This window comes from Salmo salar, chromosome 17 (genome assembly GCF_965601325.2).
Source record: "Salmo salar chromosome 17, fSalSal1, whole genome shotgun sequence".
NCBI classification, from domain to species: Eukaryota; Metazoa; Chordata; class Actinopteri; order Salmoniformes; family Salmonidae; genus Salmo; species Salmo salar.
Genome location: NC_138307.1, coordinates 76,410,689 through 76,482,777, shown reverse-complemented (window position 1 = coordinate 76,482,777; position 72,089 = coordinate 76,410,689). Strand labels below are relative to the sequence as shown.

At 44.3% G+C, this 72,089-nt stretch overlaps 5 protein-coding genes across 8 annotated transcripts; 2 read left to right on the top strand and 3 right to left on the bottom strand.

Moving 5' to 3' along the window:
• Positions 1 to 890: 890 nt before the first annotated feature.
• Positions 891 to 3,833, bottom strand: LOC106593663 (CD82 antigen). The gene is made up of 8 exons (XM_082964146.1): positions 3,619 to 3,833; positions 3,371 to 3,449; positions 3,023 to 3,135; positions 2,699 to 2,773; positions 2,175 to 2,279; positions 1,887 to 2,063; positions 1,643 to 1,726; positions 891 to 1,423 (listed from the first exon to the last, which is right to left on the bottom strand). The coding sequence occupies exons 1-8, from the start codon at positions 3,682 to 3,684 to the stop codon at positions 1,181 to 1,183; spliced, it is 942 nt and encodes a 313-aa protein (XP_082820272.1). The 5' UTR covers positions 3,685 to 3,833; the 3' UTR covers positions 891 to 1,180.
• Positions 3,834 to 4,396: 563 nt separating this feature from the next.
• LOC106596258 (THAP domain-containing protein 5) lies at positions 4,397 to 6,583 on the top strand. 3 transcript variants are annotated; one of them, XM_014187566.3, is made up of 3 exons: positions 4,397 to 4,492; positions 4,965 to 5,151; positions 5,705 to 6,583. In XM_014187566.3, the coding sequence occupies exons 2-3, from the start codon at positions 5,011 to 5,013 to the stop codon at positions 6,530 to 6,532; spliced, it is 969 nt and encodes a 322-aa protein (XP_014043041.3). In that variant the 5' UTR covers positions 4,397 to 4,492; positions 4,965 to 5,010; the 3' UTR covers positions 6,533 to 6,583. The 3 variants fall into 3 exon arrangements, with proteins under 3 accessions (XP_014043041.3, XP_014043039.3, XP_014043040.3); XM_014187564.3 differs by having other exon boundaries at positions 4,425 to 4,582; XM_014187565.3 differs by having other exon boundaries at positions 4,451 to 4,587.
• Positions 6,584 to 16,727: 10,144 nt separating this feature from the next.
• On the bottom strand, positions 16,728 to 19,555 carry LOC106597533 (arg8-vasotocin receptor-like). The gene is made up of 2 exons (XM_014188709.3): positions 17,999 to 19,555; positions 16,728 to 17,650 (listed from the first exon to the last, which is right to left on the bottom strand). The coding sequence occupies exons 1-2, from the start codon at positions 18,852 to 18,854 to the stop codon at positions 17,571 to 17,573; spliced, it is 936 nt and encodes a 311-aa protein (XP_014044184.1). The 5' UTR covers positions 18,855 to 19,555; the 3' UTR covers positions 16,728 to 17,570.
• A 7,325-nt stretch (positions 19,556 to 26,880) lies between these two features.
• On the top strand, positions 26,881 to 65,978 carry LOC106596742 (calcium-independent phospholipase A2-gamma). Of its 2 annotated transcripts, none has more exons than XM_082964145.1 (9): positions 26,881 to 27,386; positions 28,667 to 29,942; positions 30,148 to 30,297; positions 30,493 to 30,739; positions 31,598 to 31,769; positions 34,570 to 34,627; positions 35,146 to 35,340; positions 59,316 to 59,511; positions 64,387 to 65,978. In XM_082964145.1, exons 2-9 carry the CDS (start codon positions 28,875 to 28,877, stop codon positions 64,659 to 64,661), a joined length of 2,361 nt encoding a protein of 786 aa, XP_082820271.1. In that variant the 5' UTR covers positions 26,881 to 27,386; positions 28,667 to 28,874; the 3' UTR covers positions 64,662 to 65,978. The 2 variants fall into 2 exon arrangements, with proteins under 2 accessions (XP_082820271.1, XP_082820270.1); XM_082964144.1 differs by having other exon boundaries at positions 27,322 to 27,417.
• On the bottom strand, positions 27,113 to 28,382 carry akap14 (A-kinase anchoring protein 14). The gene has a single exon (XM_014188011.3). It carries the CDS (start codon positions 28,331 to 28,333, stop codon positions 27,815 to 27,817), a length of 519 nt encoding a protein of 172 aa, XP_014043486.1. The 5' UTR covers positions 28,334 to 28,382; the 3' UTR covers positions 27,113 to 27,814.
• Positions 65,979 to 72,089: the final 6,111 nt, after the last annotated feature.

The following is a 72,089-nucleotide window of genomic DNA, read 5'->3' as shown; positions in this document are numbered from 1 at the left end:
CCTGTCCTCCTCTACCTGTACCCTCCCTGATCCTTACATCTGACCCTGGTCTATACCTGTCTTCCTCTACCTGAACCCTCCCTGATCCTTACATCTGACCCTGGTCTATACCTGTCCTCCTCTACCTGAACCCTCCCTGATCCTTACATCTGACCCTGGTCTATACCTGTCTTCCTCTACCTGAACCCTCCCTGATCCTTACATCTGACCCTGGTCTATACCTGTCCTCCTCTACCTGTACCCTCCCTAGTCCGAACCTAACATCTGACCTGTCTTCCCTCATGCCTTAATACATATGGTTTTCCATCAAATATGAAAGACACATAATGGAACTTAATCAAAGCATTTCATAGGCCTATACCCATAACATCACTTACGCCACATTTCACAAACAGAATGCTACTCTTTATGTATAAAACTCACCTGTGTCACTTAAGATAACCAGAAGAGGGAGCCATTGTGAAGAATCAAGAAATCCCATTTTGAAGATTTTAATGCGTAATTTACAGACAGTCAATCACTTATCACCAATGTCAGGCATCACTCAGTGATAGCACTATCAAACTCAATGAAATATTTCAAGGCAGCAATGTTAACGCTGTCCGTCTGCAGACATAACAACAGTCTTGTGAAATGTAAAGAGGTTCATAAGTTGTTTGTATTAGTCAATGGTGGAGTCGGCTTGCAGTTTCAAAATTGTGGTACCTTTCTTTATGTCTACATTTCCAAGTAACTGTTCAGGCTGACCAGTACCGTACACAACTATTCACACAAGGTGAGGTCCGGCTGATCAGTTAGGGCTGATCGGGTCATTAAGCCATAAACAGTAAAAAACTATGGAAACTAATGAACTAAGATTGTTCTCATTGTCAGCAGAAAACCCTCTTTAGTAGAAGGCCTGTGTGGCTGAAAGCACTGAACTGAGCATTTAGAGTTTGAGCAATTCCAGTGGCGGCTGATGGCAGGAGCTACAGGAGGACGGGCTCATTGTAATGGCTGGAATGGAATTCATGGAATGGTATCAAACATATGGAAACCACGTTTGACTCCGTTCCAATCATTCCTTTCCAGTCATTACAATGAGCCCATCCTCCTATTGCTCCTCCCACCAAACTCCACTGAGCAATTCAATGTTAGCGCCCAAAGTGTCTTCAGTCATACAGCAACACTCTGGTCCTGGTTAGCGGTGGTAGGAATGGTTTGGTCCGAAGTCAGCCTGGTGTTGGTCTTCAGGGTAGGCAAGGTTTGTATGTGCGTAGGCCTGGTTTGGTTCAGGATAGGCATGGTTTTGGTCAGGGTCATCAAGGAAGTCAGGGTTTGGTTCACAATGTTCCTCAGAGCGAATCAGTTGACTACCATTTCTCAGCTTGGCTTTCTGACCAACAGTCTGGTATAGATACACAGCCACTATAAACTGGAGGACCTGTTTAACATCAACAACAACAACAACAAACTGGAAAACCTGTCGATTAAGACAAATGTGAACAGCTGAGTAGTGCGTATGTGCATGTGTCTTTGTGTGTGTGTGTGTGTGTGTGTGTGTGTGTGTGTGTGTCTTTGTGTGTGTGTGTGTGTTTGTCTTTGTGTGTGTGTCTCTGTGTGTCTGTGTGTGTTTGTGTGTGTTCATGTGTCTGTGTGTTACCTGAACGATTAGCAGGCCCACTTCCATGCCCACTATTGTCAAAGTGTTCTCCTTCAGCCAGTTGGTGATTATGTCTACACAACTCTGTAAAAAAACACACACACTGGAAAATGTCAATACAGATGGGAGGAGTGTGTGTGCATGGAGAGAGAGAGAGAGAGAGAGAGAGAGAAAGAGAGAGAGAAAGAGAGAGAGAGAGAGAGGTAGAGAGAGAGAGGTAGAGAGGTAGAGAGAGAGACTGTACCTGTGGATGGATCTGTGTTTCATTTCCATTTCCAAACAGCAGTGTGCTGAATCCTGAGATGGCAGGACAGTCCGTGGTGTTGAAACAGGAACAGGGATACACCTCTATCAGACTGTTGTTCTTAATGAACATGTTTCTCTGCCAGTCATTAGGACTCTGCATACCACAGCAGTGCCCCTACACACACACACGTATTCACACACACGCACGCACACAATTGGTCAGTTTGGTCTCGCCTCATCTTCACTTTTGATGTGGACCATATTTCACAATTGCTGTCATACATACATAGCGCTGTACATTATCCAGAAGCTTCCAATGTCGTCGATTGTCAGGGTTTGTTCCATATTCAGTGATGATCTTATCCACTTCTATTTTCATCTTAGATGTGATCTGTAAGAACAAAACACATGTCTGTCTGTCTGTCTGTCTGTCTGTCTGTCTGTCTGTCTGTCTGTCTGTCTGTCTGTCTGTCTGTCTGTCTGTCTGTCTGTCTGTCTGTCTGTCTGTCTGTCTGTCTGTCTGTCTGTCTGGCTGGCTGGCTGGCTGGCTGGCTGGCTGGCTGGCTGGCTGGCTGGCTGGCTGGCTGGGTTCAATTGAATGTAAACTGGTTTAAATTAACCTCCTAACTAATGTGCACTTATGCATAATAATTTACCTTTGTATTTAGATTTAAATGGTAAATGTTTTGTTTGTCTTTTCTAAGGATTTTTGTTTTAATTTCTGGCTGGCTGGCTGGCTGGCTGTTAAAGACAACATGTTAAAGACAGTCCATTTTCTCTGAGATGCTTAATACTTGGTCCTGGACATACCTTTCCATGATTTAACAAAATGATGAAGGTGACAAACAGCTGACCAAGGACGATGCAGATCAGGAAGCCCATATACTGAGAGGAAAGGTAAGACAGAGAGTTGACTAAAATCAGTTAGACCACCACAAACACAGCACTAGGAGCTTAAGATGAGTCGTGTGTGTGTGTGTGTTAGTGATGCGCGGGTCAGCTGTTTGTTCCAACAAGCTCTCACAGTCTCACAGCAGAATCATATGTTTGTCCATAAACGTCAAATTTCAAAGGTTATACTATATGTGATAAAGTGGGTGGGTGTCTTATTATGACCGTAACATGACCACTCACCAGTAGTAGGAAGCACCTGTTCTCCAGTTGGGCTCCCATACACCCCAGGATAGTGACACCAACCACCACTAGACCAATGATGAACAGTCCCCCAGCTACAGTCTTCACCTCAACTACACACACACACACACACACACACACACACACACACACACACACACACACACACACACACACACACACACATACACATACAAGCACACGCACTCACACAAACACACACACACAACAAAAACACAGGTGTGTTTTCGGAGGAACAATCACACCCTTGTCTCTCTCATAACATTTGAGTTAATATAGAAACTCTGAAATGTGACAAATGGCAATTCTCTGTCCAGTATAACTCACCAGAGCTGAGAACAGAAATGAAATTGTCTTTGTCAAACAAGATCCATACCGCACATCCAAAGATACAGAGCCCCAGAATCTGTGTAGAGGATTCAGAAAGCTGCATGTCACTTCATATGTAGTACATTAAACCCTAATGTAGGGAGGCAAAGCCACATCTCTGGATCGTTTTTAGAAGATTCAGATGATGAATGCTAGTTGGTTTAGATTAGGGTTAGGTTGAATTCTCCATCTTTTTTTGTTCTTACCAGGAAAACAGAGTTGAAAACTGCTGCAAAGAATTTCAGAATTTGAAACTTGTCGTCCACCTTCATGATGTCTTCCTGATATTGTATCTGTGGTTACTTCTCACTGACACGGCGACGGGCAACAGCAATGCCAGACAAACTTTTTTCTCTCACCTCCCTATCTGCCTGACTACTGTTAAGGTAATGCTTTATTTGGTAGGTGCCATTTCCTGGTTCCGTCACCTTGGGAACAGAGTCCAGCTCCTTGTTGTTCTTAATAATTAACTACACCCACGCATGAAGGTATCACCCACACACACACACACACACACACACACACACACACACACACACACACACACACACACACACACACACACACACACACACACACACACACACACATCTACCTACCACCTACCTTCCTGATACTTGAAGTGCTGTAGTCCTGGATCCTATGTCCTAGTAGCCTATGAGACAATGTTTTGTATTGTTATGGCATGGGTTTGAATCCTGGGTCTGCCATGGTAGGGATAACCTACATTTTTTGACACACAAAGTCAGCATGCTGTTTAGGCATTTGTTACAGAACAATAAACTGATGTTTGAGAGCAGTTGAGGCTGCTGAGGGGAGGATGGCTCACTCCATTCTAGACATTATTATGAGCCGTCCTCCCCTCAGCAGCCTCCACTGTTTGAGAGATAATTAACATCTAAATGCAGAATGGCTCTGGTTGGTGGGAAAGATACAGTTCCACCGCCAAGCGCTAGAGGGCAGTGTAATTTGGACACTGAGCCACAACTTACGTGCCGCAGCAACTCTCTTCTCTGCCGCAGCCATACAGTAGAGGAAGACAGAAAGACTTCCGCATACAGACGTTTAATGTGTTTTCAGGTGAAATATGCCCCGTTACTGTGCTGTAAAACTTTGCAAAAATCGTGGAGGAACACCCTCTAAAGAAAACAAGAGAATAAGCTTTTACCCGTACGGTATCTATTATTTTCCCATCACGTTTCTATATGTGCAGATACAGTCCTACTCCTAGCTAGCTTAACTAGCATGCTCATATTGGTTGCTGGCTAGCGTTGTGTATCCAGCAGTGCCCTCAGAACAAATAGTTAACTGTCATAGAAAAACACAAAGCCTCCTTTCTTTACATTGTGTATAACAATTGAATGAATGACTGGTGCTGCATTTGTTGTTATTGTGTTTCTTGGGCTTCAGCCTAGGCTGAAACACTAGTAAGGTTACAGAAGCAATGCTTTGTATGTAATGTTGAGAATTTGGATGGGGCTGACAAATCGAATTAGGGCATGTCAACAATGTAGCTGTCTTAACAACACGTTCGTATTGTCTCCTCCCACAGGTTCCCCTTGCAAGATGAGGTCAGGCTGCAGATATGGGTAGACAACATGAAGCGAGAGGAGTGGACCCCCAGCAGACACCAGTACCTGTGTAGTGAACATTTCACTGAGGACTGCTTTGACCTGCGATGGGGGATCCGGTACCTGAAACACACAGCCTTCCCCACCATCTTCCCTCACACACACCATGTAAGTAGACAGACACCCTTCTATGACACACAACACAATTAGCAGAAGTCTTAATGCACATTTCAATAATAGTGACTGATATTAGAGTTTCACATTAGTTTGATCATGCATTTTACACTGATCGTCATTGCAGTGTACAAAGCATTGTGTTAGGATATTTTCAGGAATTTATTTTAATTTAAAATTCAACAATGGAAAAAAAGTTTAGAAATAAATAGCTTCTACTCCTCAGTTTATTGAGAAGTCATTGAAAATAGATGCTGTTTTTTCACATTTTGAATTGTTATTTAAGTTTACCTGAATTGACTGCCTTGATTTTGAATTGAACCATCCCTGGAATTTGTTAAAGTGCAACATCAAATTGTATTGGTCGTGCAGCATATTTTGCAGCGAAACACTTTAATTTCTAGATCCAACTATGCAGTACACCTAATAATACAAAATAATACACACAAATCCCCCAAATAAAAATAAAGAAATTACAGCACTATACATGGCTATATTATGATAGCATGATTTCTGTTTGTGTTTTACCATCACTCTTTCCCCTCAGGATGAAGATAAAGCAGTTTCCACCAGTAAGAACACCACCAAGCCCAAAACCAGGATATGCGACTCCAACATTGAACTCATCCGCTCCCCCTCCCCTCCTGGCAAGAATACACCTCTGATTCTGAAAAGGACTGTCAGAGTGGAACCAGTCGTGGTGAGTGTCACTCCTGTCCCTAACCCTGAGGATGCCAGTGAATCTACGGTCACTACACTGTTATATGAAAGACCGCTTGTTTCAGACACAGAGGCCTCTACTCCTAGTGAAATGGTCCTGGGAGAGCTGATGCTCTCAGAGACCCAGGCTGCAGTGTGTGAGGTGAACAGAGAACTATCTGGAGACAGTGGTGGGATACTGACAGCCTCATGCTTGAACCTGTCTGGTGAGACACAGACACTGCAGCAGCTGGATACACTGGACTCCACTGTGACCGTACTCTGCTGTGAATCCGTCGTCCCTGTCGGCCATTTCTCTGAATGTGAAGCCACGGTGGACGCCCTCCATGTGGCCCTCGGTCAGACGTTTAGGATCTTCCCTCTGGAGCTGCGGAGGGAGGAGTGGGTGGGAGACCGGGAGGAGGGCCCCGGGGAGGGGGAACACATCTCTGTGTACGAGCACTCCTACTCCAAACAGGACACGGACAAGGAACAGCTGTGGAGGAAGATAGCCAGCCTCCACACCAAGATCATGGAGCTGGATAGGAGAGAGGAAAGCACCATGGCTAAAATACGATCGCTTGAGAGCGAGATGGCACATCTGAAGAAGAGCAACATTGTTTTGAAAGAAAAGCAGAAATTACTAGAGGACTATATTACTTCTGCGTTGCTCTGATGTCTTAACCGTAGTGCTTTGTTTCCATTAACAACCGTCTTTCTAATGAGATGGATTTTGTGTAGTTATTACAGGGTTATTACAGTCTCAATCACTTGTACTTATTTATTATCTGTTTACATGTTTCACAAGAGTTATATTACTTACTTGTAGTGAGGCCCTTCTCAAAGAGCGTTCTAGGCAGGGGCTCCCTGTCCTTCCATTTGTCTCCGCTAGGTGGCACTGTGTCTTTAGGATAGGCCCTGGCGCTCTGCACTACTGTTGCCTGTTTAGACATCACTGACTGACATAGATTGTCAGTATAAGTGGTGTAATTTGGAGCGTTTTAAGGTAAGTGATATTCCCTATTCTTGTGCTACAGATGGCTGCTTGTTTTATTCAATGATATAGTATATCATATCAAATCTACTGTGCGGTCATACAGATCCTTACTTTGCTTGTTATTAATGTATAAAAAGGCATGTGTTTTTCACTAATGTTTTATATCTGAGTAATTGAGACGATTACACCGTTTTAGGTGTATCTTCTTGGTTCTAATTAAATGGTTGAATAGGAAAAGGTGCAATGCTTGATCACTATTCAAAATATATTTTATTCAAGCAACTATTAAAAGCTTGATGTTTCGGACTTCATCAATGGCCTTCAATAAACAGGTTCTGATGAATAAACGGGTTCTGGTGAATAAACAGGTTCTGATGAATAAACAGGTTCTGATAAATAAACAGGTTCTGATGAATAAACCGGTTCTCATGAATAAACCGGTTCTGATGAATAAACCGGTTCTGATGAATAAACAGGTTCTGATGAATAAACCGGTTCTGATGAATAAACAGGTTCTGGTGAATGAACCGGTTCTGATAAATAACCAGGTTCTGATGAATAAACCGGTTCTGATGAATAAACAGGTTCTGATGAATAAACAGGTTCTGGTGAATGAACCGGTTCTGATGAATAAACAGGTTCTGATGTATAAACCGGTTCTGATGAATAAACCGGTTCTGATGAATAAACAGGTTCTGATAAATAAACAGGTTCTGGTGAATAAACAGGTTCTGGTGAATAAACAGGTTCTGATAAATAACCAGGTTCTGATGAATAAACCGGTTCTGGTGAAGGCCGAAACGTCAAGCTTTTAATACTTAAATAATATAATATATTTGAATGTTAAACAAGCTTTGCACCTTTTTGATGATGTAACTGTTTGGCTGCTCCTTGACTCCCATTGGTTGGGCGTCCTCTACTTCTTTCCACAATGTAATTAAATGGTCAACTGATTTCTCATCAATGAAATGCAATACTAAAGAAGGGTCTGAGGACCACTACAGTCTCTCTCTCTCTCAGAGGGACTAAAGAAGGGTCTAAGGACCACTACAGTCTCTCTCTCTCTCTCTCTCTCTCTCTCTGAGGAACTAAAGAAGGGTCTGAGGACCACTACAGTCTCTCTCTCTCTCAGAGGGACTAAAGAAGGGTCTGAGGACCACTACAGTCTCTCTCTCTCTCTCTCAGAGGAACTAAAGAAGGGTCTTAGGACCACTACAGTCTCTCTCTCTCTCTCTCTCTCTCTCTCTCTCTCTCTCAGAGGAACTAAAGAAGGGTCTGAGGACCACTACAGTCTCTCTCTCTCTCTCTCTCTCTCTCTCTCTCTCTCTCTCTGAGGAACTAAAGAAGGGTCTGAGGACCACTACAGTCTCTCTCTCTCTCAGAGGGACTAAAGAAGGGTCTGAGGACCACTACAGTCTCTCTCTCTCTCTCAGAGGGACTAAAGAAGGGTCTTAGGACCACTACAGTCTCTCTCTCTCTCTCTCTCTCTCTCTCTCTCTCTCTCTGAGGAACTAAAGAAGGGTCTGAGGACCACTACAGTCTCTCTCTCTCTCAGAGGGACTAAAGAAGGGTCTAAGGACCACTACAGTCTCTCTCTCTCTCTCTCTCTCTCTCTCTCTCTCTCTGAGGAACTAAAGAAGGGTCTGAGGACCACTACAGTCTCTCTCTCTCTCTCTCTCTCTCTCTCTCTCTCTCTCAGAGGGACTAAAGAAGGGTCTAAGGACCACTACAGTCTCTCTCTCTCTCTCTCAGAGGGACTAAAGAAGGGTCTTAGGACCACTACAGTCTCTCTCTCTCTCTCTCAGAGGGACTAAAGAAGGGTCTAAGGACCACTACAGTCTCTCTCTCTCTCAGAGGGACTAAAGAAGGGTCTTAGGACCACTACAGTCTCTCTCTCTCTCAGAGGAACTAAAGAAGGGTCTTAGGACCACTACAGTCTCTCTCTCTCTCTCTCAGAGGGACTAAAGAAGGGTCTGAGGACCACTACAGTCTCTCTCTCTCTCAGAGGGACTAAAGAAGGGTCTGAGGACCACTACAGTCTCTCTCTCTCTCTCTCAGAGGGACTAAAGAAGGGTCTGAGGACCACTACAGTCTCTCTCTCTCTCAGAGGAACTAAAGAAGGGTCTTAGGACCACTACAGTCTCTCTCTCACTCTCAGAGGGACTAAAGAAGGGTCTGAGGACCACTACAGTCTCTCTCTCTCTCAGAGGAACTAAAGAAGGGTCTTAGGACCACTACAGTCTCTCTCTCTCTCTCTCAGAGGGACTAAAGAAGGGTCTGAGGACCACTACAGTCTCTCTCTCTCTCTCTCAGAGGGACTAAAGAAGGGTCTGAGGACCACTACAGTCTCTCTCTCTCTCTCTCAGAGGGACTAAAGAAGGGTCTAAGGACCACTACAGTCTCTCTCTCTCTCAGAGGGACTAAAGAAGGGTCTTAGGACCACTACAGTCTCTCTCTCTCACTCTCAGAGGGAGTAAAGAAGGGTCTGAGGACCACTACAGTATCTCTCTCTCTCTCTCTCTCTCTCTCTCTCTCTCTCTCTCTCTCAGAGGGACTAAAGAAGGGTCTGAGGACCACTACAGTCTCTCTCTCTCTCTCAGAGGGACTAAAGAAGGGTCTTAGGACCACTACAGTCTCTTCTCTCTCTCTCAGAGGAACTAATAAAGAAGGGTCTTAGGACCACTACAGTCTCTCTCTCTCTCTCTCTCTCTCTCTCTCTCTCTCTCTCTGAGGAACTAAAGAAGGGTCTGAGGACCACTACAGTCTCTCTCTCTCTCAGAGGGACTAAAGAAGGGTCTTAGGACCACTACAGTCTCTCTCTCTCTCTCTCTCTCTCTCTCTCTCTCTCTCTCTCTGAGGAACTAAAGAAGGGTCTGAGGACCACTACAGTCTCTCTCTCTCTCAGAGGGACTAAAGAAGGGTCTAAGGACCACTACAGTCTCTCTCTCTCTCTCTCTCAGAGGAACTAAAGAAGGGTCTTAGGACCACTACAGTCTCTCTCTCTCTCTCTCTCTCTCTCTCTCTCTCTCTCTCTCTCTGAGGAACTAAAGAAGGGTCTGAGGACCACTACAGTCTCTCTCTCTCTCAGAGGGACTAAAGAAGGGTCTGAGGACCACTACAGTCTCTCTCTCTCTCTCTCTCAGAGGGACTAAAGAAGGGTCTTAGGACCACTACAGTCTCTCTCTCTCTCTCTCTCTCTCTCTCTCTCTCTCTGAGGAACTAAAGAAGGGTCTGAGGACCACTACAGTCTCTCTCTCTCTCAGAGGGACTAAAGAAGGGTCTGAGGACCACTACAGTCTCTCTCTCTCTCTCAGAGGGACTAAAGAAGGGTCTAAGGACCACTACAGTCTCTCTCTCTCTCTCTCTCAGAGGGACTAAAGAAGGGTCTGAGGACCACTACAGTCTCCTCTCTCTCTCAGAGGGACTAAAGAAGGGTCTGAGGACCACTACAGTCTCTCTCTCTCTCTCAGAGGGACTAAAGAAGGGTCTGAGGACCACTACAGTCTCTCTCTCTCTCTCAGAGGGACTAAAGAAGGTTCTAAGGACCACTACAGTCTCTCTCTCTCTCTCTCTCTCTCTCTCTCTCTCTCTCTCTCTGAGGAACTAAAGAAGGGTCTGAGGACCACTACAGTCTCTCTCTCTCTCTCTCTCTCTCTCTCTCTCTCTCTCTCTCTCTCAGAGGGACTAAAGAAGGGTCTAAGGACCACTACAGTCTCTCTCTCTCTCAGAGGGACTAAAGAAGGGTCTTAGGACCACTACAGTCTCTCTCTCTCTCTCTCAGAGGGACTAAAGAAGGGTCTAAGGACCACTACAGTCTCTCTCTCTCTCAGAGGGACTAAAGAAGGGTCTTAGGACCACTACAGTCTCTCTCTCTCTCAGAGGAACTAAAGAAGGGTCTTAGGACCACTACAGTCTCTCTCTCTCTCTCTCAGAGGGACTAAAGAAGGGTCTGAGGACCACTACAGTCTCTCTCTCTCTCTCTCAGAGGGACTAAAGAAGGGTCTGAGGACCACTACAGTCTCTCTCTCTCACTCTCAGAGGGACTAAAGAAGGGTCTTAGGACCACTACAGTCTCTCTCTCTCTCAGAGGAACTAAAGAAGGGTCTTAGGACCACTACAGTCTCTCTCTCTCACTCTCAGAGGGACTAAAGAAGGGTCTGAGGACCACTACAGTCTCTCTCTCTCTCAGAGGAACTAAAGAAGGGTCTTAGGACCACTACAGTCTCTCTCTCTCTCTCTCAGAGGGACTAAAGAAGGGTCTGAGGACCACTACAGTCTCTCTCTCTCTCTCTCAGAGGGACTAAAGAAGGGTCTAAGGACCACTACAGTCTCTCTCTCTCTCAGAGGGACTAAAGAAGGGTCTTAGGACCACTACAGTCTCTCTCTCTCACTCTCAGAGGGACTAAAGAAGGGTCTGAGGACCACTACAGTATCTCTCTCTCTCTCTCTCTCTCTCTCTCTCTCTCTCTCTCTCTCTCAGAGGGACTAAAGAAGGGTCTGAGGACCACTACAGTCTCTCTCTCTCTCTCTCAGAGGAACTAAAGAAGGGTCTTAGGACCACTACAGTCTCTCTCTCACTCTCTCTCTCTCTCTCTCTCTCAGAGGAACTATAGAAGGGTCTTAGGACCACTACAGTATCTCTCTCTCTCTCTCTCTCTCTCTCTCTCTCTCTCTCTCTCTGAGGAACTAAAGAAGGGTCTTAGGACCACTACAGTCTCTCTCTCTCTCTCTCTCTCTCTCTCTCTCTCTCTCTCTCTCAGAGGAACTATAGAGGGGTCTTAGGACCACTACAGTATCTCTCTCTTTCTCTCTTTCGCTCTTGCTCGCTCACAAGCACACTTAGAACCACTACAGTGTCAACAGGGAGGAGTGGCCATAACCACTCCCAAGACATACTAATATAGCTTAGCCTACAATTGCCATAGAGACACAAAAACCCCACAGTAACCACTCTGATCCATAAAAGCCAACGAGGAGTCCAAATTGAGTGTTTGTTTGCAGTACAAGATGAGCCAAGTAAACAAACCTGTGGTTACTGACAGGTGTTCCCACCATTGTTCATTAGAAATCATCTATAAATGGGGCTGATTGGCTGGGAGAGAAGTCTCTTAATTGATTTTGTATTGAATGATCAGTAGGTGTCCATCAATGCTAATTAAGGCTTGTTCATCAAGTAAATGAACAACATGTTCTTCAGTGAATTATATAAAGGCAGGGGAATGACAGGCGGGGTAATCTAACTGTAACTTGTAGAATAAACCCAACAGTACAGCACATACAGTTCCATGTAGGACTCATGTCTTTGGAACAGTTGGTCTTTAAAAATCTGCAGTTCAAACTATAACAAAGCGGCACCCCACCACTGTTTTGGTAAAAAGCTAAGGGATAACTATATTTTTAACCATGTTTTGAGGCTATACACTGTTTACAATTGCATTGTTTACAAATATTGGCGTAAAACAAGCTTTTCGATTGGGTTCTGATAGGGTATGACAGTTAAACTAAACTCATGGGGCATTTATAAGTAATATTCTTCAAGAATCTATGGGTAGATATAATTAATTTCAAAGTCCAAAAATGGATGTAGGAAACGCAGACTGCCCCCTTAAAGACAAAGTACAGTAATTATGTGAATGCAGGTAATGGTTATGAAACCTGTTGGACAAGCCATACTACATATACTATATTGGCATGAGGGGGTGTGGTATATGGCCAATATACCACGGCTAAGGGCTGTTCTGAAGCGCAACGCACAACAGAGTGTCTGGATACAGCCCTTAGCCGTGGTATATTGGCCATATACCACACACTTGCTTAAGTATGATAATAGCTTTCAAAGTGAACATGAAAGGAATTTCCCTTCCTCACAGGCAATTTGCAATCAAGTCCTTTGTTCTTTTGTCTGAATGTTTGCAAGATGGATAAACATTTGTGAAGAGAATAGATCGTCTTGAGTTTTTGTCATTTCATGGTCTGTTATTCAGGCAGTCTGAAATTCACATTAAGTGACAATGAAGCAAACCACAGCCAGGAGCAATCATAACAACATTGTTATAAAGGAGTTATTGTCTGATTTGTTAATGGTTGATTAATGGTTTGACTCACCATTTATATACATATTTATCAATGTATTTATATACAGTAGCAGTCAAAAGACTACCTCATGAAGCTGGTTGAGAGAATGCCAAGGGTGTGCAAAGCTGTCATCAAGGCAAAGGTCCTAATCCAGGCACTTGTCATCTCCTGTCTGGATTACTGCAACTCGTTGTTGGCTGGGCTCCCTGCTTGTGCCATTAAACCCCTACAACTCATCCAGAACGCCACAGCCCGTCTGGTGTTCAACCTTCCCAAGTTCTCTCACGTCACCCCGCTCCTCCGCTCTCTCCACTGGCTTCCAGTCGAAGCTCGCATCCGCTACAAGACCATGGTGCTTGCCTATGGAGCTGTGAGGGGAACGGCACCTCCGCACCTTCAGGCTCTGATCAGGCCCTACACCCAAACAAGGGCACTGCGTTCATCCACCTCTGGCCTGCTCGCCTCCCTACCTCTGAGGAAGCACAGTTCCCGCTCAGCCCAGTCAAAACTGTTCGCTGCTCTGGCACCCCAATGGTGGAACAAGCTCCCTCACGACGCCAGGACAGCGGAGTCAATCACCACCTTCCGGAGACACCTGAAACCCCACCTCTTTAAGGAATACCTGGGATAGGATAAAGTAATCCTTCTAACCCCCCCCCTTAAAAGATTTAGATGCACTATTGTAAAGTGGTTGTTCCACTGGATATTATAGGTGAATGCACCAATTTGTAAGTCGCTCTGGATAAGAGCGTCTGCTAAATGTCTTAAATGTAAATGTAAAGGGTGGCTACTTTGAAGAATCTCAAGTATAAATTATATTTTGATTTGTTTAACACTTTTTTGGTTACTACATGATTCCATATGTGTTATTTCATAGTTTTGATGTCTTCACTATTATTCTCCAATGTAGAAAATAGTAAAAATAAAGAAAAACCCTTGAATGAATAGGTATGTCCAGACTTTAGACTGGTACTGTATGTTACTGTGTTTAGTTAGCCAAGACTCAACTTGAAGTTCAGTCTGCCTTCAAGTCAAAACTGTCCTATTCCAATATGCTTTCACCGCAGTGACGGATGAGGGATATGGCTTGAAACACGTATGTCAATCCGTGAATAGAAGGTGTTGCTTGTACTCCTAATTATCCCATTATCCAAGCCACAAAACCGAGAAGATTTAAATACTGCTCGTTTTTCATTAAACTGCTTTTTTTCGTCAGCATGCTAGGCTAGGTAATGCTAAAGCAACACATTGGATTCACAACATTTATTATATTACAGTTTATTAATAATTAAGTAAATGGTTTATAAGGATCTAAATTAATCATCAACTGAGGTATTAGTAAGTAACTGTTCTCACATTTATAAATGTACCCATAAACCATGAATAAATATACCATTCATGACATACTGTATATAAATACATTTATAAATATGTAAATACATGCTGAGTCAAACCATTAATCAACCATTAACAAATACATTATCAATAATCTTATGTTGACAATAACTTATGTTGACAAATAAGTACATTAGTTGTATATTATTAATAATTTACAAATTGTTAACATACTATGATCAAACAATTTATGAAGGATCTCATAAATCATTAATAAATCATTTAAAATAACATTTATAAATGTGTAAATGACTATTTAGAGATTGCTTAATGACATTTACAAATGTTGGAATAATGATGAATAAGTGATAAGTAAACTCTTTCCAAACTGTTTATATATTGTTTATTAAGGGTCCTTAATATAAAGTGTTACCACATTGTCAATAACATGCATGCAGGGTTAGGTAGCTTACTTTCTGAATGTAATCCGTTAGAGTTACTAGTTGTCTGTCCAAAATTGTAATCAGTAATGCAACTTTGGATTGACCAAACTCAGTAATGTAATCTGAATACATTCCCTTTACGAGGCATTAGAAGAAGACAAAATGGATCCATCAAATGTGTGTTATCATAGTGGTCTCTGATTGGTGGTCATCATTTGGTGTGTCATCATAGTGGTCTCTGATTGGTGGTCATCATTTGGTGTGTCATCATAGTGGTCTCTGATTGGTGGTCATCATTTGGTGTGTCATCATAGTGGTCTCTGATTGGTGGTCATTATTTGGTGTGTCATCATAGTGGTCTCTGATTGGTGGTCATCATTTGGTGTGTCATCATAGTGGTCTCTGACTTGTGCTCAGACTTGCTCAGGTCGAACAAACTTTAACGTATTTTTACAATTGAATGTCATTGAGAAAACAGAAAAGTGTCATAATGTATTTTATCACGCAAACATCCTTTCTGAATTTAAAAGTAATGGAAGACGTAACCATCTAGTATTTCAACAGCATCTGTAATCTGATTACAATATCTTTGCTGGTAACGTAACTGATGGTTATCAGATTACATGTAATCAGTTACTCCCCAACCCTGCCTGCATGTGTCATAATTACTTGGCTGGAAGGAAATCAGCTCTGAGAGTCTGCTATTGGAAAAGTATTTTCAAAAGAAACCCATAGGACTATTGTTGAATGTAACAATGGTCTTAATTTCTTTGAAATGTTTACCACGCGGTACCATTTTGTTTGAAGCTAGACGGGAGAGAGCCCAAGCATATGTAAGTCATTGGAGTTATTACTTTGATAGTGTGCTTTCCCAGAAAACACTGAATTATTTCACTTCCATATGGAACTTTTTATTTTACCTTTATTTAACCAGGAAAAGACAATTGAGACACAGAGTCTCTTTTGCAAGGGAGGCCTGGCCGAGAAGGCAGCAGCAATCAGCACAACAGAACAGTAATGTTAAACATGAAAAACAATCAGCACAACAGAACAGTAATGTTAAACATGGAAAACAATCAGCACAACAGAACAGTAATGTTAAACATGGAAAACAATCAGCACAACAGTACAGTAATGTTAAACATGGAAAACAATCAGCACAACAGTACAGTAATGTTAAACATGGAAAACAATCAGCACAACAGTACAGTAATGTTAAACATGGAAAACAATCAACACAACAGTACAGTAATGTTAAACATGAAAAACAATCAGCACAACAGTACAGTAATGTTAAACATGGAAAACAATCAGCACAACAGAACAGTAATGTTAAACATGGAAAACAATCAGCACAACAGTACAGTAATGTTAAACATGGAAAACAATCAGCACAACAGTACAGTAATGTTAAACATGAAAAACAATCAGCACAACAGTACAGTAATGTTAAACATGGAAAACAATCAGCACAACAGAACAGTAATGTTAAACATGGAAAACAATCAGCACAACAGTACAGTAATGTTAAACATGGAAAACAATCAGCACAACAGAACAGTAATGTTAAACATGGAAAACAATCAGCACAACAGAACAGTAATGTTAAACATGAAAAACAATCAGCACAACAGAACAGTAATGTTAAACATGGAAAACAATCAGCACAACAGAACAGTAATGTTAAACATGAAAAACAATCAGCACAACAGAACAGTAATGTTAAACATGGAAAACAATCAGCACAACAGAACAGTAATGTTAAACATGGAAAACAATCAGCACAACAGAACAGTAATGTTAAACATGAAAAACAATCAGCACAACAGTACAGTAATGTTAAACATGGAAAACAATCAGCACAACAGAACAGTAATGTTAAACATGAAAAACAATCAGCACAACAGTACAGTAATGTTAAACATGGAAAACAATCAGCACAACAGTACAGTAATGTTAAACATGAAAAACAATCAACACAACAGAACAGTAATGTTAAACATGAAAAACAATCAGCACAACAGAACAGTAATGTTAAACATGGAAAACAATCAGCACAACAGTACAGTAATGTTAAACATGAAAAACAATCAACACAACAGAACAGTAATGTTAAACATGGAAAACAATCAGCACAACCACATGACCCCAGCTACAGGAAACATTTACACTCCTCCTGAACAGAGTTTTGCACCAGGGTTTTAAAACAATGTGAGTATTAGTAGATAGATACATTCAGACTTGTTCAGGGAATTATTCAAATCATGTACAGACGTGTTTTATTGTTGCATTACACAAAACAGAGAAAATACAGATATATCTATGTAAAGATATGTCAAAGCTCAAACACATCAATAAATATATGGACCAGATAGTCATAATAAATATACATTATACTCACAAAGCAACCATTCGTTGTTCACTGATGCCCATATCCTTCCTCACAATAGTTTTTCTGGTAGATAATCAGTGATTGGTTTGGGCAGGAGCTCACCTGAACTGACTACCGCCACCTCAAATGTTCTACTGCTCGAGTTCCTGCACCTCTTATAGAATATTAGCTTGAAAGAATATACATTCAATTTGCTTACTGCTGAGAGCTAAAATGGTCGGCTTGACATACCAATCTTGATGTTGAATCAACGAGGATATTTACATGTGTCTAAACCATGGGTCTTCAATGACATCAAAGAAATGCTATATACAGTACAAGGTGAAGCAGTGGAGTTGGGGGAGTTTCCATATTGCCCATATGGTCCATCAATAGCTCTGGTCCATGGTGTTATGTGTGGCTTGCTGATGCTGAGCCTTCTGTGAAGCTGAAAGTAGCACCCTGGACCAGAGCTAGTCCAACATAGTGTCTCCTAGCTGTAGTAAAGATAGATCCAGGGGTTGGTACAGCTGTTCAGACTGGCAAGCAGCATGATGATGACAAACAGTGGACCTGAGAGAGAGAGAGAGAGAGAGAGAGACAGAGGATATGGCATGCTAAAAATAGCACTACAGGTTTCCACAGAAAGAATGGGAAAGGTCATGCAAATCAATGGAACTGGAGTCCAATCATTGTTATTAAACTAGATACCTGTGGCTTCTAGATACCTGTGGTGGCACAAGGGTATAAATGATTTATGTCATAACTGACAGTAAACCACATTGATTTCTAATCCCAAAGTGTATTGGTCGCGTACACAGTTTAGCAGATGTTATAGCAGGTGCAGCGAAATGCTTATGTTACTAGCTCTTAACAATGTAGTAAAATGACAAGCAGATCCACAAATAAAATCTAATTTACCATTTGTGGGCGCTGTACTGGGACTCCATGCAGACCACAACTGGACCACAAAGAAGGGGCTCCAGCATATCGAGTAGACCATAATGATGACGAATGTCATTTTGACCGTCTTCAACATCGCGCTCGAGACCCCTTTGGTGCCCGTGCGCCCTTCGCTCGTGGAAGCCTGGAGCGCCTTTCTCTTCATGTTAAAGTATATCCCCGTGCATATTTTAATCTGGCAGTACAGCAAGATGATAACCGGGAGAACAAACACTGATAAAGTAATCCAGCTGATGTATATCTTAGAACCCCAAGGTTCAATAAATGTCGCCCAACAATCATACAGGTTGTCCTCTAGTTCTTGGAGAGAGAAGATGAAGAGTTGCGGAGTGCTGAAAGCCAGAGAGATCAGCCACGCTGCGCCTATGGCGACGTACCTCTTAAAGGAACCCTTCAAGAACGACACCATGGGTTTGCAGACCGCATGGTACCGATCAATGGTCATGGCCACTATCATGTATGTGGAGGCGAACATCCCAACCACCTGAAGATATTTCACCGACCTACAGACGAAATCTGAGCCGCGGAACCGGTGCGTAATCTCCATGCAGAGCTGCGGTAGGACTTGGAAGAAAGCGACCACTAGGTCCGCGAAGCACAGGTGCAGAAGGAACAGGTGGGTCCTTGTATTCATCTTGCGCTTCCTCCGAAGTGCACGTAGAAGACACAAATTCCCACATGTGGCTAAGACAAAAATCAATCCCAAAACTCCAGCTTTTAGAAGCGCAAAGTCGTGTTCACCTGTTTCATCAGTTCCTCCCGCGTCCTCCCGCTCTGAACTGCCATTGCCACTATAATTGAGTTGTAAACTCATTGTCCCTTACAAGATTTTTTTGGTTACTATTTGTTTTTTCATTGTTAATTATGTTCAGTAAATTAGGTCCAATACTTTCCTATTGGCAATTCGGCCACTATCTCTCGCCTATGATGCGCAGTAGCTCTGCGCAGCAGCAACAAGTGCTTTAGCTGGTAGTAGCGTCGTATTTGCCTGACGACTCAACCTGAATTTAATTTGCTGCTCCATTGATCGCAACATACCTTCAAGAAACGTCAGTTTGGCCGCCCGGCGCTATGTGGTTGGGTAGCCCTGCAAGCATCGTCTGACTGAGACATTTTGTACGGGCCATCAGCGTCTGAGAAAAGATGGGCTGCAACGACAGGTGCACCAGAGCTGTAGGCCTGTTTAAATATGGCTCTGGATGCACCAATGAAATCAGAATGTGCTGTATAGGTAGGTGCGCAGTGCGCATTCCCAGAGTGTAATGAACATCTAGGCTACATGTTCAATATGAACACCTCCCCTGGCTTCACACGTAAGTGCACATTCATTTCCTTCAATGTCCCTCATTTCCATTTCTTCTCAATATTAATTGGAGACATAGACCTGTACTTTGTCACCATCAGCCACATGGGCCTAATGGAAAGCCTTTCTTCCACAAAATACAAAAGGAACAGACTACATCCACCCCTAAACAAGACTCTTTCAAATGTAATCCATGTTGAATATGATTGATAAAAGTCAGGCATAAGGACTTGTATCCTTTACAATTTAATGTAAAAGAACATTGGTAGTGCATTTCTCCCTCAGCATCCATGTATCAATACGGCCCATGTTTACTTAAAAGCATCAAGTCAACAACTGTTTTGACTGGTCACGGCATATTCTTGGAGAAAGGGATTTTCTAGAGATTCAGACTGTGGTAAATGTCATATTGTGAAATGATGTGTTTATACCGTTACTCTGGCCTCTGTGAGAGCACTTCTCTGAGTCCTGTTTCACCTAGTGCCTTTGTGACAATCGTGAAGAAAAGGTCATTTGTACAGTACTTATCAGCAGGAAGGCACATATCTGAAAGGATGTATTGAATATTGAAGCTGAGATTTGTGTCTAGCAGTTTGCAGAGCCTTCTGAGTGTTACTGTGTGCTGAGTGCTGTTATTCATTATCCACAACCTTTCCACACCATGACTGTCTCCCAAATGGCACCCCATTCCCAACATAGTGCACTACTTTAGACCCTATGGGCCCTGGTCAAAAGTAGTGCACTATATAGGGAATAGGGTGCCATTTGGGATGCACACCACATCATGCTAGAATAAAAGGCTGTTTTGCTTCAGTGTGAGGACACACTGACACTGTTTATGGCGCTGTTAAGTACCACATAATAGTATTTTCCAACTATACAACTGCATATCTATTATGCAGTTCATGCCACCCGTTCATGCCACCCGTCCATGCCACCCACCCATGCCACCCGTCCATGCCACCCGTCTATGCCACCTGTCCATGCCACCCACCCATGCCACCCGTCCATGCCACCCGTCTATGCCACCCACCCATGCCACCCGTCTATGCCACCCGTCCATGCCACCCACCCATGCCACCCGTCCATGCCACCCGTCTATGCCACCCGTCCATGCCACCCGTCTATGCCACCCACCCATGCCACCCGTCTATGCCCCCCGTCATGCCACCCATCTATGCCAACCGTCCATGCCACCCGTCCATCAATCAATCAAATTTATTTATTTATAAAGCCCTTTTTACATCAGCCGATGTCACATAGTGCTGTACAGAAACCCAGCCTAAAACCCCAAACAGCAAGCAATGCAGATGTAGAAGCACGGTGGCTAGGAAAAACTCCCTAGAAAGGCTGGAACCTAGGAAGAAACCTAGAGAGGAACCAGGCTCTGAGGGGAGGCTAGCCCTCTTCTGGCTGTGCCGGGTGGAGATTATAACAGAACATGGCCAAGATGTTCAAACGTTCATAGGGTCAAATAATAATAATTACAGTGGTTGTCGAGGGTTCAACAGGTCAGCACCTCAGGAGTAAATGTCAGTTGGCTTTTCATAGCCGATCATTCATGCCACCAGTAATGCCACCCATCATGCCACCTATCCATGCCACCCATCATGCTCAGTGACAGAGAGCAATATGATCAGGGCAACATACATACAGACGTAATGTGCATACATTAGTGATGCTCTAAAGCTTGCTGTCGTAAAGCAAGTCAGAAATAGACCCTTTTAGATTATTCATCCAGTGTTTATTACGTTTCCATTGCTGCATCTTCTGTCTTCAGATATCAACTTTTACACAGCATGTACTCTATGCCTAAAATATATATATATAGTTTTTGTTTCCCAATGGCTCTTAGCTACACTGCTATATACTTTAAATGAATCTGGAGTGGTGCAGTAAAGCTGTATCTAGCTACGGTATACAGTAGATCTGAGCTACATTAGCCACTTTGAAATGATTCTGGAGTGACGCTGTAACACCACTTAGCAATAACTGCAATTTTGTCTTCTATGATCCCTTGGGATTCCCAATATCCCCACTCGGTGTGATTCATCTTTAGGTTGTGAAGCATCGTGCACTGTGTACGATAGACTTTAAAATGAATCTGGAGTCATACAGTAAATGAGTGTAATTGACTTCTATATGACCTCATGGGATTCTCTATATCCTCAGTCTCTGTGTGAATCATCTATCGGTTCCAAACATCTGACCATCTCACTCTGAGTCTTGTTTACTCCTATCATCAACCTTACCTATACGGTTCCAAACATCTGACCATCTCACTCTGAGTCTTGTTTACCCCTATCATCAACCTTACCTATACGGTTCCAAACATCTGACCATCTCACTCTGTGTCTTGTTTACCCCTATCATCATCCTTACCTATACGGTTCCAGGGAGCACGGTGCAAGACCCGGTTGCTATGGGGACTTGTCATGGTTAAGAGCGAAGGGCAACTTGAATTGGATTGCGCCACTAATATATGGAATTATCTGCTGCCCTTCATAGAAAGGAACATAATTTCAACAACGTTTACTATTGAGTCAGTTCAGAGCACTGTGACAGGAATCTGGATACAGTGTATAATCAGAGAATGCTTTTCTTCTATGGATGATAGAACAATATTGACATATGACATAATAATGACATATGACATAATAATGGGTTTGCTTCTGCTGTATGTTTTTGATTATCTCTATTGAAACTGTTATTACTGTTTGAATGGAACAAAGGGGAAGGGGTTTTGCTATAAAACATCCATACATACACAAACACAAAAATGTAATTGTGTTTAATTTTGGCAGCTAGGATCAACAGGAGTATCCAGCAGCACTGTGCCTCTGTGGGTTGTTACTGTGCTTCTCCAGCAGCACTGTGCCTCTGTGGGTTGTTACTGTGCTTCTCCAGCAGCACTGTGCCTCTGTGGGTTGTTACTGTGCTTCTCCAGCAGCACTGTGCCTCTGTGGGTTGTTACTGTGCTTCTCCAGCAGCACTGTGCCTCTGTGGGTTGTTACTGTGCTCCTCCAGCAGCACTGTGCCTCTGTGGGTTGTTACTGTGCTCCTCCAGCAGCACTGTGCCTCTGTGGGTTGTTACTGTGCTTCTCCAGCAGCACTGTGCCTCTGTGGGTTGTTACTGTGCTCCTCCAGCAGCACTGTGCCTCTGTGGGTTGTTACTGTGCTCTTCCAACAGCACTGTGCCTCTGTGGGTTGTTACTATGCTTCTCCAGCAGCACTGTGCCTCTGTGGGTTGTTACTGTGCTTCTCCAGCAGCACTGTGCCTCTGTGGGTTGTTACTGTGCTCCTCCAGCAGCACTGTGCCTCTGTGGGTTGTTACTGTGCTCCTCCAGCAGCACTGTGCCTCTGTGGGTTGTTACTGTGCTCCTCCAGCAGCACTGTGCCTCTGTGGGTTGTTACTGTGCTTCTCCAGCAGCACTGTGCCTCTGTGGGTTGTTACTGTGCTTCTCCAGCAGCACTGTGCCTCTGTGGGTTGTTACTGTGCTCCTCCAGCAGCACTGTGCCTCTGTGGGTTGTTACTGTGCTCTTCCAACAGCACTGTGCCTCTGTGGGTTGTTACTGTGCTCCTCCAGCAGCACTGTGCCTCTGTGGGTTGTTACTGTGCGTCTCCAGCAGCATTGTGCCTCAGTGGGTTGTTACTGTGCTCCTCCAGCAGCACTGTACCTCTGTGGGTTGTTACTGTGCTCTTCCAGCAGCACTGTGCCTCTGTGGGTTGTTGCTGTGCTTCTCCAGCAGCACTGTGCCTCTGTGGGTTGTTACTGTGCTCCTCCAGCAGCACTGTGCCTCTGTGGGTTGTTACTGTGCTCGCATGTTATTACACGCTGTACCAGAGAGTCATTTATTCAACTGGTCTATGCCCACTACTGGTGAAGCAGGCGTACTGTTTGTGTCATGTAATAGGGTGGAAATCCAATAAACACGTTGAGAACTCTATGGCCCTTTAGAGCGGGCACAGGGAACCGGCACAGGCACAGGAACAGACACAGGAACAGGAACAGACACAGGAACAGACACATGAACAGACACATGAACAGGAACAGACACAGGAACAGGAACAGACACAGGAACAGACACAGGAACAGGAACAGACACAGGAACAGGAACAGACACAGGAACAGACACAGGAACAGACACAGGAACAGACACAGGAACAGGAACAGACACAGGAACAGACACAGGAACAGGAACAGGAACAGGCACAGGAACAGACACAGGAACAGGAACAGACACGGGAGCAGACACAGGAACAGACACAGGAACAGGCACAGCAACAGGCACAGACACAGGAACAGGCACAGGAACAGACACATGAACAGGAACAGACACAGGAACAGACACAGGAACAGACACGGGAACAGGCACAGGAACAGGCACAGGAACAGACACAGACACAGGAACAGACACAGGAACAGGCACAGACACAGGAACAGACACATGAACAGACACAGGAACCGGCACAGGCACAGGAACAGACACAGGAACAGACACATGAACAGAAACAGACACAGGAACAGACACGGGAACAGACACAGACACAGGAACAGACACAGGAACAGGCACAGACACAGGAACAGACACATGAACAGACACAGGAACAGACACAGGAACAGACACAGGAACAGGAACAGACACAGGAACAGACACAGGAACAGGCACAGACACAGGAACAGAAACAGACACAGGAACAGACACGGGAACAGACACAGGAACAGACACAGGAACAGACACAGGAACAGGCACAGACACAGGAACAGAAACAGACACAGGAACAGACACGGGAACAGACACAGGAACAGGAACAGACACGGGAACAGACACGGGAACAGACACAGACACAGGAACAGACACGGGAACAGACACAGACACAGGAACAGACACAGGAACAGGAACAGACACAGGAACAGGCACAGACACAGGAACAGGCACAGACACAGGAACAGACACAGGAACAGAAACAGACACAGGAACAGACACAGGAACAGGCACAGACACAGGAACAGGCACAGACACAGGAACAGACACAGACACAGACACAGGAACAGACACAGGAACAGACACATGAACAGGCACAGACACGGGAACAGGAACAGACACAGGAACAGACACAGGAACAGACACAGGAACAGGCACAGACACAGGAACAGGCACAGGAACAGACACAGGAACAGGAACAGACACAGGAACAGACACAGGAACAGACACATGAACAGGCACAGACACGGGAACAGGAACAGACACAGGAACAGGAACAGACACAGGAACAGACACAGGAACAGACACAGACACAGGAACAGACACGGGAACAGACACAGACACAGGAACAGACACAGGAACAGGCACAGACACAGGAACAGACACAGGAACAGGCACAGACACAGGAACAGGCACAGACACAGGAACAGACACAGGAACAGAAACAGACACAGGAACAGACACAGGAACAGACACAGGAACAGGCACAGACACAGGAACAGGCACAGACACAGGAACAGACACAGGCACAGACACAGGAACAGACACAGGAACAGACACATGAACAGACACGGGAACAGGAACAGACACAGGAACAGGCACAGACACAGGAACAGGCACAGGAACAGACACAGGAACAGGAACAGACACAGGAACAGGCACAGGAACAGGCACAGACACAGACACAGGAACAGGCACATGCACAGACACAGGAACAGGAACAGGCACAGGAACAGGCACAGACACAGGAACAGGCACAGACACAGGAACAGGCACAGGCACAGACACAGGAACAGGAACAGACACAGGAACAGACACGGGAACAGACACAGACACGGGAACAGACACAGGAACAGGCACAGGAACAGGCACAGACACAGGAACAGACACAGGCACAGACACAGGAACAGACACAGACACAGGCACAGACACAGGAACAGACACAGGAACAGACACATGAACAGGCACAGACACGGGAACAGGAACAGACACAGGAACAGACACAGGAACAGACACAGGAACAGGCACAGACACAGGAACAGGCACAGGAACAGACACAGGAACAGACACAGGAACAGACACAGGAACAGACACAGGAACAGGCACAGACACGGGAACAGGAACAGACACAGGAACAGACACAGGCACAGACACAGGAACAGGCACAGACACAGGAACAGGCACAGGAACAGACACAGGAACAGGAACAGACACAGGAACAGACACGGGAACAGACACAGACACAGGAACAGACACGGGAACAGACACAGGAACAGACACGGGAACAGACACAGGAACAGGCACAGGAACAGGCACAGACACAGGAACAGGCACAGACACAGGCACAGACACAGACACAGGAACAGGCACAGACACTGGAACAGACACAGGAACAGACACAGGAACAGACACAGGAACAGGAACAGACACAGGAACAGGCACAGGAACAGGCACAGACACAGACACAGGAACAGGCACATGCACAGACACAGGAACAGGCACAGACACAGGAACAGGCACAGGAACAGGCACAGACACAGGCACAGACACAGGAACAGGCACAGGAACAGACACAGGAACAGGAACAGACACAGGAACAGACACGGGAACAGACACAGACACAGGAACAGACACGGGAACAGACACAGGAACAGGCACAGGAACAGACACAGGAACAGGCACAGACACAGACACAGGAACAGACACAGGAACAGGAACAGACACTGGAACAGACACAGGAACAGACACAGACACAGGAACAGACACAGGAACAGGCACAGGCACAGGAACAGACACAGGAACAGGAACAGACACAGGAACAGACACAGGAACAGGAACAGACACAGGAACAGACACAGACACAGGAACAGACACAGGAACAGGCACAGGCACAGACACAGGAACAGGCACAGACACAGGAACAGGCACAGACACAGGAACAGGAACAGGCACAGGAACAGGCACAGACACAGGAACAGACACAGGAACAGGCACAGACACAGGAACAGGCACAGACACAGGAACAGGCACAGACACAGGAACAGGAACAGGCACGGACACAGGAACAGGCACAGACACAGGAACAGGCACAGACACAGGAACAGGCACAGACACAGGAACAGGAACAGGCACAGACACAGGAACAGGCACAGACACAGGAACAGGAACAGGCACAGGAACAGACACAGGAACAGGTTCCATTTGGGACACATCCAGACAGTGGTTTTACATTGAGGTTTGAGAGAATTCGTGGGCACCCCATTGTGAGATTTGAATGGACCTTGTCCAATTACCTTTGTTGAAATCATAGAAAACAATGTTCCTCCCAACCATGTTGTATCAAGATAAGAGACAGGCAAAAACCACTGAGCTCATTTGACATTTGCACACCTTCATGACATTTCACACTGCATGTTGTTGAATGAGACTGCACGGAAGAATCCATAGTAGAGATAGATAAATCCTCAATGGGATGATCAATGAATGATCTCTAAATCATCCATATTTAATTTGCATCACATGTTGATATTGTATTTTATCAATTGAACAATCCTCCTCTTGTGATTGGGTTAACAACAAAAATAATAATGTTATTGCTAAGCCATTAGCTACTTTCGGTGGTGGGCTGTATGTGGCAATGCCGCTCTCCATGATGCTGGAATGTTGTAGATTACAATCGGATGCACACTCCATCTAGATTTTATCAAATCATTAGTTCATACTCAAATTGGTGAAATAAACATTTGTGCCAAACATAAATAATACAAATGAGTCATGCGGAATGATTTTTCGCCTATTTAAATTCAATGAAATACTGTAGCTGTTCCAGAATGAAATCTAATGATTCACACAGGGAGGATGATCTCACATAAAATGCTGCCCTCTAGTGTTAGAGAGCAGTCAATGCATGCCCTCTCGTGGTTGGTGGTTAGCGGTTGACGTGCCTATGAAACAGCCAATCGAGAAGCAGAGCACCGTAACGTGATCTATTGTATATTTACACATTTCCTGTTTTCCTAAGCGAGCAGATCTGTCAATGAAACGCTGATTATTCTGGTAATTTCCTTGGATGACATGTTACATTTGTGTAGGTTTTATCATAATTTACAAAACACCTTTTGAAATGGGCTGTCGTAAACTCAATGATGATTAGCGAGCTGATGCTGCATTGCTAGTTAGCTAACCCAGCGTAGCAGGCGTAAAATACATTAACGTTAGGTACTAGCTGCTGGGTTGTATCGCTAGTTAGCAAGCTAAGCTAGCTAGCAAAAAACGACCGAGTTGTTGTAAAACAAATATCTATGCTGATATGTTTTTTTCCAACTCTTCACAGTGAAGGCAGTGGTCCCTTTATTGATACAAGTCCATGTAAAGACTCGTGTGTTCCCCTTTGGCCTGGATATGTGCTCGCTAGGTAACGTTAGGTGTCTCGAGATGAATATTCGCCACAGAAACGTTAGCAATGTAAACATTGGAATGGACAGCTAAAAGTCTACAGTATTCTGGAGCAACGTTTTGCTCTCGATTACGTCTTTCAACCACTTCTCCCTGAACCTCGTTTGCCCTGGCCTGTGTGTCAGCCTGTTCGACTCCACTAGAAAGTACACCTCCACGGGCAAAGTCTGAGGTTTGATCTTGGAAATCACAATGACAAAGTAGACACAGGCAGTCGCCTTGGGGATCGGGGTGCGTCGGGTGGGGATGCTCCATTGTGCCCGGTAGTGGTACTGTTTGTGAAACTCGTGATCCGTCTCCTGGAGGAATACTAGGCTAAAAAGCCAGCTGGTGTGCACCTCCCATGTGTGGATGTACTCCTCGATTCGCAGTTTCCCCAGTTCAATTGTAAAGTCCTTGCAAGTGATCCATTCGATGTTTCTAAACTCGTATTCGGTGGAGTCTTCCACCTCTTGCTGGTGGCCGAGGGCACCGCGTGCGTTCTCCAGTACATTTTTCACGATTTCAGATGCTCTCAAGCTTAGGTTTGATGAAGGCCGCTCATCCATCTTGTTTCTCTTCGTATATCAAAACTTACTTTGAGAAAGTATTTGGAAACCCGTAGATATCATACGTTTACTACACTGGAAAACGAATGTTGTTGTTTTGAAGGGTTTCCATGGCTACCATGGAACAGAAGGAACATCCGGGTAATTGATAGGGTTTGAATGGCCAACCAGTGCTATCTATTTTTTTTGTGTGGGCCAATACCTTTGTTCATTCTAATGAGGGGCTGTTTCGCTCCATTGTGGTTTTACTTTAGACTAAATGGTATGTTTATTTAGCTAGATTTTGCACAAAGTCCTCTGACATCCATTAGCTTTCTTTCTCGGATATTCTAGGAGGCAGCTTCATTCCTAGATGACCTGTGCTGGACCAGAGCCAAGAGGACTGACCCAGTCTCCAGAGCTTGTCCTAACTGAACACAGACCACACAAGTGAAGGAGATGACCCATCAAGGCCTATTCCTGTATCAGCACTGGCACAAGCAAAGGCTGTAGTCCAGTCATACCATTTGAACTATCTCCTGTCTCTGGTGTGAGCTGACGCATGTCGCGGATCAGGAGCACGCTCAACACTGTTACTAAAGCAGTAAGCGGCAGCGACCTCCTCTCCAAGATATCCCGCCTTAAGCCCAGTGCCGCAGCCGCCCATGCAGAGAAGGTACCGGCCGAAGCGGAGCCTCCGACTCCAACCCCGGCAGCTAGTGACGCTTCAGCTGCTGCAATAGCCATGAAGCCACAAGAGCAGGACCAGACAGTAGGACAGAACAATGGAGAGGAGGGGAAGGAGAAGGAGAAGGAGAATCAGGCTTTAGAGAAACCCTTCATGGCCAACGTCAAGCCCAAACATAGCCTCGCTGCGTCAGTGGCTATATCCACCGCTAGCTCCTCGTCAGCCATGGCCAAGCAGACGTTACAGCTGTTTCAACCAGAGGCCCTGTCCACCAACATGGACGAGACATACAGCACCCTGTCTCAACATGTCAACGACTACTTCGGGAGTAGTAGTAGTCTATCAACAGGAGATGACAAGAAGCCTCACCATCTAAATGACCATGCTCAAGCATCCACGTCCTCCAAGCCTGCTCTCAATCAACGCTACCGGAGTACTAAGAGGGGGGACCACATCCCCGGTTCAGTACCTGTGGCAGCTGAGACCAAGGCTATCCAGGGCGAGGCTGCTACCCCACCACCGACTCCTCCCCTGGAGGAGGTTAGCCCAACCTCGGGGGTTCCCACCCGAGAGAGCCCTGCCACAGACAGTACTTCCTCTGACCCAGTCACCCATACCTCCACTCCTACCCCCACCCTAACACCCTCTAAAAAAGGGGGGTTTGGGCGGTATCTGTCCGACCCTCGCCCCAATGTTCAGGCATTCTTTGGCAGCTACATAGCACCCTTGGTACCTAGTAAGTTCAGAGCTGACCCCAAGAGCGTCACAGCAGCAGTTAAAGAGAAGACCTCTGAGAAGACCATGGAGGAGGCTGTGAGGATGCCTGGAGAGAAGAAGACCACTGAGGTGGCTATGAGGAAGCCTGGAGAGAAGATAGAGACTGAGGAGGAGAAGAACGCTGAAGAGGGGGCCAAGAAACTACTGCTGAGCCAGAGAGAGAAGGTACTGAAACTGATTCATATACATTAATGATTCTCTGCCATGTGAATGAATTAAAATGAACTTTTAATACCCTGTCAGTTTGAAGTTCATGTTCAATGATCTGGGACAGAGGGAAAACATTACACACAATGCTTACCTTATATCTAATTTTGATATTCATTTTTAAAAAAGGATCCTGGATATGTTCTGTGCCCTCCCATCCCAGATCATAGCCCGGGTGAGTATGGACAACAGGACCAGAGCCTTGGTGCAGGGCATCCAGAAAGCCACAGACATGAATATCCACACCAGCCGTGTGGAGGAGCTTAGCCTACATCTACTGGAGTACCCTGAGACACGCGGCGTGGCCGTCAAGGTGTGGGGCTGTTTTTGGAGACAATGTCAACTTCAATCCTTGTAGATATACTGTGGGTATATTTACATTCATATAGCAGAAGCTCTCATAGACCAACTTCCAATCAGTGCAATCAACTAAGGTAGGTACATGTAGAAGTGTGTGAATTTGCTGAAGTGAACCTCCACCTGTCTCCCTTACCCCCCCCCCCCCCAGGAGAGGGTGATCCCGTGCCTGTTGCGTCTGAGGCAGACCAGAGACCCCAGGCTCCAGGCTGCAGTGAGAGAGGCCCTGGCCCTGGTGGGATACACAGACCCTGTGAAGGGCCAGGGTATACGGATCCTGGCCATCGATGGAGGGGGGACCAGGGGACTGGTAGCCCTGCAGACCCTACACAAACTGCAGACCCTGACGGGCAAACCCATCTACCAGTTGTTTGACTACATCTGTGGGGTCAGCACAGGTAGGCTGTTTCACCATGCTGTGTTTTCTACAACACTACTAGAGCTGCTTTCCCAGACAGATCAGGCCTAGTCCTGGCAACATAACCCATTGAGCATTCTTTTTAGGCCAAGACTAGGTTTCATGTATGTCTGAGAAACCAGTCACCTATGTTTAATGAAAGGCACTATACAGTCCAGTCTTAAAATCAAAAAGTCAGGGCCTCCCAAGTGGCGCAGCACTTGAGGCGTCATTACAGACCGGCCATGACTGGGAGACCCATGAGGCGACGCACAATTGGCCCAGCGTCGTCCGGTTTAGGGGAGGGTTTGGGCCGGCCGGGATGTCCTTGTCCCATCGCGCTCTAGCGACTCCTGTGGCGGGCTGGGATCATGCACGCTGACACGGTCGCCAGCTGTACGGTGTTTCCTCTGACACGTTGGTGAGGTTGGCTTCCGGGTTAAGCGAGCTGTGCGTCAAGAAGCAGTATGGCTTGGCGGGGGCGTGTTTCGGAGGACGCATGGCTCTCAACCTTCGTCTCTCCCAAGTCCGTACTGGAGTTGTCGCGATGGGACAAGACTGTAACTACCAATTGGATATCACGACATTGGGGAGAATAATTTAAAAAAGTAAATCTGAAAGTCCTGTTTGGCACGTGGCATCCTAACACGATGAACCCCTACCTAACACGATGAACCCCTACCTAACACGATGAACCCCTACCTAACACGATGAACCCCTACCTAACACGATGAACCCCTACCTAACACGATGAACCCCTACCTAACACGATGAACCCCTACCTAACACGATGAACCCCTACCTAACACGATGAACCCCTACCTAACACGAGACCCCTCCCCGAACCCCTACCTCGCAGGTGCGATCCTGGCCTTCATGTTGGGGGTGTTCCAGATTCCTCTGGATGATTGTGAGGAACTCTACAGGAAGCTGGGTTCTGATGTGTTCAAACAGAACGTCATCGTGGGAACCGTCAAGATGGGCTGGAGCCACGCCTTCTACGACAGCCAGATCTGGGAGAACATCCTCAAGTGAGTACAGTACCCTGCTGCTCCGTCTAGGATACTGTCATGTCAGTACCCTGCTGCTCCGTCTAGGATACTGTCATGTCAGTACCCTGCTGCTCCGTCTAGTATACTGTCATGTCAGTACCCTGCTGTTCCGTCTAGTATACTGTCATGTCAGTACCCTGCTGCTCCGTCTAGTATACTGTCATGTCAGTACCCTGCTGCTCCGTCTAGTATACTGTCATGTCAGTACCCTGCTGCTCCGTCTAGTATACTGTCATGTCAGTACCCTGCTGCTCCGTCTAGTATACTGTCATGTCAGTACCCTGCTGCTCCGTCTAGTATACTGTCATGTCAGTACCCTGCTGCTCCGTCTAGGATACTGTCATGTCAGTACCCTGCTGTTCCGTCTAGTATACTGTCATGTCAGTACCCTGCTGCTCCGTCTAGTATACTGTCATGTCAGTACCCTGCTGCTCCGTCTAGTATACTGTCATGTCAGTACCCTGCTGCTCCGTCTAGTATACTGTCATGTCAGTACCCTGCTGCTCCGTCTAGTATACTGTCATGTCAGTACCCTGCTGCTCCGTCTAGTATACTGTCATGTCAGTACCCTGCTGCTCCGTCTAGTATACTGTCATGTCAGTACCCTGCTGCTCCGTCTAGTATACTGTCATGTCAGTACCCTGCTGCTCCGTCTAGGATACTGTCATGTCAGTACCCTGCTGCTCCGTCTAGGATACTGTCATGTCAGTACCCTGCTGCTCCGTCTAGTATACTGTCATGTCAGTACCCTGCTGCTCCGTCTAGTATACTGTCATGTCAGTACCCTGCTGCTCCGTCTAGTATACTGTCATGTCAGTACCCTGCTGCTCCGTCTAGTATACTGTCATGTCAGTACCCTGCTGCTCCGTCTAGGATACTGTCATGTCAGTACCCTGCTGCTCCGTCTAGTATACTGTCATGTCAGTACCCTGCTGCTCCGTCTAGGATACTGTCATGTCAGTACCCTGCTGCTCCGTCTAGGATACTGTCATGTCAGTACCCTGCTGCTCCGTCTAGGATACTGTCATGTCAGTACCCTGCTGCTCCGTCTAGGATACTGTCATGTCAGTACCCTGCTGCTCCGTCTAGTATACTGTCATGTCAGTACCCTGCTGCTCCGTCTAGGATACTGTCATGTCAGTACCCTGCTGCTCCGTCTAGTATACTGTCATGTCAGTACCCTGCTGCTCCGTCTAGGATACTGTCATGTCAGTACCCTGCTGCTCCGTCTAGTATACTGTCATGTCAGTACCCTGCTGCTCCGTCTAGGATACTGTCATGTCAGTACCCTGCTGCTCCGTCTAGGATACTGTCATGTCAGTACCCTGCTGCTCCGTCTAGGATACTGTCATGTCAGTACCCTGCTGCTCCGTCTAGTATACTGTCATGTCAGTACCCTGCTGCTCCGTCTAGTATACTGTCATGTCAGTACCCTGCTGCTCCGTCTAGTATACTGTCATGTCAGTACCCTGCTGCTCCGTCTAGTATACTGTCATGTCAGTACCCTGCTGCTCCGTCTAGTATACTGTCATGTCAGTACCCTGCTGCTCCGTCTAGTATACTGTCATGTCAGTACCCTGCTGCTCCGTCTAGTATACTGTCATGTCAGTACCCTGCTGCTCCGTCTAGGATACTGTCATGTCAGTACCCTGCTGCTCCGTCTAGTATACTGTCATGTCAGTACCCTGCTGCTCCGTCTAGGATACTGTCATGTCAGTACCCTGCTGCTCCGTCTAGGATACTGTCATGTCAGTACCCTGCTGCTCCGTCTAGGATACTGTCATGTCAGTACCCTGCTGCTCCGTCTAGGATACTGTCATGTCAGTACCCTGCTGCTCCGTCTAGTATACTGTCATGTCAGTACCCTGCTGCTCCGTCTAGGATACTGTCATGTCAGTACCCTGCTGCTCCGTCTAGTATACTGTCATGTCAGTACCCTGCTGCTCCGTCTAGTATACTGTCATGTCAGTACCCTGCTGCTCCGTCTAGGATACTGTCATGTCAGTACCCTGCTGCTCCGTCTAGGATACTGTCATGTCAGTACCCTGCTGCTCCGTCTAGTATACTGTCATGTCAGTACCCTGCTGCTCCGTCTAGGATACTGTCATGTCAGTACCCTGCTGCTCCGTCTAGGATACTGTCATGTCAGTACCCTGCTGCTCCGTCTAGGATACTGTCATGTCAGTACCCTGCTGCTCCGTCTAGGATACTGTCATGTCAGTACCCTGCTGCTCCGTCTAGGATACTGTCATGTCAGTACCCTGCTGCTCCGTCTAGGATACTGTCATGTCAGTACCCTGCTGCTCCGTCTAGGATACTGTCATGTCAGTACCCTGCTGCTCCGTCTAGTATACTGTCATGTCAGTACCCTGCTGCTCCGTCTAGTATACTGTCATGTCAGTACCCTGCTGCTCCGTCTAGGATACTGTCATGTCAGTACCCTGCTGCTCCGTCTAGGATACTGTCATGTCAGTACCCTGCTGCTCCGTCTAGGATACTGTCATGTCAGTACCCTGCTGCTCCGTCTAGGATACTGTCATGTCAGTACCCTGCTGCTCCGTCTAGGATACTGTCATGTCAGTACCCTGCTGCTCCGTCTAGGATACTGTCATGTCAGTACCCTGCTGCTCCGTCTAGGATACTGTCATGTCAGTACCCTGCTGCTCCGTCTAGGATACTGTCATGTCAGTACCCTGCTGCTCCGTCTAGGATACTGTCATGTCAGTATATAATTTTGTCGGATTTGATAATGAAGTGGTGACTGTTTTGTGTGTAACAGGGAGAGAATGGGAGAAGGCCTCATGGTCGAGACAGCCCGGGATCCAAAATGCCCAAAGGTAAGATTTGATCTATACATCACTTTAAACAACCATATGCTTCCACAGGGAACAAAGACTTAATAAACTCCCTATAGACGGGTTGGCTGACAACGTCACCAAAATGATAGGTACGCATCGATACGGCCGGAAGGCCTGCGTTGTTACGATCCTGGATGGTCAGATAGCAACAAGGACCAGAAGCTGCATGTAGGGAATCCTAGGTTACTCATTTAGTCTCATTGTGTCTTGTTCTTGATAACATGTCTTGTTTTCAGGGGTTTTGACTCATGTCATGTCAATGCTAATATGGATCAAATTCGCTAGCTAGCTAACCAACAACTGTAACGACGCATTTAAGAGACAACAAGTGCTCATTGTGCAAATGTATTTCTGTTTTCAATAAAGATGGGAGGCTAAATATCGTTTATGTTGTTAACAATCTAAGCCAACCTGTCGGTTTTGTTGCTAAACAACCAACCCATCCATTCTCTCATGAACACGTCTTCATTTAGTTCATGCCTCTGTTCCTCCTCCAGGTGTCAGCAGTGAGCACCATAGTGAACAGGGGTCTACCTCTGAAGGCCTATGTGTTCAGGAACTACAGCCTGCTACCAGGGGTCAGGTCCCACTACATAGGAGACTGTAAACACAAGATGTGGCAGGCCATCAGAGCCTCCTCTGCCGCCCCAGGGTACTTCCAGGAGTATACACTGGGAAAAGACCTGCACCAGGTAACCAATTCATCTGTCTCTGGATGTGTAGCTTTAGTACTCTCTCTACCTCAACCCCTCTCAATTCATCTGTCTCTGGATGTGTAGCTTTAGTACTCTCTCTACCTCAACCCCTCTCAATTCATCTGTCTCTGGATGTGTAGCTTTAGTACTCTATTTTTCTCTAGCTCAACCCCTCTCAATTCATCTGTCTCTGGATGTGTAGCTTTAGTACTCTCTCTACCTCAACCCCTCTCAATTCATCTGTCTCTGGATGTGTAGCTTTAGTACTCTCTCTACCTCAACCCCTCTCAATTCATCTGTCTCTGGATGTGTAGCTTTAGTACTCTCTCTACCTCAACCCCTCTCAATTCATCTGTCTCTGGATGTGTAGCTTTAGTACTCTCTCTACCTCAACCCCTCTCAATTCATCTGTCTCTGGATGTGTAGCTTTAGTACTCTCTCTTTCTCTACCTCAACCCCTCTCAATTCATCTGTCTCTGGATGTGTAGCTTTAGTACTCTCTCTACCTCAACCCCTCTCAATTCATCTGTCTCTGGATGTGTAGCTTTAGTACTCTCTCTACCTCAACCCCTCTCAATTCATCTGTCTCTGGATGTGTAGCTTTAGTACTCTCTCTACCTCAACCCCTCTCAAATCATCTGTCTCTGGATGTGTAGCTTTAGTACTCTCTCTACCTCAACCCCTCTCAATTCATCTGTCTCTGGATGTGTAGCTTTAGTACTCTCTCTACCTCAACCCCTCTCAATTCATCTGTCTCTGGATGTGTAGCTTTAGTACTCTCTCTACCTCAACCCCTCTCAATTCATCTGTCTCTGGATGTGTAGCTTTAGTACTCTCTCTACCTCAACCCCTCTCAATTCATCTGTCTCTGGATGTGTAGCTTTAGTACTCTCTCTACCTCAACCCCTCTCAATTCATCTGTCTCTGGATGTGTAGCTTTAGTACTCTCTCTACCTCAACCCCTCTCAATTCATCTGTCTCTGGATGTGTAGCTTTAGTACTCTCTCTACCTCAACCCCTCTCAATTCATCTGTCTCTGGATGTGTAGCTTTAGTACTCTCTCTACCTCAACCCCTCTCAATTCATCTGTCTCTGGATGTGTAGCTTTAGTACTCTCTCTACCTCAACCCCTCTCAATTCATCTGTCTCTGGATGTGTAGCTTTAGTACTCTCTCTACCTCAACCCCTCTCAATTCATCTGTCTCTGGATGTGTAGCTTTAGTACTCTCTCTACCTCAACCCCTCTCAATTCATCTGTCTCTGGATGTGTAGCTTTAGTACTCTCTCTACCTCAACCCCTCTCAATTCATCTGTCTCTGGATGTGTAGCTTTAGTACTCTCTCTACCTCAACCCCTCTCAATTCATCTGTCTCTGGATGTGTAGCTTTAGTACTCTCTCTACCTCAACCCCTCTCAATTCATCTGTCTCTGGATGTGTAGCTTTAGTACTCTCTCTACCTCAACCCCTCTCAATTCATCTGTCTCTGGATGTGTAGCTTTAGTACTCTCTCTACCTCAACCCCTCTCAATTCATCTGTCTCTGGATGTGTAGCTTTAGTACTCTCTCTACCTCAACCCCTCTCAATTCATCTGTCTCTGGATGTGTAGCTTTAGTACTCTCTCTACCTCAACCCCTCTCAATTCATCTGTCTCTGGATGTGTAGCTTTAGTACTCTCTCTACCTCAACCCCTCTCAATTCCATTTCAATTCAAATTTAAGGGGCTTCGTGGTCATGGGAAACTTATGTATACATTGCCAAAGCAAGTGAAATAGATAATAAACCAAAGTGAAATGAACAATAAAAAATAAACAGTAAACATTACACTCACAAAAGTTCCAAAAGAATAAAGACATTTGTCTATATACAGTGTTGTAACGATGTGGAAATAGTTAAAGTACAAAAGGGAAAATAAATAAATATGGGTTGTATTTACAATGGTGTTTGTTCTTCACTGGTTGACCTTTTGGCAACAGGTCACAAATCTTGCTGCTGTGATGTCACACTGTGGTGTTTCACCCAATAGATATGGGAGTTTATCAAAATTGGATTTGTTTTCAAATTCTTTGTGGATCTGTGTAATCTGAGAGAAATATGTGTCTCTAATATGGTCATACATTTGGCAGGAGGTTAGGAAGTGCATCTCAGTTTCCACCTCATTTTGTGGGCAGTGTGCACACTTCTCTTGAGAGCCACATCTGCCTACGGCGACCTTTCTCAATAGCAAGGCTATGCTCACTGAGTCTGTACATAGTCAAAGCTTTCCTTAAGTTTGGGTCAGTCACAGTGGTCAGGTATTCTGCCACTGTGTACTCTCTGTTTAGGGCCAAATATCATTCTAGTTTGCTCTGTTTTTTTGTTAATTCTTTCCAGTGTATCAAGTAATTATCTTCTTGTTCTCTCATGATTTGGTTGGGTCTAATCCTGTTACTGTCCTGGGGCTCTGTGGGGTCTGATTGTGAACAGAACTCTCACTTCAAACACACACATGAAAGACTGAGCCCCCCGTGATGGAGAAGGGTTCCTGTAGGTGCTGCTGTCTGTAGGGGAATGGGAGGAGACAGAGAATATCTGATGGAGAGCCAACCCTCTGTCAGGTTGTACCTCAACAGCCTGTTTGTTTGTCAGACTTTTCCAGCTAAACAAAATGGTATTTGACCTGTGTAATTTGGATGCCACTCCGTTGACCTGCTTTAGATTTGTTTGGTTGTAGACTGTACACCTGCGTCATAGATCGAAGGCTATTTCCTGGATGTTAGTTGGTTTCAGGAAGTAGGAAATCAGAGCTAACTGCAAAGCAAGCTCTCTTCTCAGAGCCTTAGAATATTCACTGGTTGCCATGGAGATTTCTATCTACCCGACCAAGTGGGTTTGGGCCTCCCTCCATCCCTCCATCTGGGCAGAGCCCTCACACAGCCGTTCTTTAACCTTTACCCAGTGTGAAAGGAGAGGTAGCTGCCTGCCTGCCTGCCCTACAGTCCCTTTGATCAGCCATTCACAATGGAGCACTGCCCTGCCACACACACTCCCATCATTTATTGATATTTAAACACGTACCGCACACACACGCCACAGGGTTAGTCGGTGTGAGATCTGTGTGTGTGTGGAGAGAGATGGATGATTTGGTGACATGCTTTATTTACTGTGTGCCACTGTGTTTTGGCCCTGTTTCCCTCGTTTCAAAAGCTTCACAACAGACCAAAGAGGAGAGTGTAGACTAGAGATGTATTCAAAGTCCGCAGCTCTTGACTCGCCTCTTCAGAGAGCTGCGTTGTTTTGGGAGTTTTCTCTGCTGTTCAATGGACATATTTAGTTGTTTTAATGTGCCAGTAATCATTTGAATCCTTAGTTTGTCATGAGACTTGGAGGTTATCTTGGATGAAGCTCCTTTTGATCATTGAACTTCCTGCTTCAACATTCTGATAAGGCTAAGTCCATTTCATGACACAGGGCTTTCATTATCATAATGTCCCTTCAGCTCTCTCTCTTCTCTGACAATGCTACATACCCAGTGGACAGGCCTAACTAATATGCTATTACATAGTCAATAGACTCTTATCACTAATCCCTTTGTGTGTGTGTGTGTGTGTGTGTGTGTGTGTGTGTGTGTGTGTGTGTGTGTGTGTGTGTGTGTGTGTGTGTGTGTGTGTGTGTGTGTGTGTGTGTGTGTGTGTGTGTGTGTGTGTGTGTGTGTGTGTGTGTGTGTGTGTGTGTGTGTGTGGGGATTAAAATGTAAGTAGCAGCTGTAGCTCTTGGCTGAGAAAGCGGTTGACAGCTGAACTCCCTCTGCTCTCAGTCAGTCCGGATGGAGATGCCCGTCCATAATAAATCAGTGTTTTAAAGGGGAATGAAAACACTAGGCTTTAGAACACCAGCTAACTGCTCTGAAATGTACTCAGTCCATGACCTCTGCATGCATTAATAAGATACATTTGCTGGTGTCAAACCATATATGAAAACATGATACATATTTTGAAAGCTGAGAAACAGCCCTTTCAAATGATATGAGAAATTGGCACCACAGCCATCAAATGGTAATCAGTCAAGAAAACACACGTTTCTTTCCCAAACAACTGCCACACAACTTCCTAATGAAGATGGAGAAAAACTTAAGGCATATTGAGTGTTCCGTGTTCTGTAAGGATTGATCATCTGAAATCACAATAGTAATACCTTTTACTGTGAATGAGTTAGACGTTTTAGGGACCAGTGGTATTTTCTAGAATTCTATGGAATGTTCTGTGACATTTTCCTATCTGGATAGTATATTAAGCACATACAGTACCAGTCAAAAGTTTGGACCTACTCATTCAAGGGTTTTTCTTTATTTGGACTATTTTCTACATTGTAGAATAATAGTGAAGACATCAGAACTATAAAATAACACATATGGAATCATGTAGTAACCAAAAAGATTCTTCAAAGTAGCCCTGCTTTGCCTTGATGACTGCTTTGCACACTGAGTCTAAGCTTTCAAAAGGGTCATTATCTAGCTGGCTTGGTTAGCTATCATCATCATTTATTTATTTAACTAGGAAAGTCAGTTAAGAACACATTTTTATTTACAATGATGGCCTACCTCGGCCAAACCCTAACCTGGATGACACTGGGCCAATTATGCGCCGCCCTATGGGACTCCCAATCACGGCCGGTTGTGATACAGCCTGGAATCGAACCAGGGTCTGTAGTGATGCCTCCAGCACTGAGATGCAGTGCCTTAGACCGCTGTGCCACTCAGGAGCCCATAACGGTTAGGCTTCAGGTTTAGGCTAGATTCATTATTGAGATCAACAGGCTAAGCTACTATTTTCAGGAATCATATCGCAGATAAACAGACACCTCCTAATGAGATATCTAGCTATGTAGCTAGCTAATAATTATAGCTAAGGGGATCCTAGCTAGCTTATCTACATTTTACTTGTAAAATATTTCTGTTTATCATAGTTAGTCTTTCATTTTAAGAACAACTACACTGTAGAAAAGTAGCCTACACATTAGTCAAAGCGCTGTCTGGTGATCCAATGATGACAGCGAAGATATTTCATCCAGTGGAGAAGTGCAATTGAAGCACGAAATTAGTCCTTTTACATTCATGATTTGGCGTGAACCCTGACTGAAGCCGAGCAGAATTTACAACAACAATAATTTGAGTCCTGCGCTAATGCGACCACACACTCACACAGGGCCAGTTTTAGCCTTTTGTGGACCTAAGCAAGATTTTAGGGGCCTCCCTCTTGACAGCAGAGAGAAAAACATTTATGTTTTAAAGTAAGTTTTCTGTAATTCTACACATGTTGCCATGGGGTGTAGAGAACATGTTGCTGTTTTAAAGTATGTTTACTGCAGTTCTATACCTGTTGCCAAGGGGAAGAGTTTTTTGTTGTTGCAATTCTACCCATTTTGCAATGGGTTAGAGAGATTGTTTCAGTTTTAAAGCAAATGTCCTGCAATTTTACTTTCTACACATTTTTCCACAACTCATGCCATGTTGATGATATCTGAGTGACTAACAAAATCAATGGGTGCCCCCTGGCGATCAGGGCCCCTGGGTACGTGCCATGCCTGTCCAGTCGGTAATTCGACCATGATTACTACAAGTTTAGATAGCTGGCTAGACTAACTTTAAAATAAAAAAAATTGTTAGTTGACATGGCAAACTGTGACTGACATAAGAAAAGATAAATTGCTGATGCACAACCACATTTATCATCTTGTGTATTCTACTATTCATATCTCAACAGTAAATTGAGACACCGACTGAGTTCCTGTTTTGGGGGTCTGGGGCCCCCTAGTGGCCTGGGACCCTAAACGTCTGCTTATGTTGCCTATGCCCGGAGCCGGCCCTGCACACACACATTGCGGATGGGTGCCACGGTAATGGTCGTAATGTCCAACTCCGTCCCTCCACTCTGTCAGTAATAACATGGACCAGTGCCCTGGGTTGGCATCAGTCCATTGACCCAAGCCAAAGCTCTTAGATTGGCCAAGCAGAATCATCCTAGGAACCTCACAATCAGAGAGTGGTTTATTTATTTGACCTTTATTTAGCCTTGAATAAAGACTTGGGAGTGTCTGTATGGAACCGCTAGACCAACTTTGATTTAACCAAGCAACAACTAAAAAAGGTACATTTCCTGAAGACATTGTGTGTGCTTGCTTCAGCTGTAGTTTTATGGTAGTGGAAGTAGTAGAAGGCTGATGTGTATTTCCAGTGACCACCTGGAGAGAGCAGGCAGGGAGGAGTTGATACTTCTCTGTGCTGTTCTCTACATTCCCCTTGGAGCTGAGTAATGTTCTATTGGCCGTTTGACCCGACATTGTCATTCAGGACTCCAGATTCTCACTCTCCCTCTATTCTTCAACACCACAGATGCCATTTCTCAAAGATCATCTGCCAGACAGAGTTTGACTGAGGCAGTGGAGTTGACCTGTTTCTCACTGTGTCTACCATCCTTACACAGTAAATAAAATCTAAGTTTATTGGTTGCGTACACATAATACCTAGCAATACACACAAACATCCAGAAAAAAATGTAATAATAGTTAGGATGAGCCATCGCTAGAATACAGTATAAAGTGGGTGAAACAGTATGTAAACATTTATTAATGTGACCAGTGTTCAATGACTCTATGTACCAAGGGCAGCAGTCTCTAAGGTGCAGGGTAGAGTACTGGGTGGAGGATGGCTAGTGGTGACTATTTAACAGTCTGATGGCCTGGAGATAGGAGTTTCTAAGTCTCTTGGTTCCAGCTTTGATGCACCTGTACTGTCTCCACCTTCTAGATGTTAGCAGGGTGAACAGGCTGTGGATCGGGTGGCTGAGGTCCTTGATGATCTTCTTGTCCTTCCTGTGACACCGGGTGCTGTAGATGTCCTGGAGGGCAGGAAGTGTGGCCCCGGTTAATGCGTTGCGCTTACCGCACCGCCTGCTACGGTTGTATAGTACTGGTTCTATAGTAGATCCATGGTGAACTAATACACAGTGATCTGGTATATTTAAACATGTAGCTAGTCTGGCTCGGTTGTATAGTACTGCTTCTATAGTAGATCCATGGTGAACTAATACACAGTGATCTGGTATATTTAAACATGTAGCTAGTCTGGCAAGGTTGTATAGTACTGGTTCTATAGTAGATCCATGGTGAACTAATACACAGTGATCTGGTATATATAAACATGTAGCTAGTCTGGCTCGGTTGTATAGTACTGGTTCTATAGTAGATCCATGGTGAACTAATACACAGTGATCTGGTATATTTAAACATGTAGCTAGTCTGGCTCGGTTGTATAGTACTGGTTCTATAGTAGATCCATGGTGAACTAATACACAGTGATCTGGTATATATAAACATGTAGCTAGTCTGGCTCGGTTGTATAGTACTGGTTCTATAGTAGATCCATGGTGAACTAATACACAGTGATCTGGTATATTTAAACATGTAGCTAGTCTGGCTCGGTTGTATAGTACTGGTTCTATAGTAGATCCATGGTGAACTAATACACAGTGATCTGGTATATTTAAACATGTAGCTAGTCTGGCTCGGTTGTATAGTACTGGTTCTATAGTAGATCCATGGTGAACTAATACACAGTGATCTGGTATATATAAACATGTAGCTAGTCTGGCTCGGTTGTATAGTACTGGTTCTATAGTAGATCCATGGTGAACTAATACACAGTGATCTGGTATATTTAAACATGTAGCTAGTCTGGCTGGGTTGTATAGTACTGGTTCTATAGTAGATCCATGGTGAACTAATACACAGTGATCTGGTATATTTAAACATGTAGCTAGTCTGGCTGGGTTGTATAGTACTGGTTCTATAGTAGATCCATGGTGAACTAATACACAGTGATCTGGTATATTTAAACATGTAGCTAGTCTGGCTCGGTTGTATAGTACTGGTTCTATAGTAGATCCATGGTGAACTAATACACAGTGATCTGGTATATTTAAACATGTAGCTAGTCTGGCTCGGTTGTATAGTACTGGTTCTATAGTAGATCCATGGTGAACTAATACACAGTGATCTGGTATATTTAAACATGTAGCTAGTCTGGCTCGGTTGTATAGTACTGGTTCTATAGTAGATCCATGGTGAACTAATACACAGTGATCTGGTATATTTAAACATGTAGCTAGTCTGGCTCGGTTGTATAGTACTGGTTCTATAGTAGATCCATGGTGAACTAATACACAGTGATCTGGTATATTTAAACATGTAGCTAGTCTGGCTCAGCCATGTGCAGTTTAGTTCACTGGTGTTTGTTTTACTGGCATTAGCATGAATGTTGTTCCGTCATAAATACACTGTGACAGAGAGGATACGTCCCAAATGCCACCCTATTCCCTATATAGTGCACAACCTTTGACCACAGCCCTATAGTAGTGCACTACATAGGGAATAGGGTGCTATTTCTGGGACACCCAGAGTCTAGAGGGGAGATGAGCAGAGCGTGGCTCCCAGTTCGACCTCCCCAGTGTTCATGAGGCAATGGGACAGAAAATGGGATCTCTTCTGCCTCAGCTGAATGCAACATATCCTCTCTCCCATTCCCTGTCATCTGCCCATCTGGACACAGATAAACAATGAGACGAGAGCCAGTACATCCATTTTGTGCTAGTGTTGTGTTAGGATATCATGCATGAAGAGAAGCTGAGAAGCCTCAGTCAGGGACTCTCAGGTTGGATTTAAATGAGCAGGTGTGTTTGTTATAGCTAGCTAAATGACCTGCTGTTATGGGGATTTAAATGAGCAGGTTTGTTTGTTATAGCTAGCTAAATGACCTACTGCTGTTATGGGGATTTAAATGAGCAGGTTTGTTTGTTATAGCTAGCTAAATGACCTGCTGTTATGGGGATTTAAATGAGCAGGTTTGTTTGTTATAGCTAGCTAAATGACCTGCTACTGTTATGGGGATTTAAATGAGCAGGTTTGTTTGTTATAGCTAGCTAAATGACCTGCTGCTGTTATGGGGATTTAAATGAGCAGGTTTGTTTGTTATAGCTAGCTAAATGACCTGCTGCTGTTATGGGGATTTAAATGAGCAGGTTTGTTTGTTATAGCTAGCTAAATGACCTGCTGTTATGGGGATTTTGTCACGTTGCGCCAATTCGAATCTGGTATTAGGATATAAACAAACCATGCAACTTAGTTTTGCAATGATTTATTTAATTCATAAATAGAATGATAGTACAAATGGAAAATATGATGTTCGTATATATATATATACGGTCTCGCTGTGACACCACACAGGGCAAACAGAGAAGAGAGCGTCACATCCTATTGTTCTCTCTTATATACTATGACAGAGATAGTTCCCGCTCAATGCTGGCCTGTCAGGGCGAGGATGAGCGTGGTTTAAACTTGCTCATCCTAACGTCGGCGTGCAGGCAGGTCCCAGCCTAGTGACGCACTTCCTGTCGCCGGGTGTAGTTCTTGTCTTCAGCAGTTGACTTATCCGTAGTTTCTATACTTAATATTGTAGCATAGCTTCCCCGGTATATTATATAGGTTATGCAAACAAATGGCCAGTTCAACCCTAACAATTTAAATGAGCAGGTTTGTTTGTTATAGCTAGCTAAATGACCTGCTGCTGTTATGGGGATTTAAATGAGCAGGTTGGTTTGTTATAGCTAGCTAAATGACCTACTGCTGTTATGGGGATTTAAATGAGCGGGTTTGTTTGTTATAGCTAGCTAAATGACCTGCTGCTGTTATGGGGATTTAAATGAGCAGGTTTGTTTGTTATAGCTAGCTAAATGACCTACTGCTGTTATGGGGATTTAAATGAGCAGGTTTGTTTGTTATAGCTAGCTAAATGACCTGCTGCTGTTATGGGGATTTAAATGAGGAGGTTTGTTTGTTATAGCTAGCTAAATGACCTGCTGCTGTTATGGGGATTTAAATGAGCAGGTTTGTTTGTTATAGCTAGCTAAATGACCTACTGCTGTTATGGGGATTTAAATGAGCGGGTTTGTTTGTTATAGCTAGCTAAATGACCTGCTGTTATGGGGATTTAAATGAGCAGGCTTGTTTGTTATAGCTAGCTAAATGACCTGCTGTTATGGGGATTTAAATGAGCAGGTTTGTTTGTTATAGCTAGCTAAATGACCTGCTGCTGTTATGGGGATTTAAATGAGCAGGTTTGTTTGTTATAGCTAGCTAAATGACCTGCTGTTATGGGGATTTAAATGAGCAGGTTTGTTTGTTATAGCTAGCTAAATGACCTACTGTTATGGGGATTTAAAAGAGCAGGTTTGTTTGTTATAGCTAGCTAAATGACCTGCTGCTGTTATGGGGATTTAAATGAGCAGGTTTGTTTGTTATAGCTAGCTAAATGACCTGCTGTTATGGGGATTTAAATGAGCAGGCTTGTTTGTTATAGCTAGCTAAATGACCTGCTGTTATGGGGATTTAAATGAGCAGGTTTGTTTGTTATAGCTAGCTAAATGACCTGCTGCTGTTATGGGGATTTAAATGAGCAGGTTTGTTTGTTATAGCTAGCTAAATGACCTGCTGTTATGGGGATTTAAATGAGCAGGTTTGTTTGTTATAGCTAGCTAAATGACCTACTGCTGTTATGGGGATTTAAATGAGCAGGTTTGTTTGTTATAGCTAGCTAAATGACCTACTGCTGTTATGGGGATTTAAATGAGCAGGTTTGTTTGTTATAGCTAGCTAAATGACCTGCTGCTGTTATGGGGATTTAAATGAGCAGGTTTGTTTGTTATAGCTAGCTAAATGACCTGCTGCTGTTATGGGGATTTAAATGAGCAGGTTTGTTTGTTATAGCTAGCTAAATGACCTGCTGTTGTTATGGGGATTTCAATCCAAGCTCATGGCCATATTATCTTACTTGTGAAATTATGACATTGCCTTTTTCTTTGTATACGTAAACTAAAATTCCAATTTTCCTTGTTGAAAAGCAATGACAACATGAGAATTTAATTATTTTTTTTGTTTACTTCCTGACTCCAACACAGATATAGGCCAAGAATGTTGACTTGTTGTGATTGGAAAAAGGTATATAGTGATTGGAAGGTTGACCCTCATTAAGGCTATGTGACCATAGAGGTCAGGGAATAGAACCAGCTGGCGTAATGAAATACTGTGGCGAGGAGACCTTTGGATCAACACTCACTACCAGGACTATTATAGGGGGAGTGGTTGGCTCAGTCATGAAGAAAATAGACAAGCATATTCCTAGCATTGTTTATTTGAATAATACTAACAAGTATAATGGGGAACAGGATGCCTAAGCAGTTATTTTAGTGTTTAGTGTCAATAGTGTTTTGGTCATTTGTGGGCTATGGAGAAGGACTGTGAGATTCAGGTGAAAGTTTCATCTACAGTGGTAATTAACTGTGATGTTAAGGTGTGGCCAGGTTCCAACCACACTGTGGCTTTATCTCTCTGTGAGAAGCTGGAAAGGATTCCCAAATTAGCCCAATCACTAGGTGACCAACGTACGAGAAAATCATTGACCTTTTATAATACTAATAATAGCCCAGGAACTCCAGATTAAAATGGGCTATCTAGCTAAATCTGGTGCAGTGGCATGTTGTACATGGCCCTTGACAAATAAACAAATAAATAAATAAACAGGAAGGGCCCAATGCTGTGTTCTCTCTCTGTAGCTGTGTGTGGATGGATCTATACTCAGTCAATATTAACCTTCTCTCAGACTTCCTAGACATTCAGACCTCCTCTGTTTGCTCTACCATGCCAACTCTCCCTTGTCAACATATTTTTCTCATTTCTCTCTTTTTCTCATTTCTCTCTTTCTCTCTATCTCTCTCTCGTGTGTTGTAATTGGTTCACAGCCTACTCCAATCCAGTTAAAGAGGGCTCTGTCCCTGTCTGTCTTACTGAGAAACAGAGGATTCCCAGGACCATTGATCAGGTCCTCATGTGTAATTGGGGCTTTCCTCTCAGCAGTTTACCCTCTTCTCCTCAGCTGGAGTCATTGCAAGACAATTGGATCAGCCGTTAAAAGGGTTTTGGTGATAAGTTAATATGACCTTTTTGACAGGTTGTCCTTGCAAAGCAGAATATGTTCTCACTTGTATAAATAACGTTATTTTTTTTATTTTTTTGTCTTGTATATGTTTTCTTTGTCTTGTATATCATTTGAAAATGACAGTTTCCTGTCTGTACTTCCTGGTAATAATTGTAAGGTGCCCACATGGATAGATAGAGATATCTTTATATATGTGCCATTATGGTGTCTGTGAGTGCACAGGCAGCGCCATCGAGGCCATCTCCATTTTGAAGCAGTCCATTTTCTTCTACTACTTCTATGATTTAGCTAACAAACTGAAAGTGTCCACACCTCATGAGTATAATTCATTCGCTGATCCCTCCTGATGACCCAGATGGAATCATGTGATCCTTCCTTAACCCATAGGAAGTCCCACCCAGACTTCTTTAAAATTGTGGAAGCCCGCAATGGCCATGCCAACACGAGTTTTATCCATCTAGAGTCCTCTAACTCTAAGGTACCAGAACAAAGCTTGGTTGTTATTTTGACAGAGGCACTGAACAGCACTGTACTGTGGTTCTATAGAACTTCCTTCACAGCTTGTGTGCTAGTTACCTTGTTACCTTCAGCATGTTAGTTTGCCAGGGACATACTGTATCATGATAACATAAAGACCAGGGATCTGGTCACACTGTACCAGGGTCATACTGTACCAGGGACATACTGTATCATGATAATATAAAGACCAGTGATCTGGTCACACTGTACTAGGGACATACTGTATCATGATAACATAAAGACCAGTGATCTGGTCACACTGTACCAGGGACATACTGTATCATGATAACATAAAGACCAGTGATCTGGTCACACTGTACCAGGGTCATACTGTACCAGGGTCATACTGTATCATGATAACATAAAGACCAGTGATCTGGTCACACTGTACCAGGGACATACTGTACCAGGGACATACTGTATCATGATAACATAAAGACCAGTGATCTGGTCACACTGTACCAGGGTCATACTGTACCAGGGACATACTGTATCACGATAATATAAAGACCAGTGATCTGGTCACACTGTACCAGGGACATACTGTATCATGATAACAAAGACCAGGGATCTGGTCACACTGTACCAGGGTCATACTGTACCAGGGACATACTGTATCATGATAACATAAAGACCAGTGATCTGGTCACACTGTACCAGGGACATACTGTACCAGGGACATACTGTATCATGATAACATAAAGACCAGTGATCTGGTCACACTGTACCAGGGACATACTGTATCATGATAACAAAGACCAGGGATCTGGTCACACTGTACCAGGGTCATACTGTACCAGGGACATACTGTATCATGATAACATAAAGACCAGTGATCTGGTCACACTGTACCAGGGACATACTGTATCATGATAACATAAAGACCAGGGATCTGGTCACACTGTACCAGGGACATACTGTATCATGATAACAAAGACCAGGGATCTGGTCACACTGTACCAGGGTCATACTGTACCAGGGACATACTGTATCATGATAACATAAAGACCAGTGATCTGGTCACACTGTACCAGGGACATACTGTATCATGATAACATAAAGACCAGTGATCTGGTCACACTGTACCAGGGACATACTGTATCATGATAATATAAAGACCAGTGATCTGGTCACACTGTACCAGGGTCATACTGTACCAGGGACATACTGTATCATGATAACATAAAGACCAGTGATCTGGTCACACTGTACCAGGGTCATACTGTACCAGGGACATACTGTATCATGATAACATAAAGACCAGTGATCTGGTCACACTGTACCAGGGACATACTGTATCATGATAACATAAAGACCAGTGATCTGGTCACACTGTACCAGGGACATACTGTATCATGATAACATAAAGACCAGGGATCTGGTCACACTGTACCAGGGTCATACTGTATCATGATAACATAAAGACCAGTGATCTGGTCACACTGTACCAGGGACATACTGTATCATGATAACATAAAGACCAGGGATCTGGTCACACTGTACCAGGGACATACTGTATCATGATAACATAAAGACCAGTGATCTGGTCACACTGTACCAGGGTCATACTGTACCAGGGACATACTGTATCATGATAACATAAAGACCAGTGATCTGGTCACACTGTACTAGGGACATACTGTATCATGATAACAAAGACCAGGGATCTGGTCACACTGTACCAGGGACATACTGTATCATGATAATATAAAGACCAGTGATCTGGTCACACTGTACCAGGGACATACTGTACCAGGGTCATACTGTACCATGATAATATAAAGACCAGTGATCTGGTCACACTGTACCAGGGTCATACTGTACCAGGGATCATACTGTATCATGATAACATAAAGACCAGTGATCTGGTCACACTGTACCAGGGACATACTGTACCAGGGACATACTGTATCATGATAACATAAAGACCAGTGATCTGGTCACACTGTACCAGGGACATACTGTATCATGATAACATAAAGACCAGTGATCTGGTCATACTGTACCAGGGACATACTGTATCATGATAACATAAAGACCAGGGATCTGGTCACACTGTACCAGGGACATACTGTATCATGATAACATAAAGACCAGTGATCTGGTCACACTGTACCAGGGACATACTGTACCAGGGCATACTGTACATGATAACATAAAGACCAGTGATCTGGTCACACTGTACCAGGGACATACTGTACGCAGGGTCGGTACTGTACCAGGGTACGAGGGTACTGTATCATGATAACATAAAGACCAGTGATCTGGTCACACTGTACCAGGGACATACTGTATCATGATAACATAAAGACCAGTGATCTGGTCACACTGTACCAGGGACATACTGTATCATGATAATATAAAGACCAGTGATCTGGTCACACTGTACCAGGGTCATACTGTACCAGGGTCATACTGTATCATGATAACATAAAGACCAGTGATCTGGTCACACTGTACCAGGGACATACTGTACCAGGGACATACTGTATCATGATAACATAAAGACCAGTGATCTGGTCACACTGTACCAGGGACATACTGTATCATGATAACATAAAGACCAGTGATCTGGTCACACTGTACCAGGGACATACTGTACCAGGGACATACTGTATCATGATAACATAAAGACCAGTGATCTGGTCACACTGTACCAGGGACATACTGTATCATGATAACATAAAGACCAGTGATCTGGTCACACTGTACCAGGGTCATACTGTACCAGGGACATACTGTATCATGATAACATAAAGACCAGTGATCTGGTCACACTGTACCAGGGACATACTGTATCATGATAACATAAAGACCAGTGATCTGGTCACACTGTACCAGGGACATACTGTATCATGATAACATAAAGACCAGTGATCTGGTCACACTGTACCAGGGACATACTGTACCAGGGACATACTGTATCATGATAACATAAAGACCAGTGATCTGGTCACACTGTACCAGGGACATACTGTATCATGATAACATAAAGACCAGTGATCTGGTCACACTGTACCAGGGACATACTGTATCATGATAACATAAAGACCAGTGATCTGGTCACACTGTACCAGGGACATACTGTATCATGATAATATAAAGACCAGTGATCTGGTCACACTGTACCAGGGTCATACTGTACCAGGGATCATACTGTATCATGATAACATAAAGACCAGTGATCTGGTCACACTGTACCAGGGTCATACTGTACCAGGGACATACTGTATCATGATAACATAAAGACCAGTGATCTGGTCATACTGTACCAGGGACATACTGTATCATGATAACATAAAGACCAGTGATCTGGTCATACTGTACCAGGGACATACTGTATCATGATAACAAAGACCAGGGATCTGGTCACACTGTACCAGGGACATACTGTATCATGATAATATAAAGACCAGTGATCTGGTCACACTGTACCAGGGACATACTGTACCAGGGTCATACTGTACCATGATAATATAAAGACCAGTGATCTGGTCACACTGTACCAGGGACATACTGTACCAGGGTCATACTGTACCATGATAACATAAAGACCAGTGATCTGGTCACACTGTACCAGGGACATACTGTATCATGATAACATAAAGACCAGTGATCTGGTCACACTGTACCAGGGACATACTGTATCATGATAACATAAAGACCAGTGATCTGGTCATACTGTACCAGGGACATACTGTATCATGATAATATAAAGACCAGTGATCTGGTCACACTGTACCAGGGACATACTGTATCATGATAACATAAAGACCAGTGATCTGGTCACACTGTACCAGGGACATACTGTATCATGATAACATAAAGACCAGTGATCTGGTCATACTGTACCAGGGACATACTGTATCATGATAACATAAAGACCAGTGATCTGGTCACACTGTACCAGGGACATACTGTATCATGATAACATAAAGACCAGTGATCTGGTCACACTGTACCAGGGACATACTGTATCATGATAATATAAAGACCAGTGATCTGGTCACACTGTACCAGGGTCATACTGTACCAGGGACATACTGTATCATGATAACATAAAGACCAGTGATCTGGTCACACTGTACCAGGGTCATACTGTACCAGGGACATACTGTATCATGATAACATAAAGACCAGTGATCTGGTCACACTGTACCAGGGACATACTGTATCATGATAACATAAAGACCAGTGATCTGGTCACACTGTACCAGGGACATACTGTATCATGATAACATAAAGACCAGGATCTGGTCACACTGTACCAGGGACATACTGTATCATGATAACATAAAGACCAGTGATCTGGTCACACTGTACCAGGGACATACTGTATCATGATAACATAAAGACCAGTGATCTGGTCACACTGTACCAGGGACATACTGTATCATGATAACATAAAGACCAGTGATCTGGTCACACTGTACTAGGGACATACTGTATCATGATAACATAAAGACCAGTGATCTGGTCACACTGTACCAGGGACATACTGTACCAGGGACATACTGTATCATGATAATATAAAGACCAGTGATCTGGTCACACTGTACCAGGGACATACTGTACCAGGGACATACTGTATCATGATAATATAAAGACCAGTGATCTGGTCACACTGTACCAGGGACATACTGTACAGGATCATACTGTACCGTGATAACTATAAAGACCAGTGATCTGGTCACTACTGTACCAGGGACATACTGTATCATGATAACATAAAGACCAGTGATCTGGTCATCACTGTACCAGGGACATACTGTATCATGATAACATAAAGACCAGTGATCTGGTCACACTGTACCAGGGTCACTACTGTACCAGGGACATACTGTATCATGATAACATAAAGACCAGTGATCTGGTCACACTGTACCAGGGACATACTGTATCATGATAACATAAAGACCAGTGATCTGGTCACACTGTACCAGGGTCATACTGTACCAGGGACATACTGTATCATGATAACATAAAGACCAGTGATCTGGTCACACTGTACCAGGGACATACTGTATCATGATAACATAAAGACCAGTGATCTGGTCACACTGTACCAGGGTCATACTGTACCAGGGACATACTGTATCATGATAACATAAAGACCAGTGATCTGGTCACACTGTACCAGGGACATACTGTATCATGATAACATAAAGACCAGTGATCTGGTCACACTGTACCAGGGACATACTGTATCATGATAACATAAAGACCAGTGATCTGGTCACACTGTACCAGGGACATACTGTACCAGGGACATACTGTATCATGATAACATAAAGACCAGTGATCTGGTCACACTGTACCAGGGACATACTGTATCATGATAACATAAAGACCAGTGATCTGGTCACACTGTACCAGGGACATACTGTATCATGATAACATAAAGACCAGTGATCTGGTCACTACTGTACCAGGGACATACTGTATCATGATAACATAAAGACCAGTGATCTGGTCACACTGTACCAGGGACATACTGTACCAGGGTCATACTGTATCATGATAACATAAAGACCAGTGATCTGGTCACACTGTACCAGGGACATACTGTATCATGATAACATAAAGACCAGTGATCTGGTCACACTGTACCAGGGTCATACTGTACCAGGGACATACTGTATCATGATAACATAAAGACCAGGGATCTGGTCACACTGTACCAGGGACATACTGTATCATGATAACATAAAGACCAGGGATCTGGTCACACTGTACCAGGGTCATACTGTACCAGGGACATACTGTATCATGATAATATAAAGACCAGTGATCTGGTCACACTGTACCAGGGACATACTGTATCATGATAACATAAAGACCAGTGATCTGGTCACACTGTACCAGGGTCATACTGTATCATGATAACATAAAGACCAGTGATCTGGTCACACTGTACCAGGGACATACTGTATCATGATAACATAAAGACCAGGGATCTGGTCATACTGTACCAGGGACATACTGTATCATGATAACATAAAGACCAGTGATCTGGTCACAGTTTAAATGCAAACAGGCAAGGTTTTATTTGGCTAGTTTAGTGTTTAATCATGAGGCCTGCAGCGAAGTGTCAAGACGCATTAAGGTGCCATGAAATCTCTGCTTAGTCACGATGATGCACAACAGGAGAATCACTTTGGCTTGTTGGTTAACAGGTCTCAAGAGCCTGAGGAACAACAAATAATCACCTAATTAAAAAACAACAGTTAGCACTGAGAATTGTCTTGTAATATGTTCACTATCACTGTTGACTGACATTTCCTCTAGATTGAAAGCCCAAATAGTGAGACTTTCATGCCAGTCAGGGCCCACTTCCTTATTCCAATTCCTGGAGTGTTTTTAGAAGAGGCAGTGCTGGATATAACGCCATGGCAACACTGGAGACTCATTGTGTTGTTTCTCTTTAGTGTCTCTGTAGTGAGAAGCCAGTGAGGTTGTTGAGAGAGAGGCTTAGCCCAGGGAGCTGTTGTAGCTCCGACCCCCACAGAGTGGAAATGACCTTTGACCTGCAGTCAGCAGGAGTCAAGGCCTTATTGTGAGCCACACTCTCTCCCACAGTTCACCATGAGTAGATCATTGTTTTAGCAGTTTAATCCTATCCAAACAGCCCAGTTTGAAAACCCTTCACCCAGACTGCATTCCAAATTACACCCTATTCCCTATGTAGTGCATTACTTATTACCAGGGCCCATAGGGCTCTCAGAAGTAGTGCACTATATAGGAAATAGGGTGCCATTTTGGACGCATACTTAGTGGATGAAGTCCCAGAGTAAGTGGACTTGGAGAGGGTAGCTAAGAGAGAGGGAAGAAATAAGTAAAAAGACTAAACCTGGCCTTGCCAAGACAAGGTCACTGCTCAGCTAGTGTCTGGAGCACACAGAGTAGCCTGACACACACACTCTCAAGTAAGTGTGTGTGTGTGTGTGTGTCTGTGTGTCTGTGAGTGAGAGAGAGCCCTTACTTAGCCTCTGTCTGGCTAATCTTGTCTGTCTGCAGCCGCTGACATTCACAACTGCTTCTGGAAATGAGACGTGAATAATTAATTGTACCGTCTCAAAGCCTCTTTATACTGTGGAGCACCGACTCTGTTGAGGTGATTGTACAACATTGAGGTAATTGAGCTATCCTACCCTGTATGTGTAATACACTTGTTGTTTCCCTTTTGTTGGCCTGGTCAGAAAGACATTTCTACCATACGTTTAACTCCTTGTTATTCAGACCACTATCACCCTACAGGCAAGCAGACTCTATTCATCTCTGGGGTGTATTAGACTGTGTACCACTTCTCACCAGCCCTGGAGGGGTCGCTAGGAACGTGTTTCCACAAGCCTGGTGGGCCAGTAGAACAGCCTCGTAGTCCCAGGTCAGGCAGCTTAAACAGGCCTGGTGTTTAGATGCAGAGCAGCATTGATCAGGGCCTGGGGCGTTTCATTAAACAGACCTGGTGTTTAGAAGCAGAGCAGCATTGATCAGGGCCTGGGGCGTTTCATTAAACAGGCCTGGTGTTTAGATGCAGAGCAGCATTGATCAGGGCCTGGGGCGTTTCATTAAACAGACCTGGTGTTTAGAAGCAGAGCAGCATTGATCAGGGCCTGGGGCGTTTCATTAAACAGACCTGGTGTTTAGAAGCAGAGCAGCATTGATCAGGGCCTGGGGCGTTTCATTAAACAGACCTGGTGTTTAGAAGCAGAGCAGCATTGATCAGGGCCTGGGGCGTTTCATTAAACAGACCTGGTGTTTAGATACAGAGCAGCATTGATCAGGGCCTGGGGCGTTTCATTAAACAGACCTGGTGTTTAGATACAGAGCAGCATTGATCAGGGCCTGGGGCGTTTCATTAAACAGACCTGGTGTTTAGATACAGAGCAGCATTGATCAGGGCCTGGGGCGTTTCATTAAACAGACCTGGTGTTTAGATACAGAGCAGCATTGATCAGGGCCTGGGGCGTTTCATTAAACAGACCTGGTGTTTAGATGCAGAGCAGCATTGATCAGGGCCTGGGGCGTTTCATTAAACAGGCCTGGTGTTTAGATACAGAGCAGCATTGATCAGGGCCTGGGGCGTTTCATTAAACAGACCTGGTGTTTAGATACAGAGCAGCATTGATCAGGGCCTGGGGCGTTTCATTAAACAGGCCTGGTGTTTAGATACAGAGCAGCATTGATCAGGGCCTGGGGCGTTTCATTAAACCTTGACCTCACATGACTCTGGAAACGAGCTGCTGGAGGACTGCTGACAAGGAGAGGAGACACACACATTCTCTATCACTCAGTAACTCCAGGTATACCTCAGGGTAATTGGCGCACTTCAAGGCAGCTGTGGAAGCTGTATTCTGGTCACTCCTCCCCCTGAAGACATGCTTGATGCTAAACCTATTTTTCACATCTTCTAGCGTGCGCTGGTTTGTAATGATGCATGCTTGTCTATTGGAGTCATAAAGACACATTATGTACTAGGACATGGTGGTGATTTACTATGTTCTACCTCAGACATTATGTACTAGGACATGGTGGTGATTTACTATGTTCTACCTCAGACATTATGTACTAGGACATGGTGATGATTTACTATGTTCTACCTCAGACATTATGTACTAGGACATGGTGATGATTTACTATGTTCTACCTCAGACATTATGTACTAGGACATGGTGATGATTTACTATGTTCTACCTCAGACATTATGTACTAGGACATGGTGATTTACTATGTTCTACCTCAGACATTATGTACTAGGACATGTGTGATTTACTATGTTCTACCTCAGACATTATGTACTAGGACATGGTGATTTACTATGTTCTACCTCAGACATTATGTACTAGGACATGGTGGTGATTTACTATGTTCTACCTCAGACATTATGTACTAGGACATGGTGATGATTTACTATGTTCTACCTCAGACATTATGTACTAGGACATGGTGATTTACTATGTTCTACCTCAGACATTATGTACTAGGACATGGTGGTGATTTACTATGTTCTACCTCAGACATTATGTACTAGGACATGGTGGTGATTTACTATGTTCTACCTCAGACATTATGTACTAGGACATGGTGGTGATTTACTATGTTCTACCTCAGACATTATGTACTAGGACATGGTGGTGATTTACTATGTTCTACCTCAGACATTATGTACTAGGACATGGTGATGATTTACTATGTTCTACCTCAGACATTATGTACTAGGACATGGTGATTTACTATGTTCTACCTCAGACATTATGTACTAGGACATGGTGGTGATTTACTATGTTCTACCTCAGACATTATGTACTAGGACATGGTGATTTACTATGTTCTACCTCAGACATTATGTACTAGGACATGGTGGTGATTTACTATGTTCTACCTCAGACATTATGTACTAGGACATGGTGATGATTTACTATGTTCTACCTCAGACATTATGTACTAGGACATGGTGGGATTTACTATGTTCTACCTCAGACATTATGTACTAGGACATGGTGGTGATTTACTATGTTCTACCTCAGACATTATGTACTAGGACATGGTGGTGATTTACTATGTTCTACCTCAGACATTATGTACTAGGACATGGTGATTTACTATGTTCTACCTCAGACATTATGTACTAGGACATGGTGATGATTTACTATGTTCTACCTCAGACATTATGTACTAGGACATGGTGGTGATTTACTATGTTCTACCTCAGACATTATGTACTAGGACATGGTGGTGATTTACTATGTTCTACCTCAGACATTATGTACTAGGACATGGTGATGATTTACTATGTTCTACCTCAGACATTATGTACTAGGACATGGTGATGATTTACTATGTTCTACCTCAGACATTATGTACTAGGACATGGTGATTTACTATGTTCTACCTCAGACATTATGTACTAGGACATGGTGGTGATTTACTATGTTCTACCTCAGACATTATGTACTAGGACATGGTGGTGATTTACTATGTTCTACCTCAGACATTATGTACTAGGACATGGTGATTACTATGTTCTACCTCAGACATTATGTACTAGGACATGGTGATGATTTACTATGTTCTACCTCAGACATTATGTACTAGGACATGGTGAGTGATATTACTATGTTCTACCTCAGACATTATGTACTAGGACATGGTGTGATTTACTATGTTCTACCTCAGACATTATGTACTAGGACATGGTGATGATTTACTATGTTCTACCTCAGACATTATGTACTAGGACATGGTGGTGATTTACTATGTTCTACCTCAGACATTATGTACTAGGACATGGTGATTTACTATGTTCTACCTCAGACATTATGTACTAGGACATGGTGATGATTTACTATGTTCTACCTCAGACATTATGTACTAGGACATGGTGATTTACTATGTTCTACCTCAGACATTATGTACTAGGACATGGTGGTGATTTACTATGTTCTACCTCAGACATTATGTACTAGGACATGGTGGTGATTTACTATGTTCTACCTCAGACATTATGTACTAGGACATGGTGATTTACTATGTTCTACCTCAGACATTATGTACTAGGACATGGTGATTTACTATGTTCTACCTCAGACATTATGTACTAGGACATGGTGATTTACTATGTTCTACCTCAGACATTATGTAGTGATTTACTATGTTCTACCTCAGACATTATGTACTAGGACATGGTGGTGATTTACTATGTTCTACCTCAGACATTATGTACTAGGACATGGTGGTGATTTACTATGTTCTACCTCAGACATTATGTACTAGGACATGGTGGTGATTTACTATGTTCTACCTCAGACATTATGTACTAGGACATGGTGATGATTTACTATGTTCTACCTCAGACATTATGTACTAGGACATGGTGGTGATTTACTATGTTCTACCTCAGACATTATGTACTAGGACATGGTGATTTACTATGTTCTACCTCAGACATTATGTACTAGGACATGGTGGTGATTTACTATGTTCTACCTCAGACATTATGTACTAGGACATGGTGATTTACTATGTTCTACCTCAATATTATTAGACATTTACCAGTACATTTACCAAGCTTAATGTCATGTACCTTTTACATACAAGATAAGAATGCAGACATAAACATTAAATCAAATCAGATTGTATTGGTCACATTAGCAGATGTTATTGCAGGTGTAGCTAAATGCTTGTGTTCCTAGCTTCAATAGTGCAGTAATATCTAACAATAAACACAAACCTAAAAGTAAAATAATGTAATTAAGGAATATATAAATATTAGGAATGAGCAATGTCGGAGTGGCATAGACTAAAATACAATAGAATATAGTATATACATATGAGATGAGTAAAGCAGTATGTAAACAGTTTAACAACATAGCGGTCTGTCTAAAGTCCTTGTGGTATTTTCTAAAGTCAGATTGTCTCTGTGTTTCCAGGATGGTGGTCTCCTCATCAACAACCCCACAGCGTTGGCCATCCATGAGTGTAAGCTGCTGTGGCCCAACACCCCAGTGCAGTGTGTTGTCTCCCTGGGTACGGGTCGCTATGAGACCGTCAACAAGAACAACACCACCTCCACCAGTCTCAAAGCCAAGATCACCAACGTCATCAGCAGTGCTACAGACACAGAGGGTGGGTCACACAGAGGACCATGGAGTGTGTGTGGTGTGTGTAGTTGGTGTGTGTATAGTTTGTCCACTGTCCACATCTGTCCTTTGACAGGGATGAAACCACATTAGGTTATTTCTAACATCAGATTAAAGTCAGCCAACCAGTCAGCCAGCCAGTCAGCCAGCCAGTCAGTCAGTCAGTCAGTCAGTCAGTCAGTCAGAGACGTGCTTCACTAAAACAGACACTGCATGTAGTTGGATGTCAATTGTTTTCTGTGAATCTCATTAAGTGAATCATTCGCTGCATGTAGTCCCTGTTAGGGGGTTGGAAGACCATTGTTTTGTCTCATGCTGTATTTCAGTCACTCCTTCAATGATTTCATTTTGACCTACACATCTCAGCACATCAAGTTCATCAGCTCCCCAGTACTTGACCTCTCTCTGATTCCTCTCATTCATCAGCTCCCCAGTACTTGACCTCTCTCTGATTCCTCTCATTCATCAGCTCCCCAGTACTTGATCTCTCTGATTCCTCTCATTCATCAGCTCCCCAGTACTTGACCTCTCTGATTCCTCTCATTCATCAGCTCCCCAGTACTTGACCTCTCTCTGATTCCTCTCATTCATCAGCTCCCCAGTACTTGACCTCTCTGATTCCTCTCATTCATCAGCTCCCCAGTACTTGACCTCTCTCTGATTCCTCTCATTCATCAGCTCCCCAGTACTTGACCTCTCTCTGATTCCTCTCATTCATCAGCTCCCCAGTACTTGACCTCTCTCTGATTCCTCTCATTCATCAGCTCCCCAGTACTTGACCTCTCTGATTCCTCTCATTCATCAGCTCCCCAGTACTTGACCTCTCTGATTCCTCTCATTCATCAGCTCCCCAGTACTTGACCTCTCTCTGATTCCTCTCATTCATCAGCTCCCCAGTACTTGACCTCTCTGATTCCTCTCATTCATCAGCTCCCCAGTACTTGACCTCTCTGATTCCTCTCATTCATCAGCTCCCCAGTACTTGACCTCTCTGATTCCTCTCATTCATCAGCTCCCCAGTACTTGACCTCTCTGATTCCTCTCATTCATCAGCTCCCCAGTACTTGACCTCTCTCTGATTCCTCTCATTCATCAGCTCCCCAGTACTTGACCTCTCTGATTCCTCTCATTCATCAGCTCCCCAGTACTTGACCTCTCTGATTCCTCTCATTCATCAGCTCCCCAGTACTTGACCTCTCTGATTCCTCTCATTCATCAGCTCCCCAGTACTTGACCTCTCTGATTCCTCTCATTCATCAGCTCCCCAGTACTTGACCTCTCTGATTCCTCTCATTCATCAGCTCCCCAGTACTTGACCTCTCTGATTCCTCTCATTCATCAGCTCCCCAGTACTTGACCTCTCTCTGATTCCTCTCATTCATCAGCTCCCCAGTACTTGACCTCTCTGATTCCTCTCATTCATCAGCTCCCCAGTACTTGACCTCTCTGATTCCTCTCATTCATCAGCTCCCCAGTACTTGACCTCTCTGATTCCTCTCATTCATCAGCTCCCCAGTACTTGACCTCTCTGATTCCTCTCATTCATCAGCTCCCCAGTACTTGACCTCTCTCTGATTCCTCTCATTCATCAGCTCCCCAGTACTTGACCTCTCTGATTCCTCTCATTCATCAGCTCCCCAGTACTTGACCTCTCTGATTCCTCTCATTCATCAGCTCCCCAGTACTTGACCTCTCTGATTCCTCTCATTCATCAGCTCCCCAGTACTTGACCTCTCTCTGATTCCTCTCATTCATCAGCTCCCCAGTACTTGACTCTCTCTGATTCCTCTCATTCATCAGCTCCCCAGTACTTGACCTCTCTCTGATTCCTCTCATTCATCAGCTCCCCAGTACTTGACCTCTCTCTGATTCCTCTCATTCATCAGCTCCCCAGTACTTGATCTCTCTCTGATTCCTCTCATTCATCAGCTCCCCAGTACTTGACCTCTCTGATTCCTCTCATTCATCAGCTCCCCAGTACTTGACCTCTCTCTGATTCCTCTCATTCATCAGCTCCCCAGTACTTGACCTCTCTCTGATTCCTCTCATTCATCAGCTCCCCAGTACTTGACCTCTCTCTGATTCCTCTCATTCATCAGCTCCCCAGTACTTGACCTCTCTGATTCCTCTCATTCATCAGCTCCCCAGTACTTGACCTCTCTGATTCCTCTCATTCATCAGCTCCCCAGTACTTGACCTCTCTGATTCCTCTCATTCATCAGCTCCCCAGTACTTGACCTCTCTGATTCCTCTCATTCATCAGCTCCCCAGTACTTGACCTCTCTCTGATTCCTCTCATTCATCAGCTCCCCAGTACTTGACCTCTCTCTGATTCCTCTCATTCATCAGCTCCCCAGTACTTGACCTCTCTGATTCCTCTCATTCATCAGCTCCCCAGTACTTGACCTCTCTGATTCCTCTCATTCATCAGCTCCCCAGTACTTGACCTCTCTCTGATTCCTCTCATTCATCAGCTCCCCAGTACTTGACCTCTCTCTGATTCCTCTCATTCATCAGCTCCCCAGTACTTGACCTCTCTGATTCCTCTCATTCATCAGCTCCCCAGTACTTGACCTCTCTGATTCCTCTCATTCATCAGCTCCCCAGTACTTGACCTCTCTCTGATTCCTCTCATTCATCAGCTCCCCAGTACTTGACCTCTCTGATTCCTCTCATTCATCAGCTCCCCAGTACTTGACCTCTCTCTGATTCCTCTCATTCATCAGCTCCCCAGTACTTGACCTCTCTCTGATTCCTCTCATTCATCAGCTCCCCAGTACTTGACCTCTCTGATTCCTCTCATTCATCAGCTCCCCAGTACTTGACCTCTCTGATTCCTCTCATTCATCAGCTCCCCAGTACTTGACCTCTCTGATTCCTCTCATTCATCAGCTCCCCAGTACTTGACCTCTCTGATTCCTCTCATTCATCAGCTCCCCAGTACTTGACCTCTCTCTGATTCCTCTCATTCATCAGCTCCCCAGTACTTGACCTCTCTCTGATTCCTCTCATTCATCAGCTCCCCAGTACTTGACCTCTCTCTGATTCCTCTCATTCATCAGCTCCCCAGTACTTGACCTCTCTCTGATTCCTCTCATTCATCAGCTCCCCAGTACTTGACCTCTCTGATTCCTCTCATTCATCAGCTCCCCAGTACTTGACCTCTCTCTGATTCCTCTCATTCATCAGCTCCCCAGTACTTGACCTCTCTGATTCCTCTCATTCATCAGCTCCCCAGTACTTGACCTCTCTCTGATTCCTCTCATTCATCAGCTCCCCAGTACTTGACCTCTCTCTGATTCCTCTCATTCATCAGCTCCCCAGTACTTGACCTCTCTCTGATTCCTCTCATTCATCAGCTCCCCAGTACTTGACCTCTCTCTGATTCCTCTCATTCATCAGCTCCCCAGTACTTGACCTCTCTCTGATTCCTCTCATTCATCAGCTCCCCAGTACTTGACCTCTCTGATTCCTCTCATTCATCAGCTCCCCAGTACTTGACCTCTCTCTGATTCCTCTCATTCATCAGCTCCCCAGTACTTGACCTCTCTGATTCCTCTCATTCATCAGCTCCCCAGTACTTGACCTCTCTGATTCCTCTCATTCATCAGCTCCCCAGTACTTGACCTCTCTGATTCCTCTCATTCATCAGCTCCCCAGTACTTGACCTCTCTGATTCCTCTCATTCATCAGCTCCCCAGTACTTGACCTCTCTGATTCCTCTCATTCATCAGCTCCCCAGTACTTGACCTCTCTCTGATTCCTCTCATTCATCAGCTCCCCAGTACTTGACCTCTCTGATTCCTCTCATTCATCAGCTCCCCAGTACTTGACCTCTCTGATTCCTCTCATTCATCAGCTCCCCAGTACTTGACCTCTCTGATTCCTCTCATTCATCAGCTCCCCAGTACTTGACCTCTCTCTGATTCCTCTCATTCATCAGCTCCCCAGTACTTGACCTCTCTCTGATTCCTCTCATTCATCAGCTCCCCAGTACTTGACCTCTCTGATTCCTCTCATTCATCAGCTCCCCAGTACTTGACCTCTCTGATTCCTCTCATTCATCAGCTCCCCAGTACTTGACCTCTCTCTGATTCCTCTCATTCATCAGCTCCCCAGTACTTGACCTCTCTCTGATTCCTCTCATTCATCAGCTCCCCAGTACTTGACCTCTCTCTGATTCCTCTCATTCATCAGCTCCCCAGTACTTGACCTCTCTCTGATTCCTCTCATTCATCAGCTCCCCAGTACTTGACCTCTCTGATTCCTCTCATTCATCAGCTCCCCAGTACTTGACTCTCTCTGATTCCTCTCATTCATCAGCTCCCCAGTACTTGACCTCTCTCTGATTCCTCTCATTCATCAGCTCCCCAGTACTTGACCTCTCTCTGATTCCTCTCATTCATCAGCTCCCCAGTACTTGACCTCTCTCTGATTCCTCTCATTCATCAGCTCCCCAGTACTTGACTCTCTCTGATTCCTCTCATTCATCAGCTCCCCAGTACTTGACCTCTCTGATTCCTCTCATTCATCAGCTCCCCAGTACTTGACCTCTCTCTGATGCCTACCTGTGTAGATGGTCAGTCTGAGTGATGTTTAGTCAGTGTGTGCGGGTGATGGCACTATTAACAACTTGATGGATCTCTATAAAGTAGGAAGTCATAATAAACCAGTGACATATGGACTAACTTTGTCTCCCTCATCAGAAGTCCACGTCATGCTCTCTCCTTCTCCCAGACAGCTGCTTCCTCTACCTCTAAACTAGCTACACTAACAACATGATAGCTATCAAGATATAAAATGATTTAACTGTACTCCAGCAACATGACCTAACCTCCCTCACCTCTTCTCTCCCCGTCAGAGGTCCACATCATGCTGGACGCCCTCCTTCCACCCAACACCTACTTCCGTTTCAACCCCTACATGAGCGAGGACATCCCATTGGACGAGAGCCGCCCGGAGAGGCTCACCTTCCTGCAGGAGGAAGGAACTCGCTACCTGGAGAGGAACGAAGCCAAGCTGAACAAGGCAGCGTCGGTGCTGGCTCTGGAGAAGAGCGCCATCCAGAGGCTGGCTGAATGGTGCAAACTGAAGGCCGACATGTACGAGGGCTTGCCCTTAATCTCCAAACTGTAGGGGACGTCTAGAGGTGAAAGGTCAGACAGGCTGAGAGACACTAATTTAGACTGATTATGAAGATAATATAGGAGCTGTAAAGGTCTGACATGTACGAGGGCCCTTCATCCCCAAACTATTGGAAGAGACCTGCAGAGGTTAAAGTTCAAAAAGGCACTGCAGGCGGTAGCTGCTGAGAAACTCATTTCCACTTGAAAATAAACATAATGTGCTTTGATATGACTCCATCAGTGGAGGCTGGTGGAAGAAGCTATAGGAGGAAAGGCTCATTGTAATGGTTGGAATGGAATAAATGGAACCGAGTTAAATGTGGTTTCCATATGTTTGATTCCGTTCCATTTTTTCATTCCAGCCATTACAATGAGCCTGTCCTCCTATAGCTCCTCCCACCAGCCTCCTCTGGACTCCATATCTGCTTGATGTAGATCATGTGATATGACTGCGGTCCATTTGAATTTCTGCAGCTCAGGCAGGATGTTGTTGCCTTTGAGCTGTGAGAGGTGGTACAGAAGGATCTGTTGTAGTGTTTATGAAAGGGGTTTGGCTGGTAGGGGTTTGGCTGGTAGGGGTTTGGCTGGTAGGGGTTTGGCTGGTAGGGGTTTGGCTGGTAGGGGTTTGGCTGGTAGGGCTGAAGGAATCAACCTTTTGACTGCTCCTAAATAAAGCACCACTGTGCACCACTGTGATGAGAACATAGGCTGTTTACACAGGCAGCCCAATTCTAATATTTTGCCCCCCCTAAAAATCAGATCAAATCTTTTGCCAATAATTGGGCTAAATACCTGAATTGGGCTGCCTGTGTAAACAGCCATAATGGTGTGAATGGTAGACAGGCACAGCCATTTACTGTTTTGATTTAAGAGTGCAGGTATTGCAGGGAAGGTGTTTTTGACAACTACTGACTTAACATGTACTGCTATGTCAGATATCCAGGGTCTGTTATTAGCAACTCATTCTTGTAATTACTGTAAATATGAATGTAAGTAACTGACATTGGTGTCACCTCATTCCCATGTTCAGTAACTTTAAATGCTTCAAACTTGAACTAGGCATGTGAAGTAGAATGGAATAAAACATGTAATTATGCCTTTTTTCACAGATTAATGAAATCATGCACTTTGTAAATTGTCACATTGTTCTTATCTTAAGAGCTCTGTAAGGGATCAAATGTAAATGGTTTGATATGTGGTTTTGAATAATATTTCATTGAAGAGTTCATGGTATTAGCTTTATAATGAATCAGAACCACCTAATTCCTTTCTCCTGCAGCGGCCCTGTAGGTGGACTGTGTAAGAATGAAAATGTCATTGAAACAGGTTTCTGTTGTTGTGTTGTCTATTGAAGCTGTGTCTCATAACTACACTATATACATGATCATATCATCTGATCTGTACTGATGTCTATTAAAGCTGAAGTGATAGTCTACGACAACCTTAAACCCCCCACACACACAACACACACAGAGGTCTATAATAGAGGTTTCATGGAAGAATGAGGAGTGTCCTCTGTGATGAATTGTTTTTTCCAATTGCAGAATTGATTTGTTACGTTGTTGTTTATCCCCATTGAGTCCTGACTTTCCATGACGACACTCCCTCCTCCCAGTCAAATGAGAATCACCCCAATCAACCCTACCCACGTAACACAGCGGTATACGGTTGTCACTCAAATGGCACCCTATACCCTATTAGTGCACTACTTTTGACCTGGTTCCATAAGGCTCTGGTCAAAAGTAGTGCACTATATAGGGAATAGAGTTCCATTTGCATAGTAGTATGTCAGAGGACACATTATAGCCTCATACAAGAACAACTGAAATGGTCACCAGAACCAAACACATGAGGAATCAGGCATAGTTGATGGAAGAATTGGGGGGAGTGACTGAGATTGCATGTGTTCCCTGACCCCAACCATGACCCTATTGTTGGGTTGGGGGGGAGTGACTGAGATTGCATGTGTTCCCTAACCCCAACCATGACCCTATTGTTGGGTTGGGGGGGAGTGACTGAGATTGCATGTGTTCTCTAACCCCAACCATGACCCTATTGTTGGGTTGGGGGGGAGTGACTGAGATTGCATGTGTTCCCTGACCCCAACCATGACACTATTGTTGGGTTGGGGGGGAGTGACTGAGATTGCATGTGTTCCCTTACCCCAACCATGACACTATTGTTGGGTTGGGGGGGAGTGACTGAGATTGCATGTGTTCCCTGACCCCAACCATGACCCTATTGTTGGGTTGGGGGGGAGTGACTGAGATTGCATGTGTTCCCTAACCCCAACCATGACCCTATTGTTGGGTTGGGGGGGGGAGTGACTGAGATTGCATGTGTTCCCTAACCCCAACCATGACCCTATTGTTGGGTTGGGGGGGAGTGACTGAGATTGCATGTGTTCCCTGACCCCAACCATGACACTATTGTTGGGTTGGGGGGGAGTGACTGAGATTGCATGTGTTCCCTTACCCCAACCATGACCCTATTGTTGGGTTGGGGGGGAGTGACTGAGATTGCATGTGTTCCGTATTTAGATCATTACCCTGTGTGAGTGGATTGTGTGGTATCACACTGTGAATTGTAACCATACCACTGTTGTTAGGTGTGTGTGATTGCGTGTGCAGTGATCATTCATCCTGTCGGGCTGAGTTTTAACCTGGCCTGGTCTCACTCTGGAATGTTCCCTATTTCTCTCTCTGGAGAAATACAATGGATGGCATTACACATCCTACAGGAGCGCGTGAAGCAGTGGAGGCTGCTGAGGGAGGACGGCTCATGATAATGTCTGGAATGGAGTGAACTGAATGGTATCAATTCCGTTCACACCATTCTGGCCATTATTATGAGCTGTCCTCCACTGCTGTGAAGTGATATGTGTCTGTCTGTGTGATGGCATGACAAATCCTACAGGAGCGTGTAAAGGGAACATGAAAGCAGCGGTGGTGGGGTGTTAGGGTTTGGTGGGGGTGTTAGGGTGTGGATAGAGGTTTGGTGGGGTGTTAGGGTGTGGATAGAGGTTTGGTGGGGGTGTTAGGATGTGGATAGAGGTTGGTGGGGGTGTTAGGGTGTGGATAGAGGTTGGTGGGGGTGTTAGGGTGTGGATAGAGGTTTGGTGGGGGTGTTAGGGTGTGGATAGAGGTTTGGTGGGGGTGTTAGGGTGTGGATAGAGGTTTGGTGGGGGTGTTAGGGTGTGGATAGAGGGTTGGTGGGGGTGTTAGGGTGTGGATAGAGGTTTGGTGGGGGTGTTAGGATGTGGATAGAGGTTTGGTGGGGGTGTTAGGGTGTGGATAGAGGTTTGGTGGGGGTGTTAGGGTGTGGATAGAGGTTTGGTAGGGGTGTTAGGGTGTGGATAGAGGGTTGGTGGGGGTGTTAGGGTGTGGATAAAGGTTTGGTATGGGTGTTAGGGTGTGGATAAAGGTTTGGTATGGGTGTTAGGGTGTGGATAGAGGTTTGGTATGGGTGTTAGGGTGTGGATAGAGGTTTGGTATTGGTGTTAGGGTGTGGATAGAGGTTTGGTGGGGGTGTTAGGGTGTGGATAGAGGTTGGTGGGGGTGTTAGGGTGTGGATAGAGGTTTGGTGGGGGTGTTAGGGTGTGGATAGAGGTTTGGTATGGGTGTTAGGGTGTGGATAGAGGTTTGGTATTGGTGTTAGGGTGTGGATAGAGGTTTGGTGGGGGTGTTAGGATGTGGATAGAGGTTGGTGGGGGTGTTAGGGTGTGGATAGAGGTTGGTGGGGGTGTTAGGGTGTGGATAGAGGTTTGGTGGGGGTGTTAGGGTGTGGATAGAGGTTTGGTGGGGGTGTTAGGGTGTGGATAGAGGTTTGGTAGGGGTGTTAGGGTGTGGATAGAGGGTTGGTGGGGGTGTTAGGGTGTGGATAAAGGTTTGGTATGGGTGTTAGGGTGTGGATAGAGGTTTGGTATGGGTGTTAGGGTGTGGATAGAGGTTTGGTATTGGTGTTAGGGTGTGGATAGAGGTTTGGTGGGGGTGTTAGGGTGTGGATAGAGGTTGGTGGGGGTGTTAGGGTGTGGATAGAGGTTTGGTAGGGGTGTTAGGGTGTGGATAGAGGTTTGGTGGGGGTGTTAGGGTGTGGATAGAGGTTTGGTGGGGGGTGTTAGGGTGTGGATAGAGGTTTGGTGGGGGTGTTAGGGTGTGGATAGAGGTTTGGTTTGGGTGTTAGGGTGTGGATAGAGGTTTGGTGGGGGTGTTAGGGTGTGGATAGAGGTTTGGTGGGGGTGTTAGGGTGTGGATAGAGGTTTGGTGGGGGTTGCACAAATGTCGATTCTGTATTTACACTGGGTGATCCCATTAGAAATGTATTTTTCAAGGGAGACCTGTCTGTCTAATTCTGGAAGAGCACTCTGAGAGCAACCTACTACAACACCCCAGCCAGATACCGTCAGTACACACACTAACACAGATGTCAACAACAGAGCTCTGAGTCTGATAAAGGGCCCAGCAGCAGTATTCTAAAGTTCAGGATGTACATATCTAATGTTCTTCTCTGAGTCTGAACGATGCCTCACTTAGTGACAGGACTATGCCCTACATGTTATGAATGAACTGTGTTGTCAAGGGTTACACATGAGAACTAGACCTAATGAGGTAATACAGATGAATGTTTCTGCCTTAGCCACATTCTGACAGTTGTTTCCTGTAATTGGGGGCCAGTGCAAAGGTCAAAGTGTGAAGGTTAACTGATGTCTGTCTCACGTTGTTTACAAGTTGGAGATGCAACTAATGATTCTGGTCCAGACGGTACCGCTACACCGCCAGGATCCTAATTAATGGACTCATCAGCTGTGAGGAATACTGTGTTGTCTCCTGATGGTGTTGCCTAGCAACCACCTCTCCTCCACAATGTTCTGCTGGTGTGCATCGTTATGTTCTCCACATTCTCCTGATCAGAACTAAATGTGTTATGCAATCGGCTCAGTGTTGTGCAGTTTATTGTGTGCCTTTTGTTGTACGTGAACGTTTTAGTCATTTGGCCGATGCTGCAGAGCCACTTACAGGTCGTAAAGTTAGTGCATTCATCTTAAGATGCCTCGGTGAGACAACCACACAGGCATAGCCTTCAATTCTTACCAATGCATTTGAGTTGGGCAAATTATACATGTTTGCAGCTTAAATTGAATGGAGGGAGGCTAGAATTGGATTCCAACTGGTATTCATGACCTTTTGGTTTAGTCATCAATATCAGTCTAATTGCTTCTCTAGTTTAAATCAATGATAGTCCTCTGTAGAAAGTAGGATAGAGAGAAAGCCACACTTCCTTTCAGTCTTTTAAGACTGGGGCTATTAGGCTACAGGATACCCTCAGCTCACTGAAACATTTCTGTGTTTTCACTCTCGTGGTCTCCCCTTGTTTTGGTTTTCTTTATCTTTTGTGTTGTGAGAAGACCGGAGCAGAGCATTATCAGAATCAGATCAGTATCAGAATCAGATCAGTATCAGATCAGTATCAGAATCAGATCAGTATCAGAATCAGAGCAGTATCAATATCAGATCAGTATCAATATCAGATCAGTATCAATATCAGATCAGTATCAATATCAGATCAGTATCAATATCAGATCAGTATCAGAGCAGTATCAGTATCAGAGCAGTATCAGAATCAGAGCAGTATCAATATCAGATCAGTATCAGATCAGTATCAATATCAGAGCAGTATCAATATCAGATCAGTATCAGAGCAGTATCAGTATCAGAGCAGTATCAGAATCAGAGCAGTATCAATATCAGATCAGTATCAGATCAGTATCAATATCAGAGCAGTATCAATATCAGATTAGTATCAATATCAGATCAGTATCAATATCAGATCAGTATCAGAGCAGTATCAGTATCAGAGCAGTATCAGAATCAGATCAGTATCAGAATCAGATCAGTATCAGAATCAGATCAGTATCAATATCAGATCAGTATCAGATCAGTATCAATATCAGAGCAGTATCAATATCAGATCAGTATCAATATCAGATCAGTATCAATATCAGATCAGTATCAGATCAGTATCAGAATCAGATCAGTATCAGAATCAGATCAGTATCAATATCAGATCAGTATCAGATCAGTATCAATATCAGAGCAGTATCAATATCAGATCAGTATCAATATCAGATCAGTATCAGAATCAGAGCAGTATCAATATCAGATCAGTATCAGATCAGTATCAATATCAGAGCAGTATCAATATCAGAGCAGTATCAATATCAGATCAGTATCAATATCAGAGCAGTATCAATATCAGATCAGTATCAATATCAGAGCAGTATCAATATCAGTATCAGTATCAGATCAGTATCAATATCAGATCAGTATCAGTATCAGAGCAGTATCAATATCAGATCAGTATCAATATCAGAGCAGTATCAATATCAGATCAGTATCAATATCAGAGCAGTATCAATATCAGTATCAATATCAGTATCAGATCAGTATCAATATCAGATCAGTATCAGAATCAGATCAGTATCAGAGCAGTATCAGAGCAGTATCAGAATCAGAGCAGTATCAGAGCAGTATCAGATCAGTATTAAAATCAGATCAGTATCAGAGCAGTATCAATATCAGATCAGTATCAGAATCAGAGCAGTATCAATATCAGAGCAGTATCAGATCAGTATTAGAGCAGTATCAGGCCAGTATCAGTATCAGTATCAATATCAGATCAGTATCAGATCAGTATCAATATCAGAGCAGTATCAATATCAGATCAGTATCAATATCAGATCAGTATCAATATCAGATCAGTATCAATATCAGATCAGTATCAGATCAGTATCAGAATCAGATCAGTATCAGAATCAGATCAGTATCAATATCAGATCAGTATCAGATCAGTATCAATATCAGAGCAGTATCAATATCAGATCAGTATCAATATCAGATCAGTATCAGAATCAGAGCAGTATCAATATCAGATCAGTATCAGATCAGTATCAATATCAGAGCAGTATCAATATCAGAGCAGTATCAATATCAGATCAGTATCAATATCAGAGCAGTATCAATATCAGATCAGTATCAATATCAGAGCAGTATCAATATCAGTATCAGTATCAGATCAGTATCAATATCAGATCAGTATCAGTATCAGAGCAGTATCAATATCAGATCAGTATCAATATCAGAGCAGTATCAATATCAGATCAGTATCAATATCAGAGCAGTATCAATATCAGTATCAATATCAGTATCAGATCAGTATCAATATCAGATCAGTATCAGAATCAGATCAGTATCAGAGCAGTATCAGAGCAGTATCAGAATCAGAGCAGTATCAGAGCAGTATCAGATCAGTATTAAAATCAGATCAGTATCAGAGCAGTATCAATATCAGATCAGTATCAGAATCAGAGCAGTATCAATATCAGAGCAGTATCAGATCAGTATTAGAGCAGTATCAGGCCAGTATCAGTATCAGAGCAGTA

Bases quoted from the DNA above. Each gene is read 5' to 3' on its own strand.
- LOC106596742 (XM_082964145.1), top strand. From the start codon at position 28,875: ATGTCGCGGATCAGGAGCACGCTCAACACTGTTACTAAAGCAGTAAGC. The intron at 29,943-30,147 runs GTACTGAAACTG...CTCCCATCCCAG, and splicing joins TGCTGAGCCAGAGAGAGAAG to ATCATAGCCCGGGTGAGTAT. The intron at 34,628-35,145 runs GTAAGATTTGAT...TTCCTCCTCCAG, and splicing joins GGGATCCAAAATGCCCAAAG to GTGTCAGCAGTGAGCACCAT.
- LOC106597533 (XM_014188709.3), bottom strand. From the start codon at position 18,854: ATGAGTTTACAACTCAATTATAGTGGCAATGGCAGTTCAGAGCGGGAG. The intron at 17,651-17,998 runs GTAAATTAGATT...TCTCTCTCTCAG, and splicing joins CAGTACAGCGCCCACAAATG to GTCCACTGTTTGTCATCATC.
- akap14 (XM_014188011.3), bottom strand. From the start codon at position 28,333: ATGGATGAGCGGCCTTCATCAAACCTAAGCTTGAGAGCATCTGAAATC.
- LOC106596258 (XM_014187564.3), top strand. From the start codon at position 4,500: ATGCCCCGTTACTGTGCTGTAAAACTTTGCAAAAATCGTGGAGGAACA. The intron at 4,583-4,964 runs GTACGGTATCTA...CTCCTCCCACAG, and splicing joins AAGAGAATAAGCTTTTACCC to GTTCCCCTTGCAAGATGAGG. The intron at 5,152-5,704 runs GTAAGTAGACAG...CTTTCCCCTCAG, and splicing joins TCTTCCCTCACACACACCAT to GATGAAGATAAAGCAGTTTC.
- LOC106593663 (XM_082964146.1), bottom strand. From the start codon at position 3,684: ATGAAGGTGGACGACAAGTTTCAAATTCTGAAATTCTTTGCAGCAGTT. The intron at 3,450-3,618 runs GTAAGAACAAAA...TCCTCTACACAG, and splicing joins TTTTCAACTCTGTTTTCCTG to ATTCTGGGGCTCTGTATCTT. The intron at 2,774-3,022 runs GTGAGTGGTCAT...CTTTCCTCTCAG, and splicing joins ACAGGTGCTTCCTACTACTG to TATATGGGCTTCCTGATCTG.